The following is a 60,948-nucleotide window of genomic DNA, read 5'->3' as shown; positions in this document are numbered from 1 at the left end:
ATTAAAGATGCAATTTTCGTAAGTGTGCACCTTCGTTTCTAAAACTATATATATATATATATATATATATATATATATATATATATATATATATACGCGCACACACACAAAAAAAAAAAAACAGAATTATAATTTAGCGAATACAGATTTTAACAGAGCATAAGATGTGTACACGAAGAGAATACAAAGCAAAAGTGGAGAAACAGAAAAAAAAAAAAGATTACGAAATGGCGGAACACACAACAGATATGAAAGTTTTTGTTCAGTTGTTGAAATTCTTCTGCAACTCCTTTCAGGAAAATATTGAAATATGCCATGAAGATATCCAGGCACTCTGAATTGGCGTTTTATGTCGCCTGCACACTAGATAGAGGGTCACAAAAATGTGAAGGCTGAAAAGCGCGCTGTTTCCTTGTACCTTTCTGCGGAACGTAAAAGCGCACATTAGAAAGCAAGTGCGAGCTGCAGATTTTTCCATGCATTAATTTGTGAAGAAAAAGAACATCCGATTTATTGCGTCTACAGGTGAGGGTAGGCAACGTTAGTATCTCTGTTAGCTCTACGGAGATGGAAGGCTTTTGACAGAATCGATGTTTAAATATGGATGTGAACTTTTTTGTACATTTTCAAGAAGTTCACAATTTGACCTACAAGTGCCGCCCCAAACCACGGAGGCGTACTCAAGAACTGGAAGGCATACGCTCTTAATAATAATAATAATAATAATAATAATAATAATAATAATAATAATAATAATAATAATAATAATTGAATGTATCAGTGCTTATGCGAAATGGAGAAAGAAACAGGCAAACCGAAAAGCAAGGGGGCGGTTGTAAAAGGCAGTTAATCATACAACATGATTATCTGCAGTTATAGGAAACACAGGAAATGGACTCTGAATTATGTCAATACAGGGAGAATACTTATTACATGTTTTTTTTTTTTGTCAAGCCATAGGACAGTCTCTAATGTTACAAGGCTGGGTAGAAAGTGAGGAATGTTGCCTGGTATGCTTCTGCTGCACGGAAAATTGCACATATGATTGAGACGCTTTGGACAATATATAATGCCATGGACCATCTTAGAGAGAGAGAGGCGAAAAGAAGGTCTGATTCAATACATCTTGATCAAGCACCGCAAAAGCGGTGCTTGAAAATAGATATAAATTTGTTTTGTACACATTCAATGAGATCAGAATTAGATTTGCACGTTCCGTCCCAAATTACAGAGGCACACTGTATAGTAGTGGACGACCCAAAGTAGAACATAATTTCAGAAAGGCAGCAGACGAGTGCCATGGAAGTCACACAATATACGACAAACAATATCAAGAGCGCGAAGGGCACGCTGTTTCGCATATTTAGCGTGCGATGGGAAGCTCAGCATTTTGTCAAAGTACACACCGAGAACTTTCATCGACCCTGGGCAGCGGAACATCGTGAAGGGTGCAAGGAAATTGCGAATAGTGTGTTTTCCGCGTATAACTTGATACAATACCTTTGGAAGCATTTAAGAGTATATATATATATATATATATATATATATATATATATATACAGCTTATCGCTTCTGCACCAGCTTAAGAGAGAAAACAAATAATTCTTTGGAGGTCAATGCAGTAGTGAACACTGTTGAGAGTCTTCAATAACGTTTAGTTGTCAGCATATAGAAGGAATGAAGAGTGTCGAATTGCTGACGAAATGTCATTTATCAACAGTAGGAATAGGGCCAAGAGCAGATCCTTGAGGAACTTCGCTCGTGACCTAATAGCTAACAGAACTCTGTCCATGAATGCCAACGAAGCACAATCTATTGCTTAGATAATTCGATGGAAGAAGGTATGTCCATTTGTGTAAGCTTTGTAATAAGGAGTTCATGGCAAAGTACATCAAATGATTTACTTAGGTCAAAGTAAAGAGCGTCTAATTGGTCTTTATACTATGTGTCACACTGGAAGCACGGGCCATAAATGTGACCAAGTTCGTTGCTGTGGAGCGCCCTGATACAAATCCATGCTGTTCATCTATTAAAATGTTCTTAGCGCTAACAGAAAGCAGGGAATGCAATACAGAATCGAACACATTTGACACAGTGCAGGGGATAGCTACAGGCGAGTAGTTAGTTGCTACGAGAGGCAATTTTTTGAGCAACAAATGGACATGATTTGCCACGATCCGTTAACATTACCCAGCATCTTAGGTCCAATGCCCGGCCCTTAAAAACAGCGGCGGGTTTCGGATTTACTGTTCAAATACCTGTCAGAAATTGGTCTAATAGGAAAGCTTTAAAGATTCAATATTTCATATACAAAAGCCTAAATTTACCCGCCATGCCACCTGTAAATATTTCTATCAGCTTTCCAACCCCTATCCCCCATCCCCAGTGTACGGTAGCAAACCGGAGACTCATATCTGGTTAACCTCCCTGCCTTTCCTCTTCATTCTCTCTCTCTCTCTCTAGTATCAGGTCCACTTACACATTTCATATTTATTTTTATTCTCTTCTTCTCCCACTCTCCTCTGGAATCTTTTAATCCCATTCCCCAGCCCTATACAGAGTATAGCATGCCAGCGGTTGTATACGCGCCGGCAAAATTCTCTGTTTTTCTAATAAAAAATATATATCTCTCTCTACACTTCTAGCACCCGATTTGTGTACGGGCACTGCCCGTGCTATCTTCCACGCGCTACAAAACGTACCAGACTTTAGGGAACTGTTGAAGATGCTTGTGAATACATGGACAAGCACACTTCCGTACGTCTTACGCACTGCGGGAGGGATACCATCAGCGTCACAAGAAAGGGAAGGTTTGAGGCGCTTCAAACACTTGAAGACAATGTCATCATTGAGTAATAACGTACACACCATACCAGATTGAGAAGGAAATAAAAAATTAAATTATGGGGTTTCACGCGCCAAAACCACTTTGTGCCAAAACCTCCACACGCCGTAATGGAGGACTCCGGAAATTTTGACCACCTGGGGTTCTTTAACGTGCACCTAAATCTAAGTACACGGGTGTTTTCGCATTTCGCCCCCATCGAAATGCGGCCGCCCTGGCCGGGATTCGATCCCGCCACCTCGTGCTCAGCAGCCCAACACCATAGACTGAGTAGGAAGGTTACTTGAGTTAGAAAGATCTCTTACACCAAATACAAAACAGATATGCTCTGAAAAGGTACCAACAGTGTTCGAAACAACAACTCCACCTGCATCAACAAGACATACACCTACAGCGCTCTTTTTAGAAGAGGGAGAGTGCGTGTGGCATCAGAAATATTTTGAATTACCTGTCATTCTCGCTTCAACACGCTCGATGTGGTTGTAGTGAGCATTATTATAAAAAAGAATTTCCAATACAACAACAGCTCCTTCATTGAAATTTCGACTTCTCTAGGCCTGTGTGTTCTGCTTTTCTGTGTGCACGGTCTTTCAGCTTTGTTGCCATTTTTAGTTCTTTAGAAAACCAATGAGGGAACTCTAACTTTCTGAGTGGTTTTGTACGTATGAATATGCGCATGTCATCTTCAATGACTTTCGTAAACAAAATAAAATTTTCATTAATATCAGTTGTCCCATCTACGAACGACCAGTGGGCGTTTTCAAGATAATGGTACTAGGCAACGTAGTCTCCGAGGGAAGAGATGAAGCAGCGCTTCGTGTTTTTGTTGAACGGATGCATGCGTTTCTGTGCTACTAGAGTTAAAGAAGCAATTAATAGAGGGTGGAACTTATCTGCCGCAAACAGATGAACCTTGCAACGCATGACGGAAACAGTATTAAGATTCGTAAGACAGAGACCTACAACGTTGGCATAGCAGTTCTCAGTTAGGTTTAGCACCTGCGTGAAATTTAAATGCGATAAAGCCAAGCAAGGAGTGGCATTCTTAGGAAATGTAAAATGAATTCTGGCAGATAGCATTATTAATCCATAAAATTTCTGGCACGCGAAAGTCAACAGCAATGATCAAGACTTCGCGGTTCTTATGCAAAATTATAACAGTTTCAATGGATACCAGGATAAGACCAAACTCTGCAGGAGTTACGTCTGGTGCTACATAAAATGCGCCAAGCAACACCCGTTCACCACCTGAACAGCGCGCGTCTATTCAAACAGCCTAATCATCTCACACTAGATCTAAGCGACGGACATCGCGCTATCAACAGCGATAGGGGTGCCACCACTTTTTTGCTTCCAGGAAGGATAATGTCGATTCGAACGAAAAACGTTATTATACACAGGAGATGCTTTTTAGGGTAAAAGACAGGTTTCACTTAAAGCTATTACAGGATTGAGCAGAAGAGACAATATTTGATGAGAGAATATATTAAATTTGGTGCGTAGGCCTCGAACATTTTGATAACGATACATACGTCTGCTGCGTCACTGATATGTCACCTTTCTTTTTTCCAATCTTTCACCGCTTGCGCTAGCTGCTCCTCGCACAAGATCATGCTGTCGTGGAGCTTACTACGAGGTGGCTTGAAGAAGAAAGACCTTGGCCACAGAGAAAAGTCACTGAGACGGTTGAAAGCGCCGTCGGAGACCTCGACGTGGAACGACGCATATTTCGTCTCCAGACGCTTAACGGACAATGATGTCGAGTCCACAGCAGTTAGATGGGCATCGGGTTGCGAGCTTGTTGTGCGTGGCGATAGTTTCGACACGAAAAGTGCGTGGCGTTTAGCGGCAACAAGAGACTTGGTGTCAAATGATGATGATAATGATGATTATATAATAATAATAATAATAATAATAATAATAATAATAATAATAATAATAATAATAATAATAATAACTTGCCAAGCGAGGGCAGTGATACCGACCAGTATTGGTGGTGCGCTAACTTCTTGCTCTGCGTGTTTGCATTTCTAAACATTTGCACTGTGCTTGTAAAAATTTAATGTTTTGAATTCACGTTGGCTGCGACGAATCTGCTTAATCTTGTACTTCTAGTAAAGGGAATAAAGTATATTTGCAGTCTCTATCTTTTCTTTTTCTGCCTGCGGAGAGTACAAAATCGTTCTGCTGAAAATATCTGTAGTGGACAGTGCGAAAGCTATAGTTTATTTCCAGTTTCTTCATGAAAAAAAAAAACGAAAAATGAATCAATTTTTTTCATGCTATTCAAAATTTCCGGAAATTTTGCATCTCACTTCAAAACCGCTTCAGCGGCTCTTTCTCTAACATCCTTCATTTTTGAGGAACAAATAAGGAAAGAAAGGAAGATATAGGAAATCAAAGAAATAGGGGCAGCAAGGAAGAAAGGAAGTTGCGCAACTTCCGCGAGAGGGAGTCCGTGAGATGTGTCCTAGTCGGTAGCGGGCGACTGGCGCGAGCAGAGGTCTCACTCGGGCGAGACCTCTGTGCTCGCAGCACCGAGCAACAACTCCGCGCTCTGACACATTGCTCCCGATTTTCTGCAGGAGATCCACTCGGATTTCGTGACGTGGCTGCGCTGGAATTCGAGTTGTGACGTACCGTTACTCTTTGGTCGCACGCGGGCAAGTCCAGTGACTTCATTGTAACAACACCGCTGTCCGTTGGAAAAGTCCGATCAGAAACGCTCAAATTACGAACAACTTCCGTATGCTGTGACTCATACAGGCGCGATAAGCTGATTGCGTTGCCGCCGGCAACGGCGTTGTTGTCGGCGATAATAGGCGCGCAGCCGTAAGTTCGGGGATCGAACTTGTACAACGCCGTATTCGGAGAGAGTCGAAAAAAAAAAAGAAAATCACCAAAGTGGAGGGTGTCCCAAACAACACGGTGCCGTATGTATAGGCCGGCACGGTGATACCACTGTCCCACGCCCCTCTTTTCCTTTACTCAAATATTCAGAATCAACAGGGGCGGTTCCTTAAAATCTTGGTGCTGTCGATCAATGACACGCGGCAGAGCTAGGATGCAAACCATGAGGCAGGGAGGTAAACAAGCAAGCAAGCAAGCAAGCAAGCAAGCAAGCAAGCATGCAAGCAAAACATTTGTCGCCCTCCCTAGTTCCATCCTTCTGCGCACAATGTGGATGCTCATTCAAAAAAAGCTTTCGCTGGCACGTATGCTAAATTTCCTGACAGAGAGAACGCAGTCCATAATGGATTGGCCCCACATGTACACTCTCGCGGCTACCGCTTTCCCTTCCCCTTGCACCACCGATTACGACGCACAAGGTGTAGAGTGCCACAGCCGCCCTTATCCAGCTTGAGCTTTCCTGCAGTAAAGTGAAGGCACATCCCGGAGGTGCCTCCAGAGGCACTGTGCAGTTGCGCTGCTGAACACAAGGTCGTGGTTTCGACCCCGGCCGCGCCGGCTGCATGCATTCAAACAGGGAAAAAATACAAATAATAATAACAAAATATTAAGGAAGAACGACCGTATACCGCGCATCGGGTGCACGTTAAAGAACTTAACCCGGGGTCCTCCACTATACGGTGCGCTTCATATAGTCAGATCGTCGTTCTAGCACCTAAAGCCCGATAATTGAATTTGTTAAAAAAATTCAATTACCCCCGTGCCTGCAACGTCAGCCGAACCCACGTGCCTGTGCAAATTTCGCAATTTCTACCTGCATTTAATCCTCTGTCACCCTCTGCGCTCAAACACCGCTGCGCTGCCCATTTCCCTCCCCACGTGTAGGGTAGCAAACTGGACTCAGTCTGGTCAACCTCCCTGTCTTTCCTTCTTCCCGTCTCTCTCTCTCTCTCTCTTGAGAACTTCAATGTAACTTTAATGGGATCGAAAGAAGTGGAGAGGTCGGCTGGATTGAAGTGCTTCTAGCCTGTACTGTACTGCAACGAGGATGGTACGGTGAAGTTGACGATGACCAGAGCTGCACAGCATATATCGACAACGACAAGCTGACGAAAACATCCTGGACAAAAGCCGCTGTGCTGCCCGAGTCGACTCAGTTTTTGTCAGCCCCGGCGCTGTTTCGGGCTTCTATAGGGAGTGGGTGCAGCGGAACGGGGGCTAAGGAAGGGAAGGGCGAAGGAAATGACTACGTGTTTGCATCCGCCTCCTCCGTCCACTCATTCTCATTGCTCACGTACCAGCTCACGTCTGTGACTATAGGATCATAAATGGCGATAACGAGAGAAGCCAGACGCAGCGCTTATCGCCTACAGCTCTCCAGGAGATTCACACTCTGGAAGGCTAACGGTCTCGGTTTCCTCCTCGCTGCGGTTACCTTGTTACGAGCGCACGCGAGCCTCGCTCATCCGCACGCCGCATTACGGCCGGCGACAAAAAGGGGCTTGTATGTTACCGCATACTCTATGTGCGTGCTCGTTGTGGTCCCCTAAGGGACAGAAATAAAGAGCCCTGGAACTAATTTTGCGGCCGCCGTGTGATCGTCGTGCGACAAAGGCGGTAAACGGTAAGGTCACCTTGTGTGTTTTTATTAGTCCTCAGTTATTTATCATTCCCGCTAAAGCGTTATCGCTTGCGGTAGGATGTTACTTTTTCGCAGGCGTATCCAGCTGAGCGAACTTCGCTGAGGCAATCCAAAAAAAAAAAAAAAAGGCTACACATGCATCGCGTGTCTAACGTCTAGGCAGTGAGCGTGGTCGAAGGGCGTTGACTTGTTATGAGCTGAGAATGAACGCGTGCAGTCAAGATACGGCGGTATTATTTCGAGGATTCGTTGTTGTGATTCAGTCGGTTTACGGCATTTTACTACTGAGAAAAAGGTCGCGGGTTCGAAGCTCCACCGCGGAGGCCGCGCTCTCACGAAAGTGAGGTACGAAAGCACCCATGTACTTACATTTAAGTTTTATTTAAAGCAACTCCAGACGGTGCAAATTTACCCGGAGTCCTCCACTACGGAGTCTCTGATAGCCCTGCAGTTGAAGGCAAAACAACGTCAAATACTTGATGTTATAACGGCGAGCACAGCATTCAAAAGAAGGCGCTAGTAATATTCGTTTCGTTTTATATTTATCGAACCACCTGTCATAATGAATACAGGAGGCAGGAAAAAAGAAAGACTAACCGAAGAAAGAGAGCCAGAGAAATAGATTCCGCCAATGAAATCAAACAAACGACAACAGTCAAGTAAACGATGAAGTAACGAACTAAACTTCTTTTTCATTTTCGCCGTTCGTGTGACACTTGTGTTTCCTCTACATTTATAGTGTATAGTGTAGTGCACCAAACTGTCACAGAGAAGCATCACCTCGCGCCAAAACAGGGGGGTTAAAACAGTGCAGATGGCAAGAAACGTCAGTCGTGTACACAGTCTCTCGCACACACTCGAAACCGCGCTGCTTGTTTGACGAGGTGGATAACACGAGCACGTTTTTTACCAAAGTCCCGGCGAGACTTCGCGTATAAGGACGAGGCAGGCAGGCACGTACTCGATAACGGGACAGGCGCGCAATGCGCGCCCTCCCTTTCCGCCTTGCAACGCACACAGCAGGCGCACCTTTCGTCGCGCGTGCACTCTGGACTCATCGTTCAAACGCCAGCCCCGGCCACGCAAACGCGTACCTTGATCGAGACCTTAGCAGCAAGTACTTCACTGACGCAGTACACACCCTCTCACTCTAAACGCATACCTGGGCGTATCACGCTGTTGCGCTGATCGCACGTTTCTGCTCTCACAGGCACGCCGAAACCCTACATGCAACAAAAATGCAGAGTTTCAACGTAAACTTCACGCTGGGAAACTATACACTATAGTGACTCAGGCCTCTTAGAACGAACGAGTCGGGGACATCGCGATAGTACAGCGCGGGATGACCATGCATCGCCGGCGTTTCCTCGATTTCAGAAACAAGCCGGGAGTCTTGTAAAGCAAACAACAGGTGTACTTCGTCACGGAGGCGACTTCTGCTTGGACTGTTATCGCGGAGGCACGCCACGGCCCTGCTTGCGATAAGCTCCGGAACGCGCGGGCCGCCAATCCACCTCTGTGCACCGCTGCAAACTGGGCAGAAGGCACGCTGCCGCGGTAATCGGTAGCGGCCAAAGTCTCGAAGACAAAGATGGCGGACGTGCGATGGACTGCCGTCTGCTTGGTGTGCGTCGCTTCGGCCTGCTGGGCCCAGGACGCAGGCTCGGCAAGCGGTAAGTGGAGTCGACGGTCTCGTTTTCGACGGTTCTGCGACGACTACATCGCGGACGAACTTGCGAAAACGTTATGTTTGCTGGCAACCTAAGCCTAACATCGGCGGTTTTTCGTCTGTTTTTGGGTGTGGCTCGCTAAGACCGATGGGCGGCTGCTGCCAGTGACCGCTAGCACAGTTGACTTCCGTTGAGAGGAACTCGGTTAAGCCGAATTTTCGGACATGAGGAACAATGTGTGAACATTTGCATGGTTTCTCATCGACTCAGTCAATATAAGTATACGTATATATCCGCTGACGCGAACTGAAAATTCGGTTAATCCAAACTTCCGCAGCCGCCACTGGCCCCTGCTATTCGGTAATGCGAGAGGCTATAGTGTCGGTAGACTTGGAAGAAGCGACTTTGGTATAGTTACGCAAGACACAAATTGTGTGTCTGTATACGTAAACAAATACGCCAGCGTCGACGATGACGTAGAAAGCCTGCAGGGCTTATACTACAGAAACAATAATTGAGGAGATCCTCGAGGTGAACCTGCAGTTTGATAATTATGGTGAGGACACTGCCCAGGAGCCACAACAAATAGTGGTGTTCACACATGATGCAGCTGACAGCGCCCTGAATACCTTGCAGCTTTTTTTTTTTTTTACAACAACGTGAAGGAATTGAATAATTTTTCAGCAGGCTAGGTGAAATGTCAGCTTTTGTTACAGCGCACAAGTTTGCACGGCGCTGACAAGCAGCAGTTTGTATCATGCGAGTGCAATTGTTTATTTTACACTTTTTAATGCTGGTTTTATTGCGGTTTCACTTGTTTTGTGTCATGAATATTTAGGTGCACAAAGAATAGTAGATTGCAAGTTCTACGGATACATTCTGCCAGGACAAATTTTTGACAAGACGAACAGATTTTCACGGTCCGGTGGAATTTGACTTAAAAATAGCTTACTGCATTTCGGTTGGTTAATCGTTTGCTTCTTAGTAATTTGGCAAGACCCACAGGGGATGGGTTGGGAATCGGGCAGTAGTATGAACAAAATTTAAAATAATTTTGTGATATTAATAATATTAATAATATTTTGTAATCGGTAATAATATTAAAGGAATAATAATAGTAATATTAAATAGTCATAATGAAGGCGCTTGATACTCTGAGCTATGTTACTGTGAATTTCAAGAAATGCACTAAAGAGGCAATGCTAGCAACATTGGATGGAGCTAGGAACTTCTGTTTGTTCTGTCTCCTTCACTTGTAATTTAATCAATGCGTAAAGCACACATTGCAATCATGAGGAAGGCAGGGTCCGTATTTCCAAATACGGTTCGCAAAAGAAGCTTAGTAGAGGCAGTTGTCGGTCGAGCAGAAGCGGAGGTGTCACGGTGTCATGCAGACTAAACCAAACCTTTCTATGAAAGTAGTAAAAAGTAGTCGCTTCTATTTTAAAACATTTAAAACGGTTTTGTTGTAATTAGGTCTATGCTCTCAATCCCTTTTATTTCCTCTTGAACTTTGATTTGCATTTAGTGGTACTCGAGAACACAGACGAGAAACGCCGCTAGAAAGTTTATAACAGACAACAGAAGGCGCTTGCACTAAAAAAGGCACTTTGTGAACGGCACCTTCCTTATGCATATTCCTACCACGGTGGGTAGAGCAAGACTGAATCAGAGATCAGTTACAGGCCGTCGCGTAAAGCTCTGAATGAGGCCGACCTTGAAAAAAACATTACTGCCTCCGCTAAAATTAACGCATCTCGCCATCGGCATGATAGTACACAAAGTGCAGAACAAGTGCTTTATAAATATCACAAGTGACTATCATTTCATTTTGTTTTCCTTAAGGACCCAGCAGCGGGGGGTATTATATAAGGTGGTACATGTGGTACTTCGTACCAAATGTACCACCCAGCATTTTAGTCATAGGTGACGCCTTAGCAAAGTAAAATCATCCTCTCTGACATTTGCGAATAAGCACATTATGAAGAAAATTTATTCTTTATTTTCAGGAGTGTGGTTCATAGCGTGCTTGACAAGTGCGCTCGAATTTGGGCGCCAAACACTTCTAACCTGCATAACACTTAGGTGGCAAAGTGGTTAGCTTAGCTTAGATTAGCTTAGTTTATCTTAGCTTAGCTGGCATGAAGCGCAAAGCTTGGTCTTTCAATCTGCCGATAACACAAACCGGTGACAGTAAATACGCCCGTAACCGTGAGAAACAAAGAAATGATGCAGATTATTCTGCGCATGATAATCTTATCACCATACTAAACGAAATTACAGAGTGACAACAAATCTGGGAAAATTGAGACTGATAAGGGTATACTCGTTTGTACAAGAGAACAAAATAAAAGACAAAATATGCAACGGATTACAAGCGGAAATGAAGATAACTACGCAACATGCACGATTCTCTTTGTGCTAACAACGCAGTGTCGACCACTTCACGCTCAAAATTTCTTGCTGCACACGAGACCTCAAACGTGCATTGCGGTTGGATATTTTCACGCTTGAATATAGTAGCATTTAAACAATGGCGACAACCCTATACTCGATTTGATGTCTCGCTCATTTTCACAAGGTCTAAACGCAACATCTATGAGCTTAAAATTTTAAGGAAAATATTTGTTTGGTAATGGCCTGCCAGTCGTGTTACACATCCTATAGCATGACGACTGGCCGCCACAGTTACCTGTAAATTTGCCTATAAATTTAAGTTCAATGGATGTTGCCCTTATATCTGTCAACAGCAACGAAAACGTCAAAACCAGCACGCCTGTTACATCTCAGCGTGAAAATGCGCACCTTTGTAAAGGTTAGCGTGATAAGAGGGTACGACATCACGCGCCCGCAGTGACGTAGACGGCAGCATACGATGACGCATCGGGAGTATGGTCAGCGTCCACAGTTGAGACAATATCCTGTAGCCGTTTCTCGTATAATACGCATATCTCCTTGAACATGACATGGCACAGAATTTTAATGTAATGCTCAGTATCTCATAAACACTAGTGCATTCTTCAAACATGCATGCATCTTTAGGTGTCTCCAATGGCCGCACTGTCCCTCAAAGTAAGATTATTGTCGAAGCGCTGTAGTACACTGTGAGGATAATTCAATATTGTGTGGATAGCAGTAATTCTATTCCAAACACTCAGCTTTCAGTCTTAAAATTATTTTTAGTACAATGGGCAACAACAGCACAACTCTTTTCTGTGTGTATTGTTAATTGGGCTGTCTTTTATTCCTCTGATAGCACGAATATTCTGAAGCACACAATTTATTGATCGCACAGAAAACATCGTGGAAGCTTCCTAGTAAAAACGGCACACCGCGCCCAGGAAGCCATAAGCAAGCATTCATGATGTCTTGGTATACACGCGTGACCTGTTCTATTAACACACGCAATGGTCTCTCTTTGGATACAAACATGTTTAAACAAGCGAAGTGACTGACCGGTACATGCAATCACAAGGAGATCTTTTATTTCATGTGACGAACTCATTTATACAAATCCTCGTAGCTAGGCCCCTTATTACACTTAAAAAAGAAGACAAATAGAAACGCGCTCCGCGATCCTTTCTTTACGTTGTTCTCTGCACATCAGTTAAAGGGAAAAAAGAATATTAGTGTACACGGGCATGTTTCGCAAGTAGTGAGATGCTTTTCCTTGCCTTAAAAGCTTGTTGACACACATTATCATGCGCATTTTGAGCGTATCTGTGTCCATCCTAGACCTAGCTGTCGGGTCTTTTGTCCGTTTATGTTGTCATTCTGCTTTAGTACTATGCGCCATACGCTCTTGACACAAAATGAATAGAATAACAACTAGGCCGGTCTGCCTTGAACGTAACGTAGTTGAGTAAACGTCCCATCAACGTCGTAACTACCGTTCGCAATGCAGAACAACGTCAGCGTTGCGTTCCCTTCACAGCGCATTGCCCCCGCTCACATGCATGCATGCGACGTGCGGGAAAAGCGATGCGACGGGCAAGTGTGTATGCACGTAAACGCGGCTAAAGCAACAAGCTTTCGTTCACTCAAGGCCGGCAGGCGCTGAATTCATTATACATGCCTGTTTATCTTCTCTCGAGTGTACAGCGACATGGAAGCACACATTATATCGGGCAGCGTTCACCAGTTTTGTAACGCCAGCGTTTGTTATTGTCTTTTATGAAAGGGCAAACTTCGGGAAGAAATCGGGTTTATCCAGATTCTGATAAAAACTTGCTCGGGGCGCAAGAAATTGGGAATTATCAGGTTTTATCCGAAAACCAAAGGACCCTATACGAGTATCTTGTCGCTGTCGTCGTCGATGATGTGCACAGGCATGCATGACCTTGCAAAAGTAACACCAGTATGTACTCTCCCTCAGCCTCGCGTTAATTGTGCCGTTTCGTGTTCTGAGATAAAGCCGGCGAAGAAAACCAGCGTCATTTAAGGATTTCAAGAGCATCTTTGCGAGCTTCAGTGTCCGACAGTCACTGCGAGCCTTTCGGACCATGAACTATATACGCAGCACAACACTGCACATTCAGCGCTGTCGACGGTTAAGTGTACTTTAAAGTTAAATTACTTAGACTGGCAGATAAATTTTTCAAATCTCTTTGAACCGAGGCGTCTCAGAGCTGATGACATCAGCATGACGTGACAGAATTCAACGCACTTTTGCTTATTCTGTCTACGTAAAGCAGGCTTACTCTCTAACTGAATAAAAACAAGATGCCTTGTTTAGTTCACCGAGGATACCAGAGAATCAAACCACGAATCTCTAATATCCACTTCAGTCACGGCGTACACGTTTGTGAACGCGACTTATTTTTGTGATTGCTGTGCAGTGGTTGCAAGGAATATACAATGAACGCCAAGCTTTGAGTAAATGGAACATTCTGCTTTCTTGAAGTGCACCCATTTCGCGACTGAGGGAAATGCATCGCTTCACGAGACTGCTTTCACCGAGGCACTATACCGTCTTTGACGGGACGTTTGAAGTGGGGCGTTTCGGTAGTAATCGCGAAAGATTATTTCTTCCTTTGTTGTAATGCTTGCGCCTAATAATTAACCTGTGCAGGTGATTCGAGCGAGTGATTCAATATACTTAATGAAGAAACGTAGCAGGAGTGACTGTACAATAAATGAATATTTAATTACTGTGTAATTATGATGCGGTCACTATAAGATGGACAGAGTCATTATCCCACCGTGACTTGCTTTCTATATGAGGACTCCAGCCACCTTGGGATAAAATTATGTAAATTTTACACATTTATCGACAGTCGATCGTAATTAGTAACTGAAGGTATCGCACGAAAATCCATGAAATAACGACGGTTTAGTAATTATCTGCGACACTTGCATTTAACGCAGGGAAGTGAAAGTTTCGCAACGCATTGCGCTATAAATTTTTCTAGTTTCACACAATTTCACGTCCGTACTCGTGCGTTGTCTTAGGAGCCTAGGAAACATCTAGATTAGCAACAGTACGACACCCTGGAACGCTTCAATGAGTTACTATCTACAAAGGCTGTTATGAACCTAGACAGAGTAAACAGATATCGCTCGTCACCCGGAACCTTGTTTCGTACGTCGAATAAATATAAACCCAGCGCCCCGCATATTTTACCGAGGATACAGGGCGAAAACAACGGAATGCCGTGCATAATGCACAAAATTTGAGATAAAGCGACCAGTCCATTACTGTTTTCAGAGTAACTAAGCAACCTACACAGTGCAAATTTTCGGCACACATTACCAAAAAGTGGCCCTCATTTTTTTTTTCAAAATACGAAATATCTTCTGTGCTTGCTCCTGCCGGGAAACAAGTAATAGAGTAGCTCTTGTTTAGAAACAGCCTGAAAATGAAATCGTCAGTCAGTAGTGACACATGCCTTTAGAAAAAAATCAAGTCAGTGTTCTATTGGTATTGAAATGGCACTGCGAGTTCGACCAAAGTCATTTTCGCGATCATATATCTCCGACAGTTGTCGTGTTTACACAGCAAAATTCGACAGTTATACATACAAGAGGTTTGATTAGATTTCTCATGGTGATAAGATACCGAGACTGCAACGCTACAACGGACAGAGATAAAATAGTTCCAGCATTTGCTAGTCCAACGATTTCAGGCCGTAAGGCACACCATGCAGTCGTTGGGCGCGGCTGATTATAATACTTTATCCGGACCTCCCCCTCACTCGCAGATTAAACGTGACAAGCTGATTGTGTATGGGAATACGTCTATAGCGGTCGCAAGAGCTGGGCATGATTTAAGTTGCGCAAGCCGACAGTTTGTTAGGGCGGGAACTGCCTGCAGTGCCAGGCGTTCTCCGCAAAGTGAGTGTGCATGGGGAATCCCGTGCGTCGTCCGCCATAGGGCGTCCCGAGAAGGCACACAAGGCAATCGCCGTTGTCCAAGCAGGGAATATGCGTAGTAAGGAAAAGCATTACTTATGTGGTCATTCTACCGAGAAAGAAAGTTTAGCCTCGGCTGTAGTCTTAATGGAATTTCGAGCGTGCAGCCGGAAGTGCCAGAGCGCGCTTTCAAAAGTGTGTGTGTGGGGGGGGGGGTGGTGGTCAAATAACATACCTTCCCCCACACTTTTGACAAGGGAGGGCAAGTGCCCTCCCCCTTGCGCCCCCCCCCTCCTCCGGTAGATACGCCTATGCACCATCGTTTGAAGTCTAGAGAGAGAACTCTCTCCACCCGGGTTATTACGAGGAATGAAGCATGCAGACACACAGGTAGTGGTAATTCGAGTATCTGCGCCGCGTGGGAGAAGGTATTTTCGGACTGCAAATATCGAACGGAGTCGCAGGGAAGTAGGCAGGCTGTCAGGTGAAAGAAAGTAATGTTGAATTCCAATGGCGGAGTCGGAGCAGCCGACGGACTCCGCGAGCGAGCACTCGACTCTGCCGTAGAGCAACGCCTCCAAATCCGCGAGTGGAACACAACTACAGTGTACTATTCTAGTACACTGTAACACAACCTGCGCCGCCGGAGCAAGGCGGAAGCGGAATTTGTATCGCCGAGTTACCCAGGGTACATTGCGTGTTGTCATTTCCTTCCGCTGTTTGCTCCCAGCACCGCCGCAGCGGTCACTTCTCTCTTCAGCGCCGTTCACCCGTTGTTTTTTTTTTAAAAGTGCGGAATGGATATCTCGCCAAGCTTGCAGCAGCTTTTGCTTCCTCGCGAGTCGTTACCGGTGGCGCCACCCAGCAGACAAACGTGGTAAAGGAAATACGTCACGCAGAGTTCCGGTCCACTCCGCCGATTTTGGCGGAGCATCTTTTTCTGCTCCACGGAGTGACTCCCGCTCTGAATCCACTCCGACTCTCTCATTGGAACACCTTACTCCCGCCCTCACTCTGTCATTGGAACAAACTTGCTCCGAAACGAGCAGAAAAACTTGCTCCGACTCCGCCATTGGAATTCAACATAAGTGATTTTGTCGGCTATATTCTACTGGTTATGGCCGCGACCCTGCACCCAGAACCTTAATGGCGATTTGGGATGACCATGTGAAGTCTGTGAATATCTTCCCATATACGTATTGCTTTACTTAAAAACTTGTTTCAGCTGTTCCACAGCGTTGAGCGAATCAGTATGTGCAGATCTGAACGACTTCAGTGTTGGTGAAGTTGCGAATGACTATGGTCGCATTGTGTGTGGCATGTAGCTCAAGTAATAATCAGTTGTTTCTGCCATGTAGTTGCAAGCGACTTGAATAACGGGCTATGTCGTGCTGAGTAAGGCAGCCCGTCCTCCATTCCTTTGAACAGCTGTGCCTGTGTAGATCACATGGTATCCCCTATAAAAATTGAACAATGCGCTCCCTTAAAAAAAAATTACCGACGATTACGTTACTTCCTAATGCGAAATTTGAGCGCAGCAAATAAGCTGTTTCACCTTTTCGATAGATTGAGGCAAAGAAATCGAGCAACACATGTATGCGCTATCACAGAATTTTTTTTTTATTTTTCACACGTATTCCTTTAACAAAGACTCCACTAACAGTTCTTGACAGTCATGAAGGAAGCTTTGTGGTCGGAGAAATAGTCTGATATATGTTCGACTTGGTACACCAATGCTTGATTCTCAAAGACGAGATCTATACAAGTGCCTCGCGAGGTTGTCACAGCCGTGGGACGCGTTACGAGCGAGAGGAACGGGATGTTCTCCCGCATAAGTGTTAGGAAATTGCTGTTTGTCTTTATGTCAACATTAAAGTCCCCCACTACTAACATCGGTGTGGATCGATGGACGGTTAATGCGAGTTGCAGGAAGTGCACGACGTCTTTCGTGAGTGCGGTAGGGGCGAAGTAGGCAGCTACTACCAGCAAGATAATTTCGCAGTGGCGAACGGCAGCGGCAATTTCGGCTCGGGCGGTGCACATATACAGATCCGCCGCCACCGATCTGGCTCTCTGATTGCCACCGCACAGGGCGAACGGCAGCGGCAATTTCGGCTCGGGCGGTGCACATGTACACATCCGCCGCCACCGATCTGGCTCTCTGATTGCCACCGCACAGGGGTTGCATTGGAGGAGGAGCGAAGAAAGGAATTAAGTTCGAGCCGGCGCTTTGACAACCGGAGACTCGTAGGAAGAGGGGGGAGGGGGGCGGCGTGTACACCCAGCGGCAAACGATGGGGGCAGAAGCGCGCGCAGCAAGCGGACAACACGATAAAGGGAGGAGGGAAGAGATAGCAGCGACTGACTGATGCCGCTGACGCCGATAGTGAGTCAACCCCAGCTGCGGAGTTGGTTTCAGGGACAACGCCGCCGATGCCGACACAAACAATATGATACCCTCGCTTCCGCAGCTCTAAGAACCAGGTCTAGCCGTGGGAAGGTGGTCACGTATTCGTCGACGTGCCGGGGCCTACGTGAAATAACCGGCGCGTCGGCAACTGAAGAGCACCCTATCCGCCACACAAGAACAGGGCGGGGGACCCTTTCCTCCTCTTTCTGCATGGCGGCGACGGTGTTCTATGCAGTCACGTTATCTTGACTCTCTAGCGGCGTCAGCGGCATCCAGCGGTATCAGTCGGTCGCTTCTAGCGCTGGGGGGATGAAAGGGGGGCGGAGCTGGTTACGAGGCCGACGACAACGCCGACGACGACGCGAAACCCAGGAACGGACACCAAAGAGCTGCGCTCTAAAAAAAATTCTTTCTTTGCCAACTAAGCCGGGTTTCAGTATGGATATGTTTCTTGCTGCTGCAGAAAAGCAGCGGCGAGACAGTCGCTTGCCAGACGAATCGGCTTACATCAGCCTGCCTGTCTGTATGGATCTATACAGACTTCCTCGTTACAAATAGAAAAACATATAAAATAACTATACAGACATTCCTCGTTAGTGCTTCTTTAATGGAACCTAAGTCGTATTGTAAATCCTTTCGGAAAGTACAGATCGGTGTGCCTGTTCGGATTTGCGAAGTCGTACATAGCAAATAACTGTTGTACCGACGGAGCAAACAGGCCAAACCGCAGGGATATTCGCAAATAAAACTTGGCTTTAATAAAATAATTATGTTCTTGAAAACGGATGTTTATTGCAGTGTAGATATTTCGGTACCGTTTGTTGTTTCATTGTGTCGTTCTGGGAAAGAACTAAGCCGGTCGCCGGCAAGTCTGTATAGAGCCATACAGACAGACGGGCTGATGTAAGCCGATTCGTCTGGCAAGCGACTGTCTCGCCGCCGTTTTTCTACAGCAGCGAGAAACATATCCATACTGAAACCCGGCTTAGTTGGCAAAGAAACCATCTTTAAAATAAAGGAGTACATCGTTCAATTTTCATATATATAATAGAGAGAGAGTAACATATAGAATCAAGTTAAATCTTTGTAATGCCAAGCATATCGGGTAGCGATACCCCTTTTGAATTCCCGCACTACAGCTTTCGCTGACGTCACAGATTTTGACAGCGTCAACGCAAAACTTTTCTCTTCGCCACAACAAGCAGCCTTTTTCCCCGTTAGAGAAATGGCAGAGTTTTTTCGTGCATTCTTTAGTATGCAGTCTGCGCTGATTAGTTGTTGCTGTTTGTTCCGTTAAGGACTTTTACGTCTGCACCCCTTCACCCCCTCCCCCTCCTTCCCCTTTTCTTTTTTTTCTCACTGACTTGGACTCCGCAGGACGTGGATCTTCGGCCGATGATTTGTTCGCCTTTGAGGACCGACTGGTGTACCCGCAGCGTCCGGCTGACTACCAGACGTTCCGCAAGTCACTGATGTATCCGTACGACTACAAGGACCTTCAGTCCATCGATTCGAGCAAGCTGGAGAGCGAGATCTCGCTACAGGCCAGGCTGCCTTTCTTCGGCTTCCACTACAAGTACATCAAGGTATGGAGGATCGATCGGCGCTTGATCGCCCCTTTATCGCTGTATATACCGCTTATGAATACATCGCGCGAAGCACACGACACGTAATACCACAATGCGCCCAATACATCGACATGCGGACCCACACGACGTACGGCGAGTCGGTTAGATGCGCGTCTGCCCCCGAACTTGGAACATGCTTAGATTTGTTGTTGGGGGTACGTCAAGTCGACGAAACGTACTATGTACAAAATACAAACAAAATTAAAACAAAATAAAGGAGTGGTACGCCGAGTTGCAAACCAGGGTATCGAACCGAAAAGAAAAAAAAAAACAGTTTGGTTGGAGTTTAGCGCGCTTCGATTTCGTTCCATTTCAGTTCCGGTTCGGAGAAATAAATGTTTACAACGATTCGCGAACCGGTTCAGCACAGTAAAAATTTATCCATTCATTTATGGTGATATGCTGCAGAGTGCTATCGACTTGTATGCACGGCGCATGCACAGCCTTTGTGAGGAGGCGAAAGAAATGAGCTTTCTGGCAGATGGGAGACAAAAAAAAAAAAAAAAAGAGACGTTCGTTACGTGAACATATCGATGTTTAATGCTGTACAACTACATCAATCACGCGCAAAAAAGACGGGCCATTTTGGGCACGCGTCGTCGCAAGAGCGTGCGGCACGTGGTGCGGTGCCTCGATGCGTCGTCCGTCTTTCTTTCCCGCGTTTCCTATTACTGGCGTCGATACTTGAGCATGCAGCGAAAAAAGCAGAAATTGATGGGGATGTTAGAACAGCAAAATATTCGATTCGAATCGTATGCGAGTAACTTGAGGAAAACGAGCGTCTAATATCGAACAGAATGTCGAATATTTCAAATTTCTAAAAGATGTGAAACAAATAATTCTGAGGAGACCGTTCGGCAACAAAAGGCTTGTTTATATTATTTGGTACATTTACACCGTGATACAGTGCGAGCACATATGTTGCACGACGACACTGATACTAAATAAAAGAAAAGAAGAAGAATAAAGCGAAAAAAAAAGGAATACAGGAACAGGAGGGTCTCAGATGCGCATAGTAGAGTGCATAGTGCTCACTGAAATGACAAATGACAATACCACAGCGCCGCGCATCGTTTTGAAGGAATCCAAACATGATGGTAATTGTCGAATGATCTAGTCATTTGTCTAAATTGAAACAGCGAATTCATAGGCTGACTAAAACTATACATGCTTACTTAACGGCTGGCAGCTATTGTGCGTAAGTGACTTCCTCCGTGTCTTTGTTGACGAACTCTGATCGTCTGGACAACAACTGCGGTCCTGCTAAACAAGAATCATTCAGACGAGTGTATACGTTTGCAACAGCCTTTCTCGCCCGTAGACTGCACGAAGTGTTGCTGACCGTTATAGTGCTCGAACGAAGCGAATATTCGACAACTTCGAATGGCGTATTCTCGAACCGAGACTACTCGATTCGTATTAAAAATTTCGAATATTCGCACGCATCTAGTGAAAATATATTATACTCATCCGAGAAGCCTTTCAACACAAGTCCTCCCGGTCACAACTGAATTATCGTAAAGTTAATTTTTTCGTAAATGTCACACTGCAATTTAACGACACAGCATCGTAGAGCTGAAAAAAAAGAAAAGAAAGAAAGAAAAACTAGGCAAACACGTTGTCGGGAATATACCGAACAATATAAGACGTTAATAAGTCTAATATACCGGTGTACCAAACAACAAGGCGTATTTAATGCTCAACACCAAACAAGGCGTATTTAATGTGTGCACGAGCCAATAATGGCCAGCGAAATGAGCAGTGCACAAGAAGAAGCACACTATCTGCAAGACAGGGTTTATCTTCCTCTCCGTGTCAGGACGTTCTGCTGGAGATCAATTGTGCTATGTGCAACCAACGAGCTCAGGCAAACACTATTCTTAAGGCACCAACTAGCCCAGCTTTCAGTTATTCTGCTATGTAAGAACGCCCGCCAGAGTGTTTGCGATGCAGCTCGTAATAGAGAGCTTTAGCTTGTCTGGTACTCGGGTAAACGCAGACGGACTGGGCGTTTCAGCGGAGGGGTGGAGACGTAAACATGACTTTTCTGCATGGTGCAGCCACCTGGTGGCGCAGAGCTCAACCAGACAAACACAGCTAATATCGCGACACACAAGTGTATTTTATACTTAGCTGCTGGCGTAAATTTTCGGAAGCAACACGAATTCGCCGCTGCCAAAAATTCACACCAGGAGCGATGTAGAAGAAGTAGTAGAAGAACGGCGTTCGTGTTGTCCACTTCTATTGCGTCCTGTCTGCACCCCTCACCTTTTTTTGCGTAGTAGAACACACTTGGTTACTGCAATATCAGCTCTGTGTTTGTCTGATTGAGCTCTGCGCAATCGCTCATCCGGTAAAACGCCCAGTCCGTTTACCTGAATACCGGACACGCTAAAAATCTCTAACGCACCGGTTTAGGAGGAACCGGGAGATGGGCGAATGGCGTGCCAGTGTTGGGGTCGAACAGGCAGGCGGCACCGCGAAGGAAAAACCGGTTGTGCCGGTGGAAAACCGGCCAGGTGTAAAGCCTTTGTTCTGAACGATAAGAGGCGTCAATAAACAGTTTGTTTGTGTGCAAACTAAATATGCTTTTCGCGGACGCGCGCACACGCAGGTGCACCTGAACGGCTACCTGCACTTCAGCGGCTCGCCGGCCGCGTTTCGGTTTCCCGTGCGCTTTCCGATGCGGCCGGAGGACACGATACGGGAAAAGGACCCAGCCCTGATCGCACCGTGGCTCAGCTACCAGAGCATGGTGGAGCACATACCCGGTGAGCTGGACGCGATCGATTCGGCCTATCAACGTGCGCGTGCCTTTTGCAGCGACATCCAGTAGATGATGATGATGATGATTTCAAGGACAGTGGTTCACATACCCGGTGAGCTGGACGCGATCGATTCGGCCTATCAACGTCCGCGTGCCTTTTGCAGCGACATCCAGTAGATGATGATGATGATGATTTCAAGGACAGTGGTTCACACCCATCGCGGGGAGTCGGCCCAGAAGTGGGCGGCCTGGGCAAAGGCGTTTGGAGGGGTCTTAGATTTGAATTAATATATACGAAGGTCAGAAAGAATGGGGTTTGGAACGGAAACGAAAAGGGCAAATCCAGTCTGGTTTCAATAGAACAATTATTTAAAATAAAAGCGGGAAAGATACAAAGCATCGAAGCTAAATTAATTATTATTTGCACAGGCGTCTCATATGTACACAACACATCCCTTTAGCAAGACGAATTTGTGTTTTTTTTTTGGCTATATGATCATCGACAATTAGTGTATAAGTGTCGAAAAATTGTCAGTCACGTTAGCATACACGAAAGAGAGTGAAGGCTAAAGACTGCGCGCTCAAGAGTCATTCATTAAACTACTTGACATTCTCATTCGAATGCATTGTTACTTCTTATTACTTGTTTTCTCCCAGTAAAGATCGTGGGTTCGAGTGTTTTAATTGACGCTACCTTATTAACTGTTCCACGACCATTGGTCGTGGACCCACCAAAGAGGATGCGACTCCCACCATAGCTCGTGTGTTCGAGCGCCTTAATTAACTCTATATTAATTAACTTTGCCTTCTTTTGGGCATGAAAGCGGCATCGGAGCCAGCTGTGGAAGAAGACGACGACGAACGCGCGAGCGGTGGCACGAGTTCGCGCGAATTTCTGTACCGCACGCCGCGTTTTCCGTACCATCGGGGAGATGAGCCATTTAAGCCTTTCGCCTTTATAAATAAATTATCACTGACTTCGAAAAGAAAGTGGAAAATAAATAGCGACAAAATGGAAAAGAGAGTCGCGAGAATAACATTTCCCATCTCGATTTAGACGTTCCTGTGACTGTGACGAAAAATGCAGGCCAAAAGGGATCAAATTGAAAACACTCAGGTCTCATAATATATATATATATATATATATATATATATATATATATATGTATATATATATATATATATATATATATATATATATATATATATATGCCGTTCTTTGGAAAAGTTATGAAACTAATTGAAATACGGCTAACAAAATATCTTTCTAAATTTAATATCCTCTCTGCATGCCAGTTCGGTTTTCGCCATGGGTATTCCACAGAGCTGGCACTTATTCATCTTACGGACCAACTAAAAACATTTATTGACGAGGGATTTCTCGCCGCCTCAGTTTTAATCGATCTAACGCAAGCATTTGATAGCATTAATCATAATATCCTATTTTCTAAACTCGAAGCAATTGGCATTTGCGGTCCTGCATGCCCTTTCGCTACTAAAAAGTTACTTATATAATCGGGTTCAAGTTGTTTCTGTTTCCAGTGCTTATTCTCGACAGCGAACTACTAACATCGGTGTGCCTCAGGGCTCCATCCTGGGGCCACTCCTGTTTTTAGTTTATAATAATGATTTACCTAATTATCTTTCTTCGACAAAATGCATTCTGTACGCTGATGATACCACAATATTCACTTTTCATAAAGATATCTCATCTCTCGTTAATAAACTAAATGCTGACTTAGAAAACATTCTAAGGTGGTGTAACGTTAACATGTTATCTATTAATGCAACTAAGACTAAATTTGTTGTATTCCTTTCACATCAGCGAAACATAGCTTCCATTCCACCTATCAGTCTTGGTCCCCACTGCCTTCATCCAAGTTCATGTTCATCTTTCCATGGCGTTCTACTTGATTGTAATCTAAAATATCACAATCATATTGCTCACATAAAAAAGAAAATAGCTTATGGTATACGCATCTTAATTGAAGCACGCCCTTACTTCACACGTACCACATTGCTCTCACTTTACCACTCTTTCGTCCACTCTCACATTACTTATGGTATCATATGTTGGGTAAACATCTATAATACCCATATAACGTCTTTACAAACAATTCGGAACCGAGCCATCAGAATAATTACCTATAGTTCACGTTTTTCTAATGCCACTTCCTTACTACACGAGAATAACATCTTTACTATTTATGGGCTCACTAAATACAACCTAGGTTTTTTTTCTACAGATTTCTACATAATGACCTACCATCGATCACATTTTCACCATCTAACCTGACAACTAATAGTACCACCAGATTCGCGTTGAATAACAATTTTCTTTTACCACTAATCCGCACTAACTACGGTAAACAAACCGTGGAATTCACTTCCATATCAGTATGGAACACTCTTCCTCTCATTATAAAAAATACAAGATCTTTACACCAATTCAAAAGGGAACTGAAAATGCATTTATTATTGACAAACTAATGAGAATATTTACTGTAACTGTTTTCTTTTTGTCCATTACTTTTAGCTTTTTTTGATTTTTTGTTTGTTTTTGTTCTCGTAAATAAATTACTGCTATTTTCTTCACATATAATTCTTTATGTTACCGTGAGATAAGCTAAACCTTGTTATTATTTGTAATGAATTCTGTATTTTGCTCTGTTAACGTTCATTTCCTGTTGCTTGTATAATACCTTATTATATGCTACTGTTGCTTTGAGATGTCAATTATCATAACTATTCTTGTACAGGAGGTCCCGATACAGTCTTTGAATATGGAACCTGCTCCTGCACACTAAATACTTGTAATTTGACCCAACTTCTAACAAGAAATCCTGATTCTGTATCCTGTGATTCTGAAATCCTGTGTATATATATATATATATATATATATATATATATATATATATACACTCCTTTAATATTAATCCTGAATTAATCACTGCACTTCGGCGTCTCCATGCATAACTCTGTGTTGCTTTGGGAAATTAAAATCAATCAATCAATCAATCAATCAATCCACTGACAACTGCGGTCGTTTCGCGCAGAGTCTGGCGTCTACTTCCGTCTGTTCCGCGTCGGCGAGCACTCGGACCGGGACCCCGAGCAGTGGCTGGAGCGGCGTGCGATCGAGGACTTCCGCGAGGGCATGATCGGAGCGGCCGATTTTAAGCCGACGTTCGTGGTCATCGCCACATGGAGGAACGTCACGCTGACCGGCATGCAGAGCAAGAGCACCGTCAAGGTATGCCCCGATAAGCATCCTCAACGATAGAAGGCAGTTGAATGAGCGGAATGTCGGAAACGAGGCATCCGACCAGGAGACGTCGCTTGAAAGAACGGCGCTTGAAATCGGGGCCCCGGGCTCGATAGCGTGTGTTGGTAGCAGCGAGGATCGCCAAGCCAAACAGATGCGTCAATACATAAGAGACACTTTGGAAGACTATGCTTTCGTGCGGTCATTGCTTTAACCAAAAAATCCCGCTTCACTTTTAACAGCGTTAGCCTTGAGATTTCTCGACTAATAACTTATTTTCACGCCTTATGCTCTACATATCGAGGCTATTTCTAAGAATAATCGAAGGCGCAACCTGGCAACTTCCGCGCTACATGATACGTCTCGTTACTAGATAGCTATACGCGAAACCGCTCACGTTCTCATTACCGCCCCTCTACGCCAGCTGCCAGATATTGGTGTGCTATACTTAGGCTGCATGCCCAAAGCTTGCAGTTAGCGGAGACAATGACAATAACGGTGGAAGTTTATACGTCTAAAAATGCTCAATTATTCCTTTTTTGTTGTTTGCTTTCTCCTAACAGAAAACTTCCAAAAGAACAATCTAGCTCGTTTAAGTGGTTCTTAGGTTTCGCCTTCGGCGCCCTTTCAGCATATACACTTTGAACTATGCTTTTTTTTTTTCCTTCTCTCTCTTCCTCCGGCGACGGACAGACCAACACGTACCAGGTGGTCCTGGCGAGTGACGAGCGACGCACGTACGTGATGTTCAACTACGAGAAGATCGACTGGATCGCCGTCAACGATGTCAACAACGGCGAGAACGGCGAGAACCCGTTCGTGGGCTTCAACGCGGGAAACACGACGCGGTACTACGAGTTCATCCCGTACTCCCAAGAGCCCCGGGTCAAGAACCTGCCCCAGCACGGCGAAGGCAACGGCATCAAGGGACGCTACATCTTCGAAATAGAAGAGGAAATCTGGCACGGATCGTGCATCAAATGGGGTAAGATTAGCATTTTGTGCGCGAGGGCGACCACTGCGTGGAAGCGGCGGCGCTGCAGTCGTTCTTGCGTCGAAAGATGACTTGACATATCGCTTTGCGGTTATTTTATCCCGCGATTTGGGAAGTACTGAATGCGTAGCATTAAGTGGCAACTCGATCGAAAAGTTCCATGTGAAGCCAGAAAACCCATTTCCTAACGGTAGGCGAGAATGCCCAGTTTAAGCCCTTCGTTGCGTCAGGACCAAAATTGGGCTGCGCATCACAAAGAAACGATCGCTTGCTTGCTCCTGTTCGCTTGCTACAGCATATCAAAAACGCTACTTTAGGCTTTGCTTTATCCATACCCCCTTTTTTTTCTTAGGTCAGAATTTTGAGGGGTCAACTCAGCGTAACACGGCCATGATACGCTGGGCTTTGCGGGGTTGCCGCAGGTCGCGGTATCATGACACTGTTCTGCTTGTATCCAATCAGCGAGAACGCACTACGTCTGTAAGTACAAGAACACACGAAAACGAAGCTGCGTTGTACCACTCGCAGTTACCCGTGCAAAAAGGTCGCTAGAAGAACCTTCCTTGTTGACAAGCTGTATACGCACTGCTCGGTGTGTCGTCGGTATGGGATGTGCGAATCGGCGAAGCTCTCACGCAAAAAGACTGCCTGTGTTCTCGACTGCGCAGAGTTGGTGCCTCACCTGATCACGAGCAGACCGCGGCTGACTTTCTTCCCCAAGTACGCGACAATGCTGGGTGGAACTCTAATCAACGTGACGGGTCCCTGCTTCGACCCCAACGAGAAGATCGAGTGCCAGTTCCAGGACATGTCAGGCCACAGGCTGCCGGCCATCTACCGCGACACCAACCACGCCACGTGCCTGATGCCACCCGTGTTCTTCCACGGATACGTAGATCTCACCGTGTCCCAGGGAAGCCGGGACGCCATGTTCTACGGGCGATTCTACGTCCGTGAGTATAAATCGTACCACACTCCACGTTTGCCAGTCCTCCGCAATGTGCATTAGACACAGGTGTGCGCATGGACACTTACTAAAAAGAGGGGGGGGAGGCACGTTCCATCCTCAATGAACTGAGGACGGAACGTGCTCAATTGCTCAATGACGTAGGGTCTGGTTAGTGCGACGTTTTGACAGGTTTAGACCACCAAAAACAAAGAGAGAGACTGAAAAAGAAAATAACTATATAAAGGAACGGGCGTAGGGGAATATGTTCACGAAAGAGGGATTATTTGGGAAGCTTGGTACACAATCGAACTTGAGTTTAGCCGCAGCCATGACCAAGTGAGTACATAGGGCGCCCGACTCGGCTGCGGGAAGCACGTGGTTCGAACCCCACCACCGGACGCCCACAAGACGGGTCGGCTTCTCAGGGGTGCGCCGCTGAAGATATGTTTAGGATACACCTCTATGCTTGCTCTGCAAGGATCAAAACACCACAAACTACTAATATGCGGCGTATCAAGCTACAATTTGCACAACCATAAAATTTGCAATGCATACATTTTCTTCGTCCATCCCTCCGCTGCTGCTCAAGCTTGAGGAAGTTCACACTCTTATTCTACAGTGATCCTATTTTGTGAGAGAATTCTATAAAAAGGAGATAAATCTGGAACAAGGCGCTACTCACGCAAAAGGCGTTGCCAGCAATCAACTTGTTCTTCATAAAACTGCCGATTCGAGCCTGTAAACGAGATCATGCGCATCATATATTATAGCATACAATAGCGCCGTATAGCGCGCACTTCGATAGAAAGTAGTATTAAAATTTTATGGCGACAGAAATAGAGTTTGCTTCGGTGTTCATTTTTAATTATGTTTGTTTGTTTCTTTATTCTTCTGCCGATTTGCGAATTTGCAAGCGGGCACCAACACTGTGCGCGTACATGCAGAGCCTCCGGAACTTGCGGCCGAAGACATCGAAATCATGGACGACAGCGACAAGGAGGAAAGGCCAGAGGTGATGCGCATTAAGTGGAAACCAGACAAGCTCGTAAACAACAACAACACCAACGTCCAGCTTCACCTGTGGGGTTACAAGTGAGTCTGTTCGCGTCATCGAGCAGCAGGACAGACTGCGAGATGAGGTTCTTTGCAGATACAAAAACCTTCTTGCACGGCACACTCTAATGTCATAGGCGCCCTGCTGAATTGAAAACCAAACTGATGAGATGTTGAAATAAGTTGATTCTCGACTCACCCGGCTGCCTTCCGAAAGCGTTTGGAGTGCTGTCCACCATATGGCGTCCCTCCACAACCGATTTCCATAGGGAGAGAGAAGACACGCATTTGACCGAGGAATGGTGGTCTGGACAGGCGGGTGTTGTCGCACGTCATGCTATGCCAGGTACCCTATATAGTACACATAAATTTCGATGGGGGGGGGGGGGGGGCACGTGCTTGGCGCGCCCCCTACTCCTGGCTAGGTCCGCTGCACAGCACCAGTGTATCGTCCAACATGTGACCTCTAGCAATAAAACGAAGGCAAAGACAAGGTCTCACATATAAGTACACGGCGTATCGTGTGTGTGTGTCTTTTCCGCGTTTTCGTCTTTCTGCTCTATACGATTTCTGCACAACATTGCCTGAGTAACACTGTACCAAATTCGCTAGGAGGGCCACACTTGCGCATACGCAGCGCACTGCATTTGCCCACCTTTGACTTATAAAAAAAGGAGTGCATGCCCATTCTGTTTCTCTCGTTGCAGTGATGACCTGGAGTACCCGCAGTTGACGTACATCGACACACTGGCGAGCGGCATGCGCAACGGTGAGATGCGCTACACGCTGAACATGGAGATGTACCGCGAGCGCTACAACTGGGACAAGCTGCACTACAAGTTCGGCTTCCTCAGCATAAACCTCACCGACGGCAGCGCCATCGCCAAAGACTACAAGGCTTCGCCGTAAGCTTACGAGAACACTTATAGCTACGTCCGTGTGACTGTATCGACGCTTCCTGAAGAAGTGTCATAACGCATGAAGCTCGTCCATGGAGCCTTCAGGCTATCATCGTCAAATGGTCTAGTTGAGCGAGAAAAATAAAACTAAAACAAACAAACAAAAAGGCCATCACCATCCTCTATGACTGATAAAGGTGTAAATACACGGAGTAGACGCTGTCAAAATTCGTGACGTCACTATAGGTTGTAGTGTGAGAACTTCCAGGTGGCGTCACCACCAGTCTTGATTAGAGTTACTGTATATGCTACTCTAGTCTTGATAGCTTTGGCCCTCTCTCTAGCTGACCAAGTATTCAGTCACGCCAAGGCTGACGCACTTTGTATTTTAAGGGTGTATTCAACCAATTTAGCTTAATATTACGCTATTCGATGCACGTTCGCGTCGTCGCGGTCGGTAGCCGCCGTGCTGTTCCGAGTGCATGCGCAGCCCACGCGCCGTGTGTTGAGGGTCACATGACCTGTGGCGGGAGCTAGTGGTAAGAGTGAGCCCAGAAGGCTGGCAGGGCTCGCCGCTTGATGCGCGCTGCATTCCCGCGGGCGCAGTGTTGGTGGTCATGTGATCTGTATTATGGGGGCGAAGGACATTTGAAATGGTGAACGGAACGGCAGCACGAAACGTCCACTTTGGCACAAGCACACGGACACCCCGCTGCCGGCGTGACTCATCACGCCGGCGTTGTGACCGCGCGTGCTTGCGATCACCGAGTTAACTCTATTCACGGGTGCTTTCGGCGCGTGTCTCCTATTGTAGCGCGGCTAAGCGCATACGCAGCCAGCGCGCCATGTTTTAGAGCTAATCTGACCCGTGCCGTGAGCGTGCCGAGATGGCATGGCATTGTGTGCGCTGTCTTGCAGCGCGTTTAGTACTGCAGGTTGCGTAGTCTCGAGTTTCGGAGACGCGTTGAAGCGAAAGGCAGACGAAACATTCGCTCCCTGCTGACGGCGCTTTTCACGGCACTATCGGCCGTGGGGCCAGAGTGGACGCGAAAGCGTGGGCGGCTTAGCTTCGTGCCGCCGATGGGAAGATATAATCGACACGACATGAAACTGTATATTTCATAATTGACTCACAAATTCAATAAAATTAATATCTCATTGAAATTTGCTTTTCCGATTGTCCAATATGTTGCGGCCCCTTCCGTGTAAAAGAAGAAAAAAAATCCATCGGCGACTGTACTTATTTGGATAAAATGTTAAACATTAGTATAACAAAATTTCAGTGTAACGAAGCAAACTGGCAATTTTGCCGGCTTCGTTATCTCGAGGTTTAACTGTACTTCGTTATCGCTGTGAATGCTTCGTGTTTCGGGCGAAACTGCGACTTTCTGCATTTTCCCGGTGGCTTTTCGAGCACTTGTCCGTCAGTATTTTGGGTGAGGCTCAGCCCATAGGCTCGCTCACAGTCATATCTCTCCATATGTATGTGTCTCTGTCACAGGACCATCTGGAGCCGGCCGATGCCACTGGCCTGGTACTTCGCGCACCAGTGGGACCGTGCGTACGGCCAAAACTGGAAGGACCGCTTCTGCAACGAGTGGTTCGAGCGGGAAAGCAACTCCGACCGGTTCGCGCTGACGCTGTGGCGATGTCCATGCACCATGAAGCAGTCGGACTTCGACCGGGGCCGCTTCGCGCCCGACACCAGCTGCAACACGTACACCAAGAAGTGCGACCCGCTGCACAAGGGGGCCCAGCATTGCGTGCGAACCGGAAGGCCCTCGTGAGTGTGTGCCAGCATCTCGGTGACGTTCTCGCTGCTAATGATGGACCTGACTTGAAAGTCGGCGATCATTAGCAGCCTGAAAGCCGCGCGAAAATGTCGCTAACGCACCACTATGCATGGAAGTTGATGTCAGAGAGAATTGAAAAATTCTCTACCAGGCCTCACCTAAATTTTGTGATGAAAGGCGATTGCGTAACCACTGCAACCTCTCGCGGATGGTCGCGTCACAGGAAAACGTAGTGCGTTCTCTTGTTCAATAAGTGCTGAAACCTATTGCCCGTCGTGTCCTGTGTAGAGTGGGCGGCTCCGGACAGACCTGCTGCTACGACATGGAGGGCGAGCTGATGCTCACAGCGGACACCATGTACGGAGGCCGACCATCACGAATCTTCAGCTACGGCATCCTGCCTTTCAACAGCCGCATGAAGGTGATGGCACTATATCGATTATTAGTACCCCTTTGACGCAGATTACGGTGCAGATAAGCTAACACGGAAGAACCTTAAATCGTTCCTTGCGTTTTCCGCATAACAGTGAACGGTACCACTGGCACTGAGGTGTCACCAACTCGCAGTCGTCATGCAAAATTAGAGACCACTTAAAACCAGTGAAGCGAGCTGTTTCTATTGTTTTAATGACAAGCCATAGTCTAAACGCACATCCACTACATTCAAATGTCGATACGCAAATATCTCGGTCTTCTGCGATGCATCATCCGTGCTAAGGCCCCCCTCTAACTGCGGTTGTGATGAGGCTCTAGGGACGCGTGGCGAAGTCGGAATAAGTTCTTCCCAAATACGCTTTACAAGGTTACCGTATTATAGTGCATGCTAGCTTCGAGCTTTCCATAATATGGACGGCTCCAAAGGTACGAAGATGTCTCACTGCGTGCAAATACGTTTGCTGCTTTGAGGACTCGTGTGCAAGTGTTATTTAACAAAATGTAGTTCTGGATGAGCTGGCCTCGTATTATTACGGTTAAACCACTAGGCAAGAAGAAATGCACCGTTTTATACTCCGCGTGGTCCTCACGGCTGCCGATTTTGGCTGCACGTGCACACCGAGTGCGTGCCCCCCCCCCCCCCCCCCCCTCTTCCCCCTTTACCGCGCTGCCGAGATTTCTGTGTACCAGGATACCCGGCATAAGAAAACGCGCGACTACATCCACCTGCCCACACCTTCTCTCTCTCTCTCTCTCTCACACACACACAAACACACACACAAAAAGAAAAAAACGTTCCTCGTTACGCCACTGTCGCTTGCATTCTTGACCCGTCACAGACTATACAGTGCCACAGTGAGAATGCGTACAACTATCTGGCTGTGCACGCGTAGGTGCCGTCGCTGTCCAACTGGAACATCGACGCGATGCCCTTCTTCTACTGCTGCCACTGGCAGCACACCAAGGACGACTCGACCTCGTGCCAGCAGTACAAGTACTGGCGCACCTCGCAGGACTGCACCGCCTACCAGTCGCCTGGATACGGTACGTCGATACTGCGCTTCTCGATGCTGGAGAGGAGCAAGTGGCGCAATGCGACGCGGCTTGTCACCCCAGAGCGTATACGTCCTGTTAGTCTGTGCGCCTGTTCTTGTCGTCTTGCGCCACAATTGTTCCCCTTCGACACGAACAACCAATTAGTTCAAAATGGGATTCTGCTTTCGTTGCTCCGCATTATACTGGCTGCACCCCAAAACGCAAAACCGAGCGACCAGAAGCATATCTACTGCTAGAATACACCACGAGAAGCTCCGTGCCATTTGTTCCCCGAGAAGTAGTGGATAACTTTATTTCATGAGGGCATGTTTACACTACAAGCGAGAGCGATACAATAAAGAACATAGCTCAGCTGTATGCTGCACACTCGGAGCCAAGGGTAGATGTTATGCCTTACAGGCACGGCATGCTACATCCAATGCCTACGTAAACATGGCAGCCATAACAGTGTGGCTTCAGCAACAGGCGTTTCCAGGTCCGTCGCCATCTTAAACACTAACCAATCAAAATGCTACCTAGCTTTAACGATCTGACAAAAAATTGGCGCATTCAGCACGGCATGGCCGATGGCCACATTGCTACCCTTCGCTTCGAATTAGGTGTGTCTTTCGTCGTAACATCCGCGACTCTGATTAGAGGTTTTAGATGCCCTCTGTATTGATTAAACGCCACATTAACAGCCCTTTTTTACTAAGTCCGGATGAGAGAAGTTCACGTGAAAACAGGGCGCCGTTTATTAGGATGAGTCCTAAGACCACGTTAAATGTCATTGTTGCTAGTCAAAATCAGGAAAGGCAATGAAAGCACCTCATTAGCATTTATGAATAACCGTGCTTACGTACTTTCCCAGTGTTCAGCGCACAGAACGTACGCAGAGGCGAATGCGTGTGGCGACAGTCAACGTACAGTCGTGTGCAAAAGTGGAAAAACTACAGATCTCAAAGAATTTTTTTTGTTCGCAGCCTTAGCACGCAGTCTGAAATCAAGCGGTACAGTCCAAGTACGCTTCTTCGAATAATGTATAATGCACTGAAACAATTCTACGGCGCACGCTTGCGAAACAATAAATTTAAACTGGCAGTCGAGGCCACGCTGTTAGACTTTTGTTCTCCACTGCACGTGCTTCTTCACGCAGCTGCCGTATTTGGCGACCCCCACTTCCTGACCTTTGACCGCGCCAACTACACTTTCACGGCGCGCGGCGAGTTCGTGCTGGTGCGGGTCAATGACCCCAAGGGCAAGCTGGAGATCCAGGGCCGCTTCGAGAGTGTGCGCCGGGCATTGCTCTCAGGTGAGTTGTTATGCACTTCTGTCCACATTGCGCAGACGAACTCGACACTGCGCTTTGCTCCCGGAGAGAGTTGACCATCTGCTAATGCGACCCCACTTGATACGTCTTCCCGGTTATAGCATCGAAACCAGTTTTCCCTAAGAAGCGCATAAAATCCCGTGTGCTACTGTTCCGCTTATACATCGCCGTACCACGACATTGCCGCTTAATACCTCATTAATCCAGCATAGAAACGTGAAAAATAAACAGAGCCGATTCTGGGGTTTACGCACCAAAGCTACACATGTACGATGGGAGACGCCGTAGTGGGACGTGCTGGTATAATTTCGACTACCTGGCGTTATTTAACGTGGCCCCAAATCAAAGTACATGAGCGTACATTAATGCTGCGATAGCATTACATGCGCCATTGAGCGAAAATCCGTCGTAGTCAGAGTTACCGAAAGACGGCACCAAAGTATGGCCGACGGCGCAGAAAGTAAGAACATGTAAAGAAAATGCTCGGATTGACGTCAAATTTCTCCTGAAGGTTCCTGTAAACAAAGTACATTAATGGGTTTGAAAAGAAAATTTGCTAAATTCCGGTATGGGCGAGAGTAGAACCAAGGCCTCCCGGGTGCGACACAAGCACGCTTCCCCAACGCCACGTCGGCTTCACGGTTATGGCTGACTAAAGGTGTGTCTAGTGTGTGCGTCATTGCGCACGTCACTTCGCAGCCATCTGGCTGACTGAAGGTGTGGCCTATATACTCATTGGGCACGTGACGGCGCAGCCAATGGGAAGTAGGTGGCGTCACGTAATGGGGGGGGGGGGGGGGTAGGTAAAACAAGAGCGCGAGGGCGCGCTTATGGCGCTCCGAAGTCTACAAACGGTATAATGATCTTGCATTCCCACACGTAAACAGTTTTAAGTGTCGCTGCAAATTTGTTTGTTAGAAATGCAAAGCATTTATTGGCGAACACTTGCCACTTTGACAGTATCTATTTATCTAGCGCCAACGTCTTGGTGCTCTTATGGTCGTTTCATTGATTGGCATGCACCAAAATTGGTACATATACCAGGTAAAAGGCACTCGAACCCACGACCTTTGGTGGTGCCAAAATTCAGTGGCACCAAAATTGATCGTGCCACCATTGATGGTCGAACTCACGACCATTGCTGGGAGTCGCACTCACGACCTTTGGTTTAATTAAGGCGGAGTTAATTAATAGACAGTTAAGATATAGTTAATTAAGGCACTAGAATCCACGACTTTGGGTGGGAGAAAACAAGTAATAGGAAGTAACAACGCATTCGAACGAGCATGTCAAGTAATTTAGTGAATGTCTCGTGAGCGCACAGGCTTTCGCCTTCATCCTCTTTAGCGTAAGCTAAAGTGACTGTCGACTTTTATTATTGGTGTCTCGCCCTTTGCAGCGGGCAACCAGACGGAAAATCCGGCGCGTATACACGTGTTGAAATGTCGCTTTACCCGCGGTGGTAGCTCAACTAGCTGTTGCGCTGCCAAGCTCTAGGACGCGGGTTCGATTTCTAGCCACGGCGGCCGCATTTCGTTGGGGTTTGAAATGCAAAAAACAGAAGTGTACTTAGACTTAGGTGCACGTTAAACAACCCCAGGTGGTCGAAATTATTCCAGAGTCCTCCACTACGGCGCGCCTCGTAAACATATCATGGTTTTTGGCACGTAATTACGCTAGAATATAAAAGAAATATTGCTTCTGCGGTACATGAAAACTCATTGCAATGAACGTATAGCGACAGTAAAATATAACAAAACACGTAAAATAAAAATGAAGTGTACAACTAATATGAAAAAGCGGATAAAAGCAAAGACAGGACATTCTCTGTAATGCTCTTGTCTACACTTCACATTGGAAACAATAATGATTATACAAATTCTTAAAAGAGGCTCTTATGAATAATTTGTTGCAGCAAAATTTAAAAAAAAGCTTAATGTTGTATATAGTAAACAGCAAGGCAGATGAAACCTAAATCGTTCATATTCTGACTTCGACACGAAAACGTAATGACGACGTACGATAGAAATAATATAATCAAGCAAGCCGTCACACACCATGCTTCAGGCTATCCCAGATAAAAAGTTCGTCCCTTTTTCGTGAAATATAGAAAGAAAATACGCGTAAATTAACGCGCAGTGACGCAAAAAGACTGCACCCGAAAACGATGCCACAAGAATAGGACTGTGCGAAGGCCAGCAAAAGGCAAGAACCTAGATGTTATTGTGCAAAAACAGCAGGCTGTCCAGGTCCTCGGGCTTCAAGCAGGTTCTCCTTTCTTGGAGTACGCACCCAGCTGCACTAAAATTGCGTTCACTACTCACAGATTGTACCGCATGTGTCTGAATTTGGCTGTTTATATATATATATATATATATATATATATGAACAGCCAAATTCTCGAGCATACAGCATAAAGTAAACGCATAAGTAGAAAAAGACGCACGTTTCGTTATCGCTAAAACAATAGTATCGAGATTGGTAATGGCGTAATCGCAAAAGCTCTAACAGGGAAATGGTTTCAAGCGATGTTTCTTTTATAGTTTATTTTCCCTTACGCGGAAACAATGTTCGTTTTTGAAGAAGAAAATGAGAACTTCATCTGTTTTTCTATCTTGTTTGCAAAGATATACTAAGAGCCAGCTATTTGCACGTACCGCTTCAGCTTGGCACAGAATGCCTTGGACCATGCAATGCATAACGTGCACGTGTGCTCGAAGTGCTTAGACCCATCATTGAGCGGGCCCGCGTACGGCCCGGGTCCGTCGAAAAACGCTGCGAACGGCCCGGCCCGCGGGACGGGCTTTTTCACTGTTAGTTCAAATGTTATTTCACTGATTTAGCGGGAGCCCCAAAACCTGCCCCAAAAGCTTTGCATCAACAAACATGGCGGCACCCATCGAAGCGCCGGCTCTAACCTAGCACCAAACTGGGTTCGATTCGTGGTGACGCGTGAAGTTCGCTAGCTAGGAGAAGTGACTGACTGCGGTTATCGCTTTCTCTCAACTGGGGTGTGTTATGAAGATTGATTCAATAAACACCGCTGACTCCGAAATCGGTTGTCGATTTCATGGCTGGTGGGCCCAACACAGCTTAGCTTGGCTTGTTAAGGCACGTAAAGGTAGTTGCTCAAAACAAAGCGCAAATACTTGCCTACATCTAATAACCTCGAAATTGTTATTAAACGCAGAAACACGAATGTCAAGATTATTTTATGATAAAATGGTATATTTTATTTAATTATTCATAATAGCGTTTCTTTGACGCCGTAGTGCCGCTGCAAGTTCAAATCGCAATTCATCTGCTGTCCATCTGCTGGCGTGACGTAGTGGTAAAGTACCGGGCTTGGGATCTGTAGGTCCGACGATCGAATCCTGGTCGAAGCATTTCTAATTTATAATACCAAGAGCTTGGTGGCGCAACCCACTACCCCTTTCCAAAGGGGACGCTCATAACATCCATCCAGCTATCCACAAACGCAAAGCCCTATTCTAAAATTCTTCATTTCCTCGAGTGCCCTAACGATAACCCCTGCGAAGCTCTTTGGGGCCCCTGTTCTATAACTAAATTAATGCCTGAGATTACGAAACTGCATCTGGAGTAGCCCTGCCTAGCACATCGAGTGGCGAGACTTGCCTTCACGGCTTCAAGATTTAGATGAGAAGCAATAAGCAGTTTTAGTTGGGCACCCGTAACCAACCACGTACGCAGCGCGCGAGGTCGTGTGTACTTAGCGAAGCACGCGCGCATGAAACGGCTATATTTGGCCGGACGCAAAAGTTGAGAAGGGGATTGCCGACTTGTACGCGCAGGAGGCGGCAGACGTGCTACTCAGCGCTGCCATATGCCAGCTTCTGAAACTGTGTAGCAGCCGCCACGAAGTCAAACCACAAGCCAGAGTCACATTTTCGGCAAGAGCCGTATCGAAAAATGCGCTGTCGTGGACACACCCCCCGAGAACGTCCCGGAAAGCCCGCAGAATCCGTAGCGAACATTACGCAGCTATATAGAAAAGCTGTGGGTGCACGCAAGAGACTGCGTGCTCCTGCGCATGCGCGCTGTCGCCTTCGCTGGCTTCCTGCGTACGCAGAGCTGCTGCGGACGCCAAACAAACTGTCCAATGTGAACTGGTGAAGATAGCTGGCACAGGTTTTATGCCCAGTGTTCCAACTAGAATGGAAATCTTAGTAGACCGCCATTTTCAAACAAACGCATAGGAACGCTTGCGCAATAAACAAAAAAACCTTCCAGCGCTTACTGAGCGCGGTCCCATATACAACGCTTCGGAACAGCCATTGGTCGAATTTATCACGAAAAAGCAAAACAACTATGTTGGCGAAAAGCAGACACATATGCGTCAGCATTTTTTTTTATCACCGACATGTCTGCGAAGTGAAATGCGACGCGAAGGATGCAGGAAACTCATGTAAAAATTTCAGCGTTAGCTCGATTTGGGTTGTTCACTCTGGAAACGAATGCTACCGCGGGGCAAGCTCGTATGCGAAAGCGTTTCTTCAATGATTTTTTTTTTTTTTACGGGACTCCAGCCTAACTTCGCAAATAAAACGAATATCTAAAGCCTGAACAACGCGCTGGGTATGGCACAAAGTATAGCGTTTCTCAATGTCCTGTCTTTCGTAACCAGGGTCTTACTGAATGCGCAAGCAAACACGACGCGTCCTTTTCGAAATTGCAACTCTAGAATCGAGCCTTCAAGTTAAAAGTTCGAAAACTTGGTGTCCGCAATATGGGCGATATCAAAGGGCATAAATGAGCGGTCGTGTCTCAACCACCGCACACATCTCCCATCATTCACGCAGTAGTGCTTGGGTGCACAGCTGCTGCAAATGGAAACGCAATGCGACATGTGAAAAAAGAGCGGCAATATTTCTTTCCTCCTTTTTTTTTTTCCCGCCGGTTTTTCTTCGCACCGATTCCGGGCGATATCGAACGGAACTTCAATTTGGGCAAGTTGGCGCGACGCGCTCGATGCGAGGCGTCGCGATAAAACGAAGACGAAGTAAAAGAAACAAAAATGCATGTACACACAGGCCTGGAGATACGGTCCATAGTGGATATGAGTTGAGGAGGGAACGACAACATATGCGAGGGCTTATATTGACTACGTGCCCACTTCTCCTCGTCCCCTCCTTTCCAGACTTGGTCAACTTCTCCTGCCGCACCAATGTTCGGCGCTAGTTTCTGAACGCGGAGAAAAGGTTGTTGTAGTACTTTGAGGGAGGGCGATAGTGGGGCATTTACGAGCTCCTTCATTGTACCGGGAGATGACTTGGGTAGTTCGAACGAACCTCAAACAATATTTATAACATTTTGCTAAGGCTTCAACTTACTTAAACTTCCAGCAGGAAAGCATACCAAATAACTTGACCGCTTATTCAGTAAGTAGTAACAAAACTGCATTTCAGTGTGCCAACATAAAAATAAGAAAGAAGAGGAATACTTACAAATTAGTTTTTTCCTGAACGATGGATGGATGGATCTTGAGCATCTCACTTGAAGCGGGGTGGTGACTTATATGCCACGAAGCACGTTATCTTGCCTTTCTTCAGCGCATAGGCCTCTACGACTTATGGTTCATGTTAATCATCGAACCTGATGGAAATTTATTGCTCTAAAATCTATTTATGTTCTCTGCCTTTGCACCAACAATATTCTACTCATTGTTTTACTATAATCCGCCACCTATTTGTTAACCTTTACTTATTAGCCTTAAAGCCCAAGGCCTCAGGCAAGGTTACTACGTCAATACCCTCTATTGGCCATTAACTCTACTTTCTCGTCTCAACCACACCGCAGACGTACGCTTTTAAGAGGACGGAAGTCATTTTGTTTGTATCATAACATTCACATGCCGGCACATACAGGACTAGATGTAGGTGGCATGAGTGCAACTTAAGAATAAGGAAGTTTAATGGCAAAACTAAAAACAAAACAAAAAAAATAATATTCAGATCCCACGCACTGCGGGAATCGACGTAAGCGAAGCTTTTCTGCTGTTTCCGTTCATTGATATATTGCGATATATTGACGGTATACGACAGTCGTGACAGGATGTGAAATGTTACCTTGTCTGCTCCGCTCAGCCTTCGTCTCGTCGGCACTAAGTGTACGCTTCGGCGCCATTCTGGGTTGTAGCATTGTCCAGGGGAGTACGGTAGCGCGATTCAAAGACGGGACAAAAGAAGACACAAAGGGACACACACAGCGCTATGTGTGTCCCTTTGTGTCTTCTTTTGTCCCGTCTTTGAATCGCGCTACCGTACTCCCCTTGAAGATGCATTACCAACAAGACCACATTGCAACACTCGTGTAGCATTGTAGCTCACAAAACTGCCTCCCCACCCCGTCCCTCTACTCTCGTTGCTGTTGCGGGTGAGCACGGAGACAAGCGCGGCAGCTCCTGCACAGCATTTGAGAGGGGTCACGCCTAGTTAGGCGTCCAGTGGGCATTGTGCAGATGCGACGCGGCGTAAATCTTGACACGGCTCAGCTTCTCTGGTCGTCTTTCCTTTGTGCCACACTCCTGTCATGTACTAACGCGATAGCGTTAAGGGCCCTGTGTCACAGAAAATGCGGCGTCGGCGCCGCGGGCGTCGCTCGGCGAATAATCATTCTAAACCACAACCGCGCAGGCTCTCCACGTGGCGCATACCTTGTCTTACAATCTTTACAAAGCTTTTCCTCGGAATTTTAAGAATGACAGCTCATAAACAAATGTCATGAAACAAAACACCGACCACGCATGCCTTTTATGTTTTTGTGACATGGCCACGTCTCGACCACGTCTCGACGCGGCCGGTGTTATAGTGGCGTCCGTCTGAACTATGTCCTGACGTGGCCGGCGTTAGCGGCGTGCCGGACAGCAGCAGCAGCAGTCGTAAAGTCGAAGGAAGAGGCAAAGAAAGCTTCGCTTAAAAAAAAAAAAAGAACCTTAAAGAAGTAGGTCTGATTTTCTAGGCGGTCGCATTCCAGTCAAACATGGGTAACAATTAAATTGACCTATTGGAGTATCCAAGTGTGTACAATCTTGCACAGGGTGTCTACTAAGTTGATATTTCCGAATTCTCCAGGCTTTCCCTGAGTGACACGGAACATTGTTTTATGTCAAGACGGGCTGACACCATATGTCGCCCGATGCTGTCACTCTCGAGTAAGCATGTTAAAAAAAAAACGACTTAATACAGTTCGAATAGTAAGGAGTAGTGTTTATCTTATTCAACAAGAAAAGGGAGAGGTTAGTAAAATGCACAGAGAAAAAAAGATATATTCGAAAAATATGGTAAACCCCTTTGTCGAATATTCCCTAACACGAATAAAAAGGAGATGCATACAGAAACAAATATTTTCGAAGATGATCTAGTTCTATCAACTGATAGCAAGCTCATTGCTGTGAGACCCGAACTTTGTCACAAGTGAGATTCTCTCTCAACAGCTGGTAACCTCAACTGTCCCGACATACTCCCAGCCCACGCACAACGCCTCAGTGTTGCATTTAACTGCGTTAAAGAGTATATTTTGATTTGTATTAAGGACACCTGCATCTCGGCGCCAGCCAACACGTTTTTTTTTTTTTTTGAGCTCAAGCACTTTCAAAGAAACGGCGGCACGCTTTCTTTCTCGTTAATTCCTCAATGCACAGGTCCTCTCCGTTCTCGTCCTGCTTGCGCTGCGCGTTCGCCCCACGGACCATTTGAAGCATCCTCGTGGTCAGTTGCACAGTAATCGTCCGAAAAATCGGGCAGTTTGAAAAAAAAAAAATGAATGCACGTCTTTTAATGCCCTTAAGGGCTAAACTCGCCGGAGGCAAAACCGAAAAAGCTCTGAAGGTCTGCCAGTTCACTTATTAGGCATATCGGTTCTCGTACTGTGGTAGGAGACGGCGGGTGCACGCATGTATATTGAAGGAATACATACTGTTTCCCGTGACAATTGCCTCTTCCCACGCTTATGTTTCACCGCAATACTTTTGCGTATGCTTCACCGTGTAACACTGCTGTAATGAGGTGAAGCTGACTTTCGGGAACCAGCATTATGCAACGCGCCGTGCTTTCCGAGCTTCGAAGCCAATCGCGAGGATCACAAAGGCGGAGTCGGTGCCATTGCTGACAGCGACGATTTCTTTCAATGGAAAACACAGCACAGAACGGCAAGAAGCTTAATAGCGAACGTTGAAGCAGCTAGGCTTAGCGTTGCCGCGGTGGTGGCTGCGGCTGCCAGCGTATCTGCGTGCGAGAGTGCCGGATCGAGGCGGCGACATAATCAATATGACGGTGGTGGTGTCTTTGATTAATGCCATTTCGGTCCTGCAGTCACGGCAAAAAGTAAGGGAAATCGGACGTCGAAGGATTCCTGCGTTCGAAATTTCATACGTTCTTGTACATTGACTCTATGAGGCCGTCCGAATTATCGGGCGTCCGGAAAGTCGGTCGTTGACTGTACACTGACAACTCCTCCAGCCGACGACACGGCGTCAAGAGACGATTCGTCACGATCCCTCTCTGTAACTCGAGCCAGCATTACCGCAGCTTTCTTTCCCTTTCAATAAAATTGCAGCTAATTTTCCCTGATAGAAGCACAAACTCCCTGAGTTTTCCCCGAGTACTTCCCGACTATTCAAAATCCCTGCGAATTCCCGGTTTTCCCGGTTGGTAGACACCGTGCTTACAATACTTGCAAGCTTTCAAGATGCATTCCTTGCTGTTTAAGTACCATGCTAACGCTCACACGCAGATCGCGTGGTGAATGGGACCTTCCTGAGTGCTGTTGCAGTCCGCGACAACACGTCCTCGACTGTGGAGATTCACCTGCGTCCACTAGCGGCAAGGTTTATCTACCAGCTCTACCTGGTAGTTGACAATGAGTTCATCTACTTTTGGGACGACACCATGCGCATTCAGCACTTCAAAGGTATGCACACCAGCGTTGCCTACAAGCTCTTTTGAATCTGGCTGTCCCATTAAAATTGGAATAGAGTCAACAGATAACTCTTTTTTTATTATAATGTTCAAAGTTAGACTGTCTAGTTGATTCAACTTGATGGATAAGTAAAGTTGGCGGGAACAAATGAGAAAGCATGAAGTCCAACTTCATTATTCATGTACCACCATACAAGAGCATGAATATAGCAAGAGGTCTGATAGAGAAAACAATAATGGGTGTGTTATGGTACTTACAAAAGGAAAGAGACTGAGGAAAAAGCAGGCACTATAGAAGAGATAATGGGAGCTAGCCACTTTCCGTCTCTTTAATTACTCTAAATATGTGACAGCTGCAGTGCCTCTGTGTGTGAGATGATGTGACAGCAATGAGAAAGATCAAGCTATGAAAACAAATACAGAAACAAACAAGCAAGCAATGAAACAAACAAAGCAAGTAAATAGGCTGGTCTGCTCTGGCCATGACTAGCAAAAGACAATTGTGTACAGCGTTTATTACATAAGAAAGTGTGAAAACAGACTACAAACACTGTTGAAAGTCTTAACGTTCATATATTCCTAACACCATTGGCCTACAATATGCATCAGATGAGTACTACGATTTCACCGCCTTCTCTCACTTTCTTTTCAGCAGTGCAATGACAGGTAAATTGTGCTATTTCGAAGAAGGAAGAAATTGGTTCACCTCAGAGCTTAACAGATCTACTCAATTTGACATGGCAAAGCAATACTTGTGTCAGCAGAGCCACTTAGTGGAGAGCTCCAGGTTAACTTTGGCCCCCAGGAGTTCTTTCAGATGCACCTAAGTTTAAGAACATGCACATTTTTTGCATCCCACCATTTATGCATACTTATATACCAGTTACAAGAGGTCCCAAATCAGTCTTGAGTTAACTGACCTCTTTCTGTATGTTCTCATCAAATGTACCCATTTCCAATATTGTAAAATAAATCAAATGAATTAATCAGCTGTCATCAAACCTTGCAATGGTTACTGATGCAACTCTTGTACTTATGTGCCAATAACAGGACAGCTAGTGTGCACAGATAGTGGCAGTACACAAGCTTAATTTTCCGATATCCCACTTTCTCATTGCTGATCTTTCTTTTTTCTCAAACCAGGTGTGACAATTTACCAACCGACTGGTTACTACAACATGTCCAAGGTTGTGTGCATGTTTGATTCTGGTGCTGGAGTAGAAGTCTTGGTGAAGGACGAACAGCTGTCTATGAATGTCTTCCTACCTGTGGAGTTCATTGTGAGTACATGCCACGTGAAGGATACCAGTTGAGCATTTTCGGCTCTTATTTTCCCAAAATTTGGTGCATGTCTTTATTTGTTATTATTTCCACCCAGGAATTCATTTGCGGTGGACAATTTTTCACATCAAGCTCACCATATTTTTTGTTATAGCAAATATAGGTTTGCCAGTTTCCTTGGTCCTAAAAAGCACTGTGTCATTGCAGATCCTGCTCTTCTGCACTATAGTTGCATCCAGTACAAAGGAATAACAATGTTCTAAAGAAGCAGCCTAGAAATGGCACAAAACTGTACAGCAATGCGATTATGCCTTTGAATTTTTAACAGATATATAATGAGACTTGATTCATAACATGATGCACGTACACAATTCTGACCAAGAAAAAATTACTAAGCTTGCACGCCTTTGTCTTAAGAATCATTGCAGAGGAGTAACTAAACATAAAAAATTAAAAGGCACAAGAAGAACAAAACTTTGAAATATTTTTTATGTTACGAGGTCTGTGCCTTATGGGGTCCCTCACCAGGCCCCATAACAAATTTTGATTATATGCCAGAAGTTGTTACGTGTCCGTTCTGCCACAAAAATTTTTAAAATTGGCTCACTAATAGCCGAGATAGAAATATTTCAGTGCTGCAAACCCATGATTTCAGAAGGCGAGCTCTATTGCATAGCGAGACTCTTTCCACTCGTCCCGTCTAGCCTCCGTAAGTGAAATTCCTTCCCTGTGTTCTCCCATAGTGGACCTCCAGGATTGCATGATGCATACGTCATGAGCCCCACCTTCAGCTTTTTTCGCCTCGCTGTTTTTTTTTTTTTCCGGCGCTGTGCACTTCTGCCGATGGTGTTGCGCGCGAGCTGCTGTGATGTCTCGTTTTGCGTAGTGCACGATTTTGTGTGCTGTGCTCAAGGACACATGACTAGCGGTATAATTCAGTGCTACACGAATAGTACTGAGGCAGAACAAGTGGATCGCAGAACACGATCATGCGCTGGAACACGGTAGAAAATGGTATTGTTTTCATACCTGCGCTTGTGACTGCACAACCGTGGGGACAAGCAGACAAAGCAGAAGAACATGTCTTGCTTCGGTGCGAAGTAAAACAAAAAACACACAGACATTCCGCTTGTGTGTTTTATTATTTCTCTAAACTTCAATTCGTCAATTCAGGCAACACATCACACAAATAAGAGATGTTGCCTTGAATAATTCTCGAAGTCACTTGTCACCACGAGCGACGTCACTGCGGACACGACTACGTAGGCGCACGAACACGATGTCACCATTCAGCTTGGAATGTGGTCGCCGCGAGGGAAAGGGAAAAGGGCATTCGGATCGAAATTTCAGACCTTTCTGCAGCGCATAGTGATGTATTCTTTTTCGAAAACGATCGTTAGCGTGCATTGTATGCTCTGCACTTGTCAGCTCAATATGGCCAGACCTGGTGAGGGGCCCTTTAAATGTTTCATTAGTTTGGCGGAAGGTTAATGTGTGATTTTGACCTCAAGAGGCTCCTTGTATTGGAATGCAAGTAAGCTAGCAGCTGTTCAATGATCACCATCTTAGCTCACTAAAAAATTGCCTTCAGTGGCCATTTTTTGCTTAAAACCGAAATATGAGAAAGAAAAAGAAAATTAGCTTACCTTATCATTCTTTTTTACTCGGTTTTAAGTGGAAACACCGAACCTTAGATAGAGACAATTAACCTGGACGAAGGTAGTGCAAAAAATCACCCAGATGTGTTCTGCATGAATAGTGGCTCAAAACCAACCTAGCAATTTGAGTTTGCAATGTACAGGATTGCTTTGCCATTTGACACCTGCGTTGCAATTATGATGCATACTATAGAAGAAGCAAGGGGCATTACGTAATAACATTTAATTCCATACTTGATTTCACTGCTAGCTATTATTCACATCATGGATGAAGGAAATAAACTAGGTCTGAGTCTTAGGTCATACAGCCAGGCTTCACAAGCCAACCCTCCACAAAGCCATCCCCTTCGCTTTTTCTCTCTCAAAACTTCAGCTTTACACATGACCCTCTGCTCAGTTTTAATCTATGTGCACTTGTTCCAGTGCATTGATAACCATTCTGTACATGTTTTCTCCTGATAAGTATGTGCAACGTCGGTTGTTTATTGCAACGCGTGCCTTTGTTGTCTTAGTTGCAATGTGCAAGTGAGGCAGCCACACATTGCTGTCGCAACTGTTGTCGTCCTCCACAATTTACATGAAGAAAATTCAATAAAGGGCTATTGTTGGCAATCTTATACCTTGTCTATAACTGCCAGCGTGTGCACTTATGTGTAAAGCTGCATGTTCTTTACCTTCCAGAACATTACAAGAGGATTATTGGGATACTGGGACAAGCGAAAAGAGAATGACTTTATGCCTCCACATGGAAATGCCTTTGTACCAATTACAGCAACATTAGAACAGATCTACCATCAGTTTGGCAACTTATGCAAGTATTCACACTGCTAATTTTTCTCACATTACTGCCAGTGCATCAAGCTTTAACATACAAAGCAGAGATTGATGATAACACTAGTAAAATCTATTCACAGCCTTGCAACTGACATTAACAGGACACACTACTTAGGAAGCTCCTATCTAAATACATGGGAACAAAGAAACATTTGTTTAGTTTCCACTGAACCAATATTGATGAGGCTTGTTGCACTTAAAAGTGAGTCAGAATCTACTGGCTTTTGAGAGCTATATTTCTTTATTTAGGCCATACAATTTTGTTTACAAGACATGCCAAAAATTTGAGAATTTCAAAGGAATTAAGCATGAAATTTACAAATATAACTCAGAAATATAACCAGTATATCACACTTTCGTAAGCCCCGACTACTGGAACGTCTAAAGCAGACAAAACTGATATATTATACATTGCTCTGTAATATACCACTAAATTACGAGTATGTCTTTCACAGAACTTCTATAAAGAATGTAATTATTTCATATAAGCACTGCAAACTAATGCATCAGACTTATCTTCAAAACATAAGTGTGTGCGTGTGTATATCTACATCATGACTTCATGAAGCCAGTAGACAATGACGCCAAGGAAAGAATCAGGAAAATTAACTGTGGTTGAAACTATAATGTGGAAAATAGCAAAAGTAAACGAAAGTGCACGAAAAGGTAACTTGTCACTGGTGGGAGCCAAATCTACAACCTCTGCATTACACATATGTTGCACTACCAATTGTGCTACAGCGACGGCCATCAATTCACCCACTAACTTGGGTATTTAGGTTTACTACATCTAGCGCTAGGAGTGTTAGCCAGTGCCACTCAGAGCCTAGGTAGGCAGATGCGAAACATCCTTCATTTTTGTGTGCGTGCGTCAAGGATGGCACGCACGCACATACACAGACATTTTGTTTCTAACAGTCAGTAGAAATCAGCTTTTTCTCCAAACTGTGACAAACTTAATTAAAATGTGTTTGTTTGCCTAAGAAAGCATTTCTGCATTTAAAATGTATATTTGAATAGAGAAATTGGAGCTGGCTCCAAGCTGAAGCTGCCTCTTAAGCAGTACTGAAAAATAACTTTGTTCTGTCACATGCATAATAACCAATAAAAGCATACATTTGAATAACAAATGAAAACATCTTAGAATGGAGTACTATTTTGTGACATCATAGCTATGAATGAGCTAATAGCTTAATTACGACCATCGAACTAACTAGTAAGATTAGTTTGTGCGTCAAAGGAGAAATGGGCATATACAAAGTTAGACGACAAGTTGGCAATGACTAGTTCACTGATATTTTCGTGCTTGACGTTCTTGCAGGGAGGTTAAATGAATCAAGCTCTCTGTTCAACCATGATGTAATGGGCTACAAGTTTGGCCACTACGACGACCAGTCGTTCCTGCCGTACCTTGAAGACCCTCCACGAATACCACAGAATTTTACATACCGGCCCCAGGACGTTCAAGATGTAAGTCCAACAATATAAATAGTACTAGGAAAATGTCAAGCTCTCAAGCAAGGTCATGAATGTGACAGTGGCACAATGACATAGATATTCAATGTCCAATTGCAGATAAGTTTATGCTGGACATCAAAAGGAATTCACTTTGTGTTAATGGTTACAATAACTCCTATAAAGAAATGAGTCATATTGGGAAGACGGGTGCCCACTGTACGGTCCCACTAGCCATCTAAAAGCACCAGAAGTAAGTGAGCTTATAAAATTAATCTTTGTACTTGTCATAAGCAAGTCTTTAATAACTTGCCTTGATAGAGAATTAGAAATTTCATGCCAATAAACCCTATGGATGCTTAGTGCTCATTATATTTGAATAAGCAAGTTATATGTGTGCTCAGCTTTATCAAACAAGGTGCTATCTTTACAAACAAGAACAAGTATTTGAAGCTATTGTTTTTACAGCTAGTAAATCCTATTAATGAAACATGCTAAAGTGCAATCCAGATGGCAACAACCTAAAAGAAAAATTATGCACATCAAATGCAGATGTTGGAATCTATGTGAAGTGAAGCTTTTGTGAAGAGATTAATTAAATGCTATAGAATTAAACATGATGCATACCATTGTTTTTCTTGTCCTCATATGCATTTTGCGATCTCGTGCAATGTTCATGCACTACACTGTTCACAAGCTATGCCGAAATGTAAACAGCAGTTCATGTGAATGCATACTGTGAGATGTCAACACAGTTATGTCATGAGGGAGAAGGGGATGTTTGTAGAGTGAAGAGTGGTGAGGATAGGTGTACACAGGATAGGTGTACGATGGGAAGGACAGTGTTAAGGTCCGCTTATTTCATTCCTGCGTTTGTGGCCTAATAGAAACTGGTGCACCTCTTCCACGTCATACGCAACATGATGCACACACGAATCATCTCAAAGACCTACCTCGCATTAGCATAAGGAAATTATGGATGCAGTTGTGGCCTAATGGTTAATGGCGCTCGGCAAGGTGTGCTGCAGTGACCATAGGATGGTAAGAACTTGAATTAGCCTAGACTTGAGGAGGGAATGGAAGAAACTGGTACATAAGAAGCCGATCAATGAGTTAGCAGTAAGAGGGAAAATAGAGGAATTCCGGATCAAGCTACAGAACAGATATTTGGCTTTAGCTCAGGAAGAGGACTTTAGTGTTGAAACAATGAACGACAATCTTATGGGCATCATTAACGAGCGTGCAATAGAAGTCGGTGGTAACTTCGGTAGACAGGATACCAGTGAGCTATTGCAGGAGACAAAAGATTTGATTAAGAAATGCCAATGTATGACAGCCTTTAACCCTACAGCTACAATAGAACTGGCAGAACTTTTTAAGTTAATCCACAAGCGTAAGACAGCTGACATAAGGAAGTATAATAGATAGAATTGAACATGCTCTCAGAAACAGAGGAAGCCTAAAAGCAGTGAAGAAACTAGGAATGGGCAAGAATCAGATGCATGCGTTAAGAGAGAAAGCCGGAAATATCATTACTAATATGGATGAGATAGTTCAAGTGGCTGAGGAGTTCTATAGAGTACCAGTAGTATACAGTACCAGTGGCACCCACAATGATAATGAAAGAGGGAATAGTCTAGAGGAATTTGAAATCCCGCAAGTAACGCCAGAAGAAGTAAAGAAAGCCTTGGGAGCTAAGCAAAGGGGGAAGGCAGCTGGGGAGGATCAGGTAACAGCAGATTTGTTGAAGGATGATGGCCAGATTGTTCTAGAAAAACTGGCCACCCTGTATACGCAATGCCTCATGACCTCGAGCGTACCAGAATCTTGGAAGAACGCCAACATAATCCTAATCCATAAGAAAGGGGACGCCAAAGACTTGAAAAATTATAGGCCGATCAGCTTACTGTCTGTTGCCTACAAAGTATTTACTAAGGTAATCGCAAATAGAACCAGGAACACCTTAGACTTCTGTCAACCAAAGGACTAGGCAAGATTTCGTAAAGGCTACTCAACAATAGACCATATTCACACTATCAATCAGGTGACAGAGAAATGTGCGGAATATAACCAACCCTTATATATAGCTTTCATTGATTACGACAAAGCGTTTGATTCAGTCGAAACCTCAGCAGTCATGGAGGCATTACGGAATCAGGATGTAGACGAGCCGTATGTAAAAATACTGAACGATATCTATAGTGGCTCCACAGCCACCGTAGTCCTCCATAAAGAAAGCAACAAAATCCCAATAAAGAAAGGCGTCAGGCAGAGAGATATGATCTCTCCAATGCTATTCACAGCGTGTTTACAGGAGGTATTCAGAGACCTGGAGTGGGAAGAATTGGAGATAAGAGTTAATGGAGAATACCTTAGTAACTTGCGATTCGCTGATGATATTATCTTGCTTAATAACTCAGGGGACCAATTGCAATGCATGCTCACTGACCTGGAGAGGCAAAGCAGAAGGGTGGGTCTAAAAGTTAATCTGCAGAAAACTAATGTTTAACAGTCTAAGAAGAGAACAGAAGTTTACAATAGGTAGTGATGCACTGGAAGTGGTATGGGAATACATCTACTTAGGGCACGTAGTGACTGCGGATCGGGATCATGAGACTGAAATAATCAGAAGAATAAGAATGCGCTGAGGTGCATTCGGCAGGCCTTCTCAGATCATGAACAGCAGGTTGCTATTATCCCTCAAGAGAAAAGTGTATAACAGCTGTGGCTTACCAGTACTCACCTACGGGCAGAAACCTGGAGGCTTACGTAAAGGGTTATATTTAAATTGAGGACGACGCAACGAGCTATGGAAAGAAGAATGATGGGTGTAACGTTAAGGGATAAGAAAATAGCAGATTGGGTGAGGGAAGAAATGCGAGTTAATGAAATCAAGAAAACGAAATGGGCATGGGGAAGACATGTAATGAGGAGGGAAGATAACCGATGGTCATTAAGGGTTACGGACTGGATTCCAAGCGAAGGGAAGTGTAGGAGGGGAAGGCAGAAAGTTAGGTGGGCGGATGAGATTAAGAAGTTTGCAAGGACAACATGGGGACAATTAGCACATGACCGGGGTAGTTGGAGAAGTATGGGAGAGGCCTTTGCCCTGCAGTGGACGTAACCAGGCTGATGATGATGAATGGTTAGAGCACCAGAGTGTTGTGTTGGGAGACCAAGGTTCGATCCCACCATCAAACAAGTACCTCTTATTTTCTACATGTGAGCTACTTGCAAATACCACAGCAGGAGCCAGCAACAGCAACAACAGTCAGCAGAAGGCCAGGAAAGTGCGAAAAAAAAATATTAGAAGAAGAAAGAGAAAGAAAGCTTTGCCTTAAAAATTGCACAGACTCCTCCGTTCTGAGCACTAAACTGTAATGACTGCTAAACAAATGCAATGTCAATGTTACAATCATGACAGCTTTAAAAATTAAACCAGCATTTCTTTTTTTTGTTTCTTTTTCAGACATGTTCTGGGTCAAAGGCCTGCATATACGACTTCATAGTAACTGGAGACAAGAGATATGCTGCCACAACAAAATCTAATGAGGCTGCAGTTTACGCCGCAGCTAACGAAGTCCGTGAGCAAGGTACAAACATTGAGAAGGCCAAAATTCTACCATTTACCTGCCGGATAGCGCTCCCACCCCCCACCCCCCTACCCATCCCCAAGTCACTATAGTTTACCACAAGTAAGGTGCTCTATTTTTCTTGGGTGAGTGCTGACTGTTAGTGCAACACCTTGGTACAGATGTGAAAGGCACATAATCTAGTAGTCCAATATGCACAGAATCCATCACCCTGTGCAACCAATCCAGTGGCTGTAAGCTTCTTTAAAAGCTCACAGTGGATTGGGCTGCTTTTATCAGAAAAGCTCATGCTGAGATGAATAGCATAACCAGAGCGATTCAAGATTATACGGTTTTCAAACACATTGAAAGCCACTCATACTAGTATTGGTGAGTGCACTATATGGAATTATTTCCTACACGTGCTAGATTATGACATGTTTTTCCTCTAACAAAAATGCATGTGTCAGTAAGTGACTCTGCAAGTATCCTATTTAGTTGTGTAAGGCCTGCACATTCTTTTCGTTCATTTTTGCCAGGAGTGAACTTTACACGAGGCAGGCTAACTTAAGCCTCTAACTGCACTCAGACTGCTATGCAAATAAATGTAACCACTGGGAGCTGACTATGAACACAATTACAGTTGCCAGGTGATTCTTTGGACATGGACAAGTGCCATTTCGTAGTGGCTTAAGGGAATTAAAAAGCATGCAAGTATGCACGTGACATTTAGTGAAACATTTTTTTCCAACTTATCGCACTCTGAAGTGGGGGTTTGGGCCTCACATAAGGGTGAGCCTTACACATGTATATACAGTACTTCACATGAGTACATTAAATAAGAAATACAGTTGAATTTTATTAAGTCAATGCCAAGGAATGAGCATAATCGGTTTGAACTTTCTGACGTTCAGTTCAAAATAAGTGTTTAACACACGTGGGCACTCTACGAACTTTAGAACAGAGTTGAAGTAAAAGGCATTAAAAGGCAGTGGCCAAGAACAAATTAATGAATGCCAGCTGCAGCTGCATGTGAATGCGACATACAGCTAGCTATCCACAAAGTGTTTCAAAATGTGCAAGATGAGAAACATTTACGATACTTTGTGGCTCAACCATGGAACCAGCAATTGTGTGGCATTATAATTTAGCATGCCCTTGAGCAGTGGGTTTGCTCTATGCTCAGGTATTTAATTACAGCCTGCACACTTAGGCTGCCAAGTATTTGAGATTTTCAGTTTCCAAATGGCTTGCGTACTACTGTTGACAAAAGAAATGCATCAAAGGTGGAAGAATTTTGTTCATGGAGCATGCACAAAGGTGCAACTCCTTTTTTTTTCCAACAAACAATCGAGCATCACACATTTAAGTTCGGTATAACCAGAGTACATGCACCACTACAAGCACAGTCTTACTGAAGTTCTTACTTCAGTGTCGCGATTTAAGATTTCTTTCACAGCTTTCATTTATCACTGACAATGCATCTTTTATCTGTGCATGTATTTTCACTTCGTTAGTAAATTTTATAACCACATTTGTTATTGCTGGTGTACAGGAACTTATAAATCCACCTTCATTCCTTTGTTTCTGCAGTGATCCGTTGTCCTGCCATCGATAAGCCTGCCAATGGCCGCAAGAGTGAGATTCGAAACTTTGTGGGACGAACAGTGCGATTTACATGCAATGAAGGATACCGTCTCGTTGGACATGAAGTGCGGCAGTGTAAAGAGTATGGCCTATGGTCCTGGGGCGTCGATGTCGTCTGCATCAGTGAGTATTTGGCACTATGTGCACAACTTAACACTTCAGCAGTGACATTCATGGTGAAACTGTGCATAATTAGGGATGAAGAGATAAAGGTGCCTACTATATATTGGATACCCTGCCAACCATCATCATCAAGTGAAACAGACAGCAAACATTTGTATAACTCTTTGCATTTAATTTCTGTGCGTAACGTTTGCTTGTTTAATGTTTTGTGATACTTATTAAGTGGCCCAATTTAAACCTACATGAAACAGAACCATAGGCCTTGTAAACATACTGCAACTTCCTTCTTTCTTTTCATTAAACCTGCTTCCCTGCCTCAGTCTGTTTCCCTTCTTTAAAACCGTTTCATTGCCACTGCCTAAGAATGAGTTATGGTGCCTGCACCTTGTTTTTTCCCCCATATAGGTAATTCATTGTTTTATTTTAAAGAAAAAAAAAAGAGCTATAAGTAAGCAAACTATGTACCAATCAGTCAATCCCATTTTCTCCAGAGGTGAAATGACATTATGTACAGAACTAACATATCATGGTGAAGTTAATTGGCAGGTAAGGCTCGTCCCAAAGTTTATTACGTGGCTCAATATATATAACTAACCATGAAAGCTGCAGCCCTGTTGCCAACAAGAGAATGGGCTAAGTCAGAAACTCTTGCTGTAGGTCATAACATGCATAATTATTAGGCTCTAACTTAATGGCTGCCAGACAACAGGCACGGGCAGTGTGTGTTCTTGACATCCTATTTTACTGGAACTGACATGAATGAAATAGGCAGCTCTGATTGAAGTGGTATTCACATCAACCCCAAGAGAGTGATTCACTGATTGCTTTATTTTCCAGGCAATGCCAGCTACGCACGTAAGATAGCTGGTGTAACCCTTGGCATCCTGCTGCCAATTGCACTCATCTTCTGCATTGTCTTCTTCTGCTTCTTCAAGCGCAACAGACACAAAAACAGCCACTACACAGGCTCCAACGGAGAGTGAGTTTTTATTCTGGTAACATACTCTTTGCGTATGGGACTGGCAGCTGTGGTACTTCTAGAGGCCTGCAAGCATTAAAGGTGAACTGATGTGCTAAACTGTGTGCCAACTTTGTAAATGGTAATGACCAGTTCATTTGGAATCTGTAACGCAAATTACCTTGGGTATCATGAACTTGCACATTTTTTAGAGAGGCACTGAAGGTAAATGTCAATTTAACTAAGGTTGATCAAGTACAGTTTTGGAATTGCTAATAGGCCAGTCTTAACATGACTCGAGGCTTGGTATGACAAAGTGAACACAAAAATGGGACAGATGGTGATGCTGCTTTGAAATTCCTCAACATCATAGATTTTGGCAGTGTCTGCAAGATACTAGTTTAAATGTTTCCCTACAGAAAATGATTATAATGCATTATGGAGTTGGCAAAGACTGAACCTGACAATTCTTTGGAAAGTTTTCTTCATAAAATGGCCCACATGCACCTAAACAATACAACGGAATCTGTTATCAGACTGGCATGATCGGTACGACAGTTCAGGAGTACAATTCAGAAAGGAAGGTGTTGTCTCCATTCTTGCCTGCTAAAGCATAACTTTTTTAATTTCTAAAGAAAGGTAAATGCAGAGCTTTTAAAGAATGTTCTTACAAATTAAATCAATTGCACTTCTCTTTTAGAGTCCCTTTAAATTACGAAGCTATTCAATGTGTTACCAGATTGGGGCCATGCAATGGGCCTTGAACCTCATCACATGCTATGGGAAACAAAAAAATCTGATCCTCAAGTTCCAGTCTTGGAGTGCTAAGGACGCCGCACTAGTTCCACATAGTTCCGCGCTAGTTCTAGCAGGCTGTGCAGCAGCTCTGCTCATGAACACAGTGACCATTAACTTGAATAAGTCGTAGGTGGTGTACGTGGAATAAGTCGATGGCGCTCAACTATCAACCAAGTTTTTTGATAAGCTGGAATATTTTGTTGAGGTTTCACCGGTCATTTCCACGTATGCAGTTTATTTGCATTAATTGAGAAGCAGGCTCTTCCATGCATATGCAGCTTCAAACCAAACAACTAAGAATGAAATCTCCTTTTTTTCCTTTCTCTCCTGCAAGCTTTAGTAAGTTTCCAGAACGCAGGGCAAAGACGTACCACGGTCCAGCACCAGAGAAAGTCAGCGAGACGGCAACCTGAGCACAGGAAAGCACCACCACTCGTGGACAAAAGCAGAAGAAATAGCATTTTGTAAATAAGCACCCTCCCATTTCCAGGGTTGGCATATGACACTTCACGAAACATGCATCTATGCCAATGGCGAAGACTTGGTGACACGTGCTAGTTCATTACAGTTAGCAGAACATGCAATTCCAGAGCTGCCACATGGCACAAAGCACATCCAGGAAGATGATGCAGGTGCCAGAGGTAAGCTAATCTTGGCTTCAGCTGAAGACATTGATACCTACATCAGCATAGTGCATAGGCACTCGTATTTAAGGTGGACATGTGGCTGCTCATTCAACAAATTATACTAGGCTGTCCAAAAAGCATGTGCATGCTAAATGTGATTGTATGTGCACTGTGCCACATTATGCATGAAGCAAATGCTCCTGTGGCCAAGAAGACGAAATTACTTGCTTAAACAACCATGGCCGCAATATTGTAGTGATGTCTTTTCCCGATGCTAATGCCTTTTGTGCTTTTCGCATTCGTGAGTGGTCAAGAGGCCCTCCACCCGGGTCCGCCCGGGGCGCAGCGTTGAACGTGGCCAGTCACGAACGCGAAAAGCGCGAAAGGCATTAGCATCGAGAAAAGACATCGCTACAAAATTGTGGCCCATGTCAGCTTTAGCGGACAACACACAAAATAAGGGCTCGTCTGAGTATGTGTAAAGAAACTTCCTCAGGACTAGTTCAAGAAACAAGGTACTTTGCAGTAATGCAAAATTTGGAGTCAATTGTGGCTATGTGCTCACAGCTGCAGTCAAGTTCAGTTAATATCACTGCTGTACGAACACATATGCCCATGAACAAACCTTGGCAAGGCCAAGAGCTTGCATGTTTGAGAAACTGCCATGTAGTGTACATAAAAAATAACTGTACAACATAACATGCTAACTTTCACCATGCATACATATAACTTTCCTTTTTTTTTTACCTACGTGGATGTAGCCGTATAAGCTGCAACAATTTTTTTGTGGAATGTCACATAGTGTTTATGTATTGTAACATGTCTTCAACTTTTTATGATGATTAAATAAAGTATAGCACACACCATTTGTTTAAGTTCTGCATGTACATGTGCCAAGTACAGCTCAAAAATACAAAACAAAGCTTAAATCACCATTAGAGGGTTCAGCATAGTGAATATTTGGCTTGCAAGCTTGTACATGAGCTTGCATAACTAATGAAATGAATGATGAGGGGCTGAGATGCATTAATGAAGTATGTACCGGATTCAATATATAAGGGGACTTACATTTCTACACAACTCCTTCAATAAAGTTCTTTGTCTGTACGTCTGTTTGTCTCTAGCTTTTTAACGTAAAAAGGCAGTGAAAGATTGGGGGTAAATTTATCAGTTTCATACAAAAAAGCAGATATCTTGAAAATATTGCATTTTTGCCAATAACAGGCTACTTATGTTTATGTGTGCTTGGTATTGATTCACCTTGAATTCCAGTTTTTTCAGTGTACACATGTAATGCTATGAAATAGCTTGCATCGAGTATTGAGCTGTTCATAAAAGCTACATAAGAAACGTCACTGAGTAAGAGATTATGCAGATATCAACCACAGTGGGAATCTGTGAATGCGAAGCTTCTCAACAGTTTCTATCAATACCAAGCTAATATTGTTCTCACGATGCCGGTGTAACTGCAGTGCGGGTGCATGTATAATGAGAAGCATGAAACATAATACTTGATGTTTTTTTGCATCTACAACCCTTCAAAAGCCATGATCAATGGTATCTCCCAATCAAGATGTCAATCAAGAATGCGTGCAAGCGTCATGCTCAACTACACAAACACGATTTGTGACATATGAACCAGTGCCACAACGCAAGTGCTTCCTTTCCAAACACCTCCCTGCTAACATCGCAGCTGCTCTTCGTACTTGTCCTCTCCTGACACTGATGTTAATCCTGGAGAAATAGGCAAACAAGCTAGGTCCGCACACTACTTTTGAGTGACTGTAATGCTATAGCATTTTTAGCATCCACCCACACAGCCCTTTGATTGCACCACCTTGAGTTTCATCAAACACTAAAACCTTTGCAAGGACACATATTCTGTACTGGTGATGTGATCAACCCACCAAGTCACCACTTTTGATTACACATTCTCTACAATCGGTGCAGTTTACTAGGAAACATGGCCAACATGCTCAACCATGGTAAGGTGTGCAAAGAAAGCTTTACTTTAAGATGTGCAGCAGGTGTGCCAGTGCCATGTTTCTTTTGCACACTTGATTCACTGCAGTTTTGTACTTTGACAGACATTTATATTTCACTTATGAAACAAGCATACTATTTCCTTTTAAAGAAGAACTACAAGTACAGACACTCAAATTTTTTTATGTTTTAGGTGCGGCTAAATGTGCAAACCAGTTACCAGCAGCGAGCAAAAGCTCGGGCCACTGTGGTCAAACAGAAATCACACTGCAGCTAGACTGGACACATGAAAGTGTGTGAAAATTGCACTGTAATGAATGTGACTGTGCTGGATTTTATCACTCCACTTGTAACATATTGAACGGCCTTAAAGTTCAAAATATGTGTACTTCATGTGCTTGCCAGCCTGATGGTACTTATGCCTTAACCTCAATGTTTAGTTTATCTTATTTAGTTAGTAGATTTAGTTATCGGAACCATTGAATAGGCATTAAAAAAAACTTGATTGCTTTGCCCGAAGGGCGCACCATTGACAGCGATAGCAAGGTTAAGCATTGCACTTGGACTCCCTGGATGGTGTTCTAACTATACGCGGGTGGGACATGTTTGGATGATGCAACATGCAAGGAAACTCTTGCTGGGTACTACAGGATGCATATTAGAATTGCAAGGAAAGAAAGACTTGGGAAGTTGGGGTCTTTATGACTTTCTTTCCTTGTAGCACTAATAAGCATTCCTTAGTATTCAACCAGCACACCCAGCGTGAAATTTCCCTGACCACGCACACTATAGCTTCAGTTATGCTTCGGCCATGTGCTTTACTTGTGTTTCATTTGACACCAATAATACACATTTCCCAATTTGGAAAGAGCCCACTAATACATATGAAGGACTGTTCTTGCACCTGATAGTCTCCTTTATGTACCCTTACCTGCTTGTGCAGAACTGCTACTTGCAGTATATATATATATATATATATATATAAATAAAAAATTCACTGATGATTACGATACTCCCTAATGCAAAAGTTGAGTGCAGCTCTATATGTGTTTTGACATCAAGAGATTAATTGACATCAAGAGAAAAAAATGGAGCTGGGCAGGTCATGTAATGTGCCGGTTAGATAACTGTCTGAACATTAGGGTTACAGAACGGGTACCAAGAGAAGGGAAACGCAGTCGAGGACGGCAGAAGGCTAGGTGGAACGATGAAGTTAGGAAATTCGTGGGTACTAGTTGGAGTCAGTTGGCGCAGGACAGGGGTAATTGGAGATCGCAGGGAGAGGCCTTCGTCCTGCAGTGGACATAAAACAGGCTGATAATGATGATATGTGTTTTCATTCTACGATATACTGGCTGGCATGGACAATCTGTCTCATGCTGCACGTTGCAAACAAAGAGAAGTGTGGTGCGACTGCCTGGCTAATTGTGAGATTGTGAGAGGCAGTGCGTGGGTAACGCGTGGGTGCAACTCCGCTCATGCAGTGCTCTGTTTCCATATGTGGTATTGGTGGTGTCATCGGTGAACGGACGGCGCAACATGCACTACTCTGGTGTGATCTTGTAGCCATCGTCGCAGCGGAGCCTATCTAGCGTGGCACTACACTTTTCTTTTCATGCTTTTGCCTTATCCTCCTCTTCCGCTTTCCACCTCATGATTCCACTGCACCCTCCTCCTCACGCTCTATTCGCTCTCGCCGTCTCTTGTTCCTCGCTGCAATCTGCATTCGCTCTTTGATCCTTCGCTGTGCTCGTTCGCTGGGTTACGCTGAGGGATGCTTGCTGCAGGAACTGATGCCTAAGAGCTGTGCTCTAAAATAAATAAAGAATGCTAGTGATACTAGTAAAACGATATTGCTTATAATCACTCTTTATAAACCGTATAGGTAAGCTAAAATGGTAGTAGTCTTTTGGAACAATACAAGCATGTGCAGTGTGGAAGTGCTTTGACAACCAGTTTGAAAATTTAAGGTGCTATACTTGCAAAGCTCTCAAAGCGTTTTCTTTGGCAATTATGAGGTTTGTAGCTATATTTTTCTGTAATACTCCTAATGAAAAGTGTTTCTCAATGCACATTATACAGGGTGCTTTTTTTAGCAGCCCCAAAATTTTAAAGTTAGAATAATATAAATCATGGTAACGTTATGTTTACCACCCGAGTGTACGGATTGGAAGCCTCTACATATGGAGCAATTTCCGCACTTATGTGCCTAATTAGTGAATTTACGGTAACTAACTTTTTTAATTATCAACAATAGGTGGCTACAGCAAATTAGTAACTTGGGGCCTGTCCTCGACACTGCCTATCCCAATGATAAAATTGTGAATAGCGGAGTTCATGTGGGAGCTACGCAAACAATTAGTTCCCCTTGGCAGGCTCCTTGAAACCAAAACTGGCTGGAAAAAAGAGTGTTTGTTTCATTGATGTCCCTCCCTCCCCCCTTCCTTCTGTCACATCTCCGAGCTCATCATCAGACCGGCCCTGTGAGCAGCTTGCGTCATTTCTTTGCTGTATGCAGCGTTGGCCTAGCACTTCAATGCCAACGGCCGCCAAATTTACTTTGTCATTCCGTTGGGCGCTACATTGGCACTGTAGTGCCAACCATGTTCTTTGGGCTTTTAGATACTGCAGGCATGGCGTCATATTAGTTTCTAGCATTGACCATACTATATTCTTTTCTTTTTTTTCCCCTTTCACTCAGTGAGTTATGTTCCTATCTGTTTTAGTTTACGCATCTTTATTTACAAAACTCGCACGAGGGTGTTTGAGACAGCTTTCCCGGAGAAAGTGAAGTTTGACTAAACATTGTTTTCATCCAAAAGCGTGAAACGGCATTTCGTCGGTGGAAGTGGACATGTGTGGCCCAACGGAATGACTGATTAAATTTGGTGGCCCGCCAGCACTGAAGCACTAGGCCAACGCTGCAGACAGCAAGGAGATAATGCAAGCTGCTCGCGGGGCCAGACCGGCGGTGACCTCAGAGATGTGACCAAAGGCGGGGGTGGTGACAGCCATGACACAGACACTTTTTTTCCAGCCAGTTGCGGTTTCAAGGAGCCTGCAAATGGGAGCAAATTGTTCGCGTAGCTCCCACACGAACT

The 60,948-nt window shown here is 44.7% G+C and overlaps 1 protein-coding gene across 3 annotated transcripts; it reads left to right on the top strand.

Moving 5' to 3' along the window:
- Positions 1–7,219: 7,219 nt before the first annotated feature.
- On the top strand, positions 7,220–56,730 carry mesh (sushi domain containing 2 mesh). Of its 3 annotated transcripts, none has more exons than XM_055073699.2 (21): positions 7,220–7,379; positions 8,775–9,070; positions 19,206–19,414; positions 22,071–22,227; positions 25,280–25,476; positions 26,182–26,473; positions 27,151–27,435; positions 28,376–28,523; positions 29,192–29,389; positions 30,885–31,166; positions 31,465–31,597; positions 32,505–32,655; positions 33,803–33,958; positions 42,728–42,904; positions 44,056–44,192; positions 46,533–46,662; positions 48,007–48,155; positions 51,610–51,733; positions 53,306–53,482; positions 54,320–54,461; positions 55,579–56,730. In XM_055073699.2, the coding sequence occupies exons 2-21, from the start codon at positions 8,989–8,991 to the stop codon at positions 55,649–55,651; spliced, it is 3,399 nt and encodes a 1,132-aa protein (XP_054929674.2). In that variant the 5' UTR covers positions 7,220–7,379; positions 8,775–8,988; the 3' UTR covers positions 55,652–56,730. The 3 variants fall into 3 exon arrangements, with proteins under 3 accessions (XP_054929674.2, XP_050040184.2, XP_050040183.2); XM_050184227.3 differs by having other exon boundaries at positions 46,533–46,666; positions 48,011–48,155; positions 55,573–56,730; XM_050184226.3 differs by having other exon boundaries at positions 7,221–7,379; positions 55,573–56,730.
- Positions 56,731–60,948: the final 4,218 nt, after the last annotated feature.

This window comes from Dermacentor andersoni, chromosome 4 (assembly GCF_023375885.2).
Source record: "Dermacentor andersoni chromosome 4, qqDerAnde1_hic_scaffold, whole genome shotgun sequence".
Lineage (NCBI taxonomy): Eukaryota > Metazoa > Arthropoda > Arachnida > Ixodida > Ixodidae > Dermacentor > Dermacentor andersoni.
The sequence above is the reverse complement of the archived record's forward strand: the minus strand, read 5'-3'. Positions and strand labels throughout refer to the sequence as shown.

What these genes read in the sequence shown, in the direction of transcription:
- mesh (XM_050184227.3), top strand. Translation starts at nt 8,989, where the DNA reads ATGGCGGACGTGCGATGGACTGCCGTCTGCTTGGTGTGCGTCGCTTCG. An exon ending in CGGATCGTGCATCAAATGGG is followed by an intron (nt 26,474 to 27,150) that starts GTAAGATTAGCA and finishes TCGACTGCGCAG; the next exon opens with AGTTGGTGCCTCACCTGATC. An exon ending in GCGCCGGGCATTGCTCTCAG is followed by an intron (nt 33,959 to 42,727) that starts GTGAGTTGTTAT and finishes GCTCACACGCAG; the next exon opens with ATCGCGTGGTGAATGGGACC.